This window comes from Camellia sinensis, chromosome 7 (genome assembly GCF_055761805.1).
Source record: "Camellia sinensis isolate YWXY chromosome 7, ASM5576180v1, whole genome shotgun sequence".
Classification (NCBI taxonomy): Eukaryota; Viridiplantae; Streptophyta; class Magnoliopsida; order Ericales; family Theaceae; genus Camellia; species Camellia sinensis.
This window is the reverse complement of record NC_138967.1, coordinates 37,917,991-37,990,079: the sequence shown is the minus strand read 5'-3', so window position 1 is coordinate 37,990,079 and position 72,089 is coordinate 37,917,991. Positions and strand designations below refer to the sequence as shown.

General features: G+C 34.1%; 3 protein-coding genes and 1 long non-coding RNA gene across 6 annotated transcripts in view; all 4 read left to right on the top strand.

Annotated features, from left to right (window-relative positions):
- Positions 1-14,189, top strand: part of LOC114258614 (protein BLISTER) — a 21,440-nt gene extending 7,251 nt beyond the window's left edge. The window contains exons 7-14 of the mRNA XM_082877782.1: positions 3,615-3,725; positions 6,518-6,594; positions 7,941-8,008; positions 10,308-10,421; positions 11,689-11,885; positions 12,090-12,158; positions 13,221-13,376; positions 13,682-14,189. Of these exons, the coding sequence (XP_082733908.1) occupies positions 3,615-3,725; positions 6,518-6,594; positions 7,941-8,008; positions 10,308-10,421; positions 11,689-11,885; positions 12,090-12,158; positions 13,221-13,376; positions 13,682-13,762 (873 nt within the window). The 3' untranslated portion in view covers positions 13,763-14,189. The remainder of the gene's footprint in view (positions 1-3,614; positions 3,726-6,517; positions 6,595-7,940; positions 8,009-10,307; positions 10,422-11,688; positions 11,886-12,089; positions 12,159-13,220; positions 13,377-13,681) is intronic.
- Positions 9,878-10,155, top strand: LOC145795049 (uncharacterized). The gene is made up of 2 exons (XR_014335216.1): positions 9,878-10,015; positions 10,092-10,155. It is a non-coding gene; the product is annotated as an uncharacterized LOC145795049 (long non-coding RNA).
- A 15,585-nt stretch (positions 14,190-29,774) lies between the features above and the next one.
- Positions 29,775-37,897, top strand: LOC114258419 (uncharacterized). The gene is made up of 5 exons (XM_082880616.1): positions 29,775-30,075; positions 30,123-31,043; positions 36,484-36,882; positions 37,078-37,229; positions 37,373-37,897. Exons 1-5 carry the CDS (start codon positions 29,775-29,777, stop codon positions 37,895-37,897), a joined length of 2,298 nt encoding a protein of 765 aa, XP_082736742.1.
- A 2,608-nt stretch (positions 37,898-40,505) lies between these two features.
- Positions 40,506-57,728, top strand: HCAR (coenzyme F420 hydrogenase family / dehydrogenase, beta subunit family). Of its 3 annotated transcripts, none has more exons than XM_028198567.2 (19): positions 40,506-40,778; positions 40,886-40,988; positions 41,180-41,264; positions 43,277-43,388; positions 45,020-45,104; positions 45,211-45,252; positions 45,374-45,452; positions 46,797-46,848; positions 46,945-47,007; positions 51,006-51,103; positions 51,330-51,365; positions 51,449-51,510; positions 52,973-53,000; positions 55,074-55,153; positions 55,305-55,374; positions 55,471-55,528; positions 56,420-56,484; positions 56,585-56,679; positions 57,358-57,728. In XM_028198567.2, the coding sequence occupies exons 1-19, from the start codon at positions 40,631-40,633 to the stop codon at positions 57,446-57,448; spliced, it is 1,452 nt and encodes a 483-aa protein (XP_028054368.2). In that variant the 5' UTR covers positions 40,506-40,630; the 3' UTR covers positions 57,449-57,728. The 3 variants fall into 3 exon arrangements, with proteins under 3 accessions (XP_028054368.2, XP_082733907.1, XP_082733906.1); XM_082877781.1 differs by having other exon boundaries at positions 40,626-40,778; positions 43,277-43,373; XM_082877780.1 differs by having other exon boundaries at positions 40,645-40,778; positions 40,889-40,988.
- The last annotated feature ends 14,361 nt before the right edge of the window (positions 57,729-72,089 follow it).

The window sequence follows — 72,089 nt, the reverse complement described above, 5'->3', positions numbered from 1 at the left end:
TCATTAATCATTGCAATTCTCTTTATATATACATGTATCTAGGGGTTATATATTGCCTGTGAGTTAACAATGATGTATATGTGTATCGTATATATTAGCTTGTCCTACTACCTCTTTTGTCATAGTCACATAATTATGGATCGAGAGATTGGTGAATAAAATTTAAATAGTTCAAAATTGCCTTCGAAGTAGACAAACTGAAGCACATCTGGGGGATAAGAAGGTGAGAGTTGTCCCACAAGGTAATCACACTAAGATGTTACATTTAGTTACGGTATTCTTCTTGATTGCTGCTGATATGGGGAGCTTTCTGATTATGATGTTTTAGGCGCGGGAAAATGAATTGCTTAGTCAGCAAGATGGCCTTCAAGTCAAACTATATCAGCACCAGTGCTGATCATGGATTATTGTCTGCTTTAATATTGGAATGAGAATTGTTATCTTGCTTTCTAGTCTTAGAAATAATTTTTTTTTTTTTTTTTGAAGTTGTTAGATTTATAACTGAACTTTTTAAGAAAAGCCTAGAAGCCAATTGTAAAGGGACAATCTATTTCATTATTCCCCAGTTAGCATTATAATTGCTGAAGGGACTGGTGGAAACTGGGCATCAGAATCGAATCAAAACTTAAATCTGAAAGAAGATGCTATAGGTAATTGCAAACAGAGTGGCATACTTTCTAGTTGCAAGAGTTGCAATAAATTGTACATCATCCACGACTCCCGGAAAAAAAAGATTAACAAGGTTACAAACAGGCTACTGGCAGCATGAGTGCATGCTTCAAACATGACACTGGTATAGGCTTATATTTCCTTTAAAAATCAAAAAGTAATTTTTTAATTATGCGGTCATGCAAGCACATACACATAATATTATGGCCTCGTTTGGGAAGTGGTTATTTTAGTAAGCTATTTTAGTTTTTGGTTATTTTAGTAGGCTAAAATTTTTGTGTTTGGGAAGATGATTGGATTTTTTTGTGGTTGGATGTGATGTTTGTGAGAGAAAAAGTGAAATGATTATGGGTTTGATGTGATATTTTGTCTTATTAGCTATTTTAGCCTATTTTGTCTTTTTGTGATTTTTAGCCTAAATTAGGCTATTTTTTTTCTTCCCAAACACCCCCATATATGACAAGAAGTTTTAAGGTTTAGTAGTATTAAAATCATTTTTTTGACTTTCATCCTTGAATTTTATTATTATTTATTATTTTATCGTTTTAACTTCTGTTTACTTGAAGATTGGTTCATCTTGAGAGCAGATAGACTTGCACTTGGGGAAAAAGAAGTTGAGGACATATGGGGGAGGCAGGTACCAGTGCTTTTTGTAGAAGAGGGGCCCTTTGTAGTTATAGTAATTACATTGCATCCATAGTTTTGAGGGTATCAGGTAACATAGGCTTTTGACTGGGGTGTATTGGGGGTTGGTCTGAAAGTACACCACTTGCTGTGATAACAAAATCTTTTTTGCCTTCTATGTGAGACTAAAATTTGTCAACTTGCACAGCAATTCAACCAGACCAATATAAAACAAACTGTAATCAAAACTACAAAACATCAATTTGTACATGAAAAACCCAGTAAGGGTAAAACATAGGACTGTAATAATCGAAAGTTCAAAACTACCAAACACCAGTTTTTACATGGGAAACCCGTTTAGGTTAAAAGCCATTGGACCATAGTCCAATTTCAAGCTTCCACTATATCAAATAACCAGTTTAGAAGTTTTTGTTTAGGAATGAGTATATTTGTGAATGGGTAGGACTAGCACTAATAGAAGTTAAGTTGAGAGAGAATAGATTGAAATGGTTTGATCATATACAACAGAGACCAATAGAGGCAGTAGTGAAAAGATGTGATACAGTGACGGTAGGGGAAGTGTTAGGGGGAAGGGGCAGACTTAAATTGACGTGGGCTAGTGTAGTAAATAGAGATATGAATCCTCTTAATTTGACTAGCCAATGGCTTTTGATGGAGTCGAATGGAGAAAAAGGATTCATATAGTCGGCTCCATTTGAGGGGACTTGAGGCGTGGGTTGGTTTGGTTTCTGTCTTGGCACAATAACATCAAGAATAAAATTATTCTTGGCAAACAAACATTTGTTCACCCTCTGGTCTATTCCAACTCAATAATATGAGAGAAAAAGGTGAGGTCCACCAATTTGAACAGAAAAGGCCTTGTAGAGAAATCACTGCAGAAGGTTTGATAAACAATCCAACTAGTGGATAACAAGTATCCTACATCAAGAACAAAAATCTGAGTTTGATCGGGATCTAAATTGCCTTCTGATCATAGTGAGTAAATGGGCTGGTCTTTCCTCTCAAATGAGAAATTCTCTCTCTCTCTCTCTCTCTCTCTCCATTTGTCACTCTACACGATGGGGTCCTTATCACTCTAACTCAATTTAATTTAATTAATTAATTTATTTTTTGTATTGACCCACCAAAGGTGGGTTATATATATAAAGGTGGGATTATATCATACTTGGCTTCATAGGGAAGCCTTGTGCACAGACAGATCAATTCTTTTTGTTACATGGGCTTAGGCTACCCACATGAGGTGGACCCAACCTAATAGGGGGAAGGGGGAGCAGCTTGGGGAATGTTTGGGGGGCCCACCTTCAAATCTCATGGTCTCAAGAGTGGACATGGTGAAAATATTTTAGTTGGAGTGGTAAGTTTGCCTTGAAAAGATAAATTTGATAATAGATAGGTGGATTTTAAATGATAAATATATTCTATTGAAAAATCAGGGGTTTGCCAAGGGCAAAAGTAGAAGCATTAGGTTTCATACAAAGACAGTGAATGAATATAGAATGTAGTAGGACCCATAAATAGTTGTGGAAACTTGATGGCTGAGCTTTTGTGTTTGAAGTTATGTTGAATTCTTAAATTCCTAAACGAGGGGTGGGGTTTGCTGTAGGATTGGATGTCATGCAAATAGCACGCACAATTTGGTATTGGAAGAAAAATTCTTGGCTTTAAAGGGTTGGAATTTGCTCAACTTTACCGGTGTTTGGCTCTTGGAATTTAGAAAATAATAATAAAAAAAAAACTCCCAATTAGTACCTATTAATGGGTGTTTGGGAGGGGTAGCTGGAAATTACGGGCAACAATTTGAATTGCATAAATGTGATCAGAGAGGACAAGCAGAAAAGAAGAGAAGAAACATATTTTTAGTAGGTGCCAAAAGGTGTGATTCCCATTTCCATGTGACTTGCACAAAACAAAACTACATATCTACGTCCTTACACAGTAACAGTCATATTTTTCTTTTCTTGTGATACAGTAACAATAATCTGGTTTTTCTTTGCCCTTAAAAACTCTATGACAACATGTTAACCTAAAAGTAATATGAACTCAAACTTGACTCAACCCAAAACTTGATTACTCGAGGTTTGAAGTGGGCATCCTATGTTCCCAATTTGTTGCCTTTTCTAGTATGATTCTACACATTGATCAGTTTTAAGGTTTTGTTGCTCATTTGTCCATGGATGGAAGTCAATTTTTACATAATAACTACATTTTCTTGTCCTCTTCATGATGTTTGCATGGCATATGGTGTGCCCACTATAAAAAATATGTTTGCAAACTTGTTTACTTATCTTTTATGTTGGCAGGTGGAACTTGAGTCTATAAAAATGGAATATGCAAATGCTCAACTAGAATGTAATGCAGCTGATGAACGTGCCAAATTGTTAGCTTCTGAAGTTATTGGCTTAGAAGAGAAGGTAGTTTATGTTTGTGGTAAATATAGTTTGCCTCCTTCCCCCCTGTATCTTTCCTAATAGGATTCCATTCCACTTTTTTCCCTTTTGTATGTAAGTTCTTTTTATGGTGAAAAAACTACAAAGTTATCCTCAGATTATATTGGTGATCTGCTACATATCAGATTAAATATGTAGCAGTTTGTTTTATGATTGTATGGCACATTGTATAATAATAGTTAATAACACTTAACAGACATCAAACCATCTCAGAAAATGAATGAACCTTCTTCTGGCGAGAGAAAGTTGTTAGTGTAGAAATTCAAAAGGAAGGGAGGAAGGTGTTTTTTTGTTTGGACTGGTGGACTATTGACTTAATTGACTCTCCCTAATTAGTTTTTGCCAACTATTATGAATATCTCCCCTTATGATGGCCATAATTTGTTATCAACCAGAAAAAGTTGTTCGACTCAACTTTGTGAAAATATATGTATCAAAGGAGATATAGTTTGATGAATTTTGAAAGAAAAAATCTTTGCATCCATTGGTCTTTAAACTTCAATAAACAATATCCTTAGACACGAGTTATCCATGCTGTTCATGACTCTTGGCAGCAGTTTATATTGAACTAAACATCCAACTGGTCCTTCAAAACTTTAGCATCCAATAACTGCAAGCAGAGATGCAACCAACCTATCATTTCAATCCCTTTTTAGATGTTTAGATTGGTGCTTTATGAAGGATGTAAGAATTACCTGAATTCGAATCGACCATAACAATTGTGCCTTCATTTCCTTCCTCTACACCTTTAGTTGCTTGTTTTAGAAATTACCTTAATTTGAATGCATAATGAGAATTGTTTCTTCATTCCTCTACACCTTTCATGATAGATCCACCCTCCTTGTTGATATTGTAGCCCTTGTTCATTGGTCCTGTTTTGATGTTCAAGTTTTGGATCCTGCATAGTTTTAATATTTCTTCTCAAGAGCCCCCATTACACAACTAACCATCTGTCAAACAGTGTTTTTCAGGTTCATCATTTAATTTATTTCCAGTGCTTTGATCTGTAGCTGGTTTTGTTAATATAAAGTATATTGCCACTATAATGATGTTAGATCACTACTATTGCATTGGATTTTGGAAGCATACAAATCTCAAATTATAAACAGGTGGTCATCTGAAGGGATTAAACTTCCAATTAGCAGTGTAAAAGGATCTCTACCCCTTTCTTTGTTTTTGTGGTTGGGAGGGGAGTGTCCCTTTTCTTTAGACTCTTTCTGTACAGTTCATTGGTGATCTATACATGCCTATGGATGTATATTTTATAGCTTGAGTATAGGTTTTTACTTATGGAAAAAAGAATTATGTAAAGAAGAGTATTGAATTTACAAGGACCATACTTCAAGAAATTTGTTCTTATTTCTTTTCTTTTGGGGTCTGTGGGGAGGAGGTTGGGTAGGGTTATGTCCTACTTTTAGGGAATAAAGAATAGTAAATTAGAAATTGTTGACAAAGTTAGCTCATTGAGTTGCATTTCCTAATTAGGATCCTTGGGTTTCCACCTTGCAGTGCTACTTGAATGTTGAAGGAGACTTGTTGGTTGTTACAGTTTTGTGGCACCCAATTAGAATGGAGTATATCATTGGGAATTTCCAATTAGTATTACCAGATTAGACATCTGACTTGAAGAAAATATTGAGTTTTCTCTATTTTTAGACATAGGCTTTCTTGCCACATGTTGTGTGATGTATATAGATAGAGATATGTATGCGTGTGTATAATTATAATTTTCATGCTTTTAAATAAATGCAGTAATATGTGATATGTATGAAAATCATAAAATTGGATTGTATCTAGGAGAGGATTGTACGCTAATGCTAGTCTATGTTACATGGACTCTTTAAAATAAATCAAATACTAGGTGTGGGATATTTGATTCATAATCAAATACTATCATTATATGTATATATTGTTGTATAATTGCTATAAAATTAGTAAAATGCCTTTTTTACACTGCATGTTATATATAATATAACACTATTTTATCTCACATAATAGATTAAATATATAAAAAATCTGACCTTTTTTTGTTGAGCCCGCGTATCATTAAATTTGAGGGTTGATGGGTCTGACCTCTAGATATGCAGATGTAACCGAGTTCATGTAACATGGATGCTAGTTGCCAACTAGTCAGTGGGATCTGCCTCTTTGAACATCATATTTGGCTTAATGGATGCTGCTTCTGGCAGATCTACTTATAAACTGTGAAAATGACGTGAACACAATGGTTGGTGAAGGATATTACTTTATTGTGAGCAGGCAATTTTGAGAATTGTTTTTAATTTCATCAATTGTAATTAAATTTTTGCATCCAAAACTAGCTATTTGGGTGAAATGGACCATTAGTTAGAATGTTGTACGATTTCAACTTTTTCCCTTTGGAAGTTAGGGAGTAATAGTAAATGCTTGACAAATTAGACAGTTTTATGGTTGTAATTACTTTCTTCTAGAACTGAGAGGTGATCGTTAATCTATTCGCTCTTTTGTTTTCTTCTGTACATTTTATGGATATAGTTTTTTTTCTTTTCTGTTTTGTGTATGTGCTTGTGAGCACTTGATATTCCTTTCTAATTAGTTTTATAAAGTGGTAGTAGACTTGCTATTATTTTTTGTGATATTTCATTCCGTATTTTTTTTCCTGAATGTTAGATTTAGCTTACTGAGTGAGCTGCGGCAAATTTTTTGTGGGCAGCTCCTTCTCTCTCTCTCTCTCTCTCTCTACTTTCATTTATGTGCTATCTAATGTATCTTTTCAGGCACTCAGACTGAGGTCTAGTGAACTAAAACTGGAGAGGCAATTAGAGAACTCACAAGCTGAAATTGCTACATTCAAGTATGCCTTCTCTTTTGATGGTGAAAGATGAATTTTATGATCTCCATGCTTAGTTTTACTTATTTCTGTTTCTCTTGTATGTTTTTGGCGTAAGCTGTTTCTTAAATGGTGTTGACATCATCTGATGCTATTCATGGATAAGCATTAATATTGCAGAATTATTTTGGGAATTGCAAGTAATTCGGAAATTATGTTTGATGCTGTGATGATTTTGGCCTTGAACCGTAGTTCACCAATGACTGAATTATTCACAACAAAGTGATTTAAGAATTGTTATTTGACATGAGTTGTTTACACAATATTAGCAGTGTATTCAAGGAAAAAAGTGATTCTATCATACTTTTCAGTAACCTGGGTTGCACTTGGTTATGTACAATGATTTAGCCTTTTATTTGTATAAATAATATAAATCAATTATGATAAGATTGTTAATTGCCAATTGGAAAAAGAATAGAATAAAGAAAAATATTATTAATTCAACCAAACTGTTTGTTGCTTCATTAGATTAAAGGCTATGCTCGAATAGTTGAGTATTAGCAGTGTATTCAAGAAAAAAATTGATTCTATCTTACTTTTAAGTTATCTAGGTTGCAAATGCACTTGGTTATGTACAATGATTTAGCCTTTTATTTGTATAAATCAATTATGATGCGGTTGTTAATTGCCAATTGGAAAAAGAAGAACAGAATAAAGAAAAATATTATTAATTCAACAGAACTGTTTGTTACTTCATTAGATTAAAGGCTATGTTTGAGTAGTTGAGATTTCTGATTCTGTTGTAAGATATGCTTGAATTGCTGAAATTTCTGATTCTTTTATAAAATAGAATGGAACTTAGTTGGTATTGATGTGCATTTCTGAAATGGTTAGTGAAGGAAAAATATTTTTTAGTTCTCTTTTTTGCGACACTCTTGTGCTTGATGATAAGAATAATAATTATGAATGATACATGAGAAGGAGAAGATGACAATGTAGATTGGAGACACATGTATGATCAGTTATTCATAACTTGCACAATGTGGCTTAAGAGTTTTCTGGTTTTAATTTATAGAAATTATAGACAAACAATCTTGTACACTGGGGATGAAGGTGACAATTGGTGCTTTCCGTGTTCACTTGCTTCTTCTTTCTATCCACTTTCATTGTTTTTATTATTATTATTTTACCTGCATATAGCAGTTGTATCTCCAGGCAATATTCTCTTTTTTGATAATACATATGATTGATCTTGGCTTAAATCATCTGACAAGAGGATGAGGCAATTTCCAGCAGGTGCTGTTTCTTAGCAAGTTTTCTTCAGCACGATTAAATATTTGACGATAGCCTTTCCGTGTTGAATTTTGTAGAAAGAAAATGTCAAGCCTTGAGAAAGAGCGTCAAGATTTGCAATCGACTATTGATGCTCTGCAAGAAGGTTAGCATGCTTATTGCGCTTAATTATTGCATTTTCTTTGCACAGTAACGTAAAAAGAGAAGTATGAAAAGAACATGTTGAGTGGTCCTCATTGCAAAATAATGTAACATCTGAGAGAGCCAATGCATCCTAATCATCTTACTCTCTCACATAGCTCCATACGAAAATGATAATCTAAAATGAATCGATAGAGTGTGTGTAAGTTTCGTCAAATGTTCTCAACATATTTCCCTCTAGATTATCCAGGAACTGTAAACAATGGTGCAGTGCAGTGTGATAAATTTTCCCTTCCATGTATAAAAGCTATGGCTGCCAATCTTCAAACTTTCACTATGGTAATTTATGAGTTTCATAGATTAGACATCTTGCTTTCAATGTCTTTTGTTAGGATTTCTAGTGATGAAAATGTCTGATGCGTAACAGTTCCATATTCTGTTACTTTCACGGAATGATTGCCATGCTTTAGTTTATACTCTCCCCACATCCTCCCCTTCTTTTCTCCGGCATGAATCTTCTCTGCAAAAACTTTTTGGGCAACTTAATATTCTTTCTGGCATCATCTTCTTTACTAACTTTCTCAAATCTTATTCTCTTTTCTGCATTTTTTATTTCCTACTATCATACCAGCTGATCTTTTTTTCTGCTGTCCTCTTGTTTTCTTTATTTTTCTTCATGTCTATTATTGTTAGTCCTTATAGGCGTCTTTATTGGCTCTGTTCTTCTACATCGCTGATTCTCTATCCTTTCCTTTTCTCTCTTTGTTTCCTTCTTTTCTTCTGCTGTTGTTTATTCTGTTGTTTTTTTCTTTATTCCATTGACTTGCATATAGAGAGGTTTGCTTTGTGCTTTATGATCATAATGTTGGATTGTGAGGGTTGTTAAATGAGACAAGGATAAGATTATTGGTGACTTAATAAGAAACAAATGTGGTGACATTAGGCAGTTCAAGTAAGATAGGTTAGTAATTTTGTTTCAAGGAGTTCGTTTATTTGAATTTGATGTTAATGGCACTTTAATACTCAAGACAAGTAGACAGGTTTACTAATAATTGTGAGAACTTAGCTTTCACTTCTCAGAAGGTAAAAGTTTTGAGGCAAGACCATTCTGAGGAAGTGGTTAGAAAGGTGACTGAATTAGGAGTAAAGGACAAAGTGGGGTACAAGGTTTTAAAGGGGCAGTGCGGTGCAGGAAGAACAAATCTGTTGTTGCTTTGTTTTTTTGCTTCACGGAAGAGTTCAGGAGGGAGTTTAAGGAGAAGCCTGCAGACAAATCTTTTATTGCTATTGGAAAGACTGGAGTAGAGAAATAAAAATCTTTAACAGAAGATGACCAATCTACTTTTGAAAATTGGCACTAGTTTGAAGTGTATTTTTTGGTAGTGGGTCTCTTTTGGATTTTATTTGGGGTTTGTGTCTTTTTTTATACTTTTTATACTTTTTATTGTTTTCTTTTTCTTTTTCTTGTTTTCAGCCAATTCTCTAATAAAATTTCTTCATTCTTGATGGAAAAAAAGAAACAAATTTGTGGGAAGTCTCAAGTAGCACCTGTTAAAGATGAAATTAGGGAATATTTTGAGAGAGAGATAATTTGTTGGGGAAATTGCATTTCGGTGGAGCAGTGGAAAAAAATTGCATTTTCATGATGGTGCAACTCTCCTGTGTGCATGGTGCAAATTCATTCCTGTGCTTGGTGCAACTCTTCCTGTGTGTCAGAGTTGCACCAAGAAAAAATTCCATTTGTAGTGCAATTTTTTTTCCACTGCTCCATGTATTTGCAATTTTTCTAATTTGTTTATCTACAACATAGACCAACTAACCTACCAGTGTGGAGGAGCATTTGGATTCGATTTGAAATAAAGCAAAACAGCTATTCGTATTGCTAAAGGAATGTGAGTCGAGGTTGTGAGGAAGGATACGATTGTCTTTAATTAAACCAAGTAGATGTTTCACAAAGAGCTGTCTGGAGAAGATGGATCCATGTAATGACCCTTGAGTAGCTCTGATTAAGGTTTGTTGGATTATGTTTAGTTTAGACCATTGTATGTTTCTGACAAGGATATCTGAAGATATATTCCATGAAATAGGTTGCTATTGGAATTCTGATTCTCAGAAGTAGGGTGTTCCATCTAACGTCCAAATATTTCCAAGGAAAGTCATGCTCCACCAAGTGAAATTATTGTTTGTTACATATAATTTCTAATTTCTGATCTTTGTTAGGGCGCCATAGTTTTTTCTTAAGAAGATATTGTTTATTTAGTTATTTATTTATATTCTCCTTTCTCATTGTTCTCTTCACACAGAGAAAAAGCTGCTGCAAGCTAAGCTACGGAAAGCATCTGCAAATGGAAAGTTCATTGATGTTAACAAGGGTCCCTCTAACAAAAAAGATGTGTCAACTTCTACAGATGATTTGAGTATGTAATTCTGATAGCTCTCTGTTTTTATTTTTTTGTGCTTATAGTTCTCTATTTTTAGTCATTATGGATTGTACCTTAATAAAGTGTCTTTACCAATGCTATTAAAATTTATCCTGGCCAGCATATGCTGCATATCATTTGTCAAGTTTTTTAGCATAAAGCTTAAGTGGAACCTACTTTAATGCATATGCTGCATATCATTTGTCAAGTTTTTTTAGCTTAAAGCTTAAGTGGAACCTACTTTTATGTTGCTGCCAAGAGAATTGCATGTGTCAGAGCGAGTTTGTAAACCCAGAATTGTTTCAATGCTCTTACAGCATAGTTTCGAAACCAAGAATTATTTTTTGATGATTGCAGTTGGCATTGTGATTATATATCTGTCATGCTAGATGTTAATGGACTATTTTATTCTTTAAGTTCTTTAAGTATAAGATTCAATTACGGGCAGATGAGCCATCAGTGGCGGCTCCAGAAAATTTGGTTAGGGTATTCAAAAACTTGAACTTAAATTAGAATTTGTATAAAAAGAATACACTTGTCAGTGGTTATTTCCCACTACTAATAAATCTTCCGATTTGAACTTCTCAAATCACAAGCAAAATACTATTAAATAAATTATTTTCAATGTAAGTAACTAAACAATCATTTTTTCATTAATATCCCATTTCGTTACGCAATCAATTCTTTACAAATTTTATGTCCTAATTTGACATGAGCTATATTTACTAAGAGAGCTATTTGTTTGGTACCTTTATTTTATTTGAAAAATAAATAGGAACACAGATATCAAACATAGTACCACAAAATGTATGAATGGATGAGATTTTACAAGATTGATTGGTGCACTTTTGAAAAATCTTTTCTATTCTTACATTTTTTGTGTTCGAGTTTATGTTTGGTTTCTATAGTATTAGGCTTTTTCTTTTTTGTTTGAGGATAGTTTTTTGATCTTGAATATTACTCAAGTGGAATGTGAGTTGGGTGTGCAAAAATTGGAATCAACAAATTAGGTGTTCAAGATCTAAGAATTGGGTATTCAAAATCTTGATTCATTACTGATAAACATATATGAAACCTCAAAAAAAAAAAAAAAACATCAGGGTATTCTATTGAATACCCTTGAGTGTACATGCTCCGCCTCCCATGCGAGCCATGGATGTATTTGTATCATTACTAGTGATTATTGGATATTGATTGTGCTTTAACAGTCGTTTTCATTCTATGAATTTGATCACTCTTTTGGTTGTGTTTATTGTTAATTTAGTCCATGAGGACGATGCAGATGCTTCAGCGGATACCTCAAACCAGGAAATGCACAGTACTGCACCTTTTCTCAGAAGTGAAGCCTCCAGTTCCTCGTTGCTCCCTGAAAATAGACAGTTCAATCTTGAAGTTTCATCTTTAAATATTCCAGTTGATCAAATGAAAACGATTCAAAACATTAACACATTAATTTCCGAGGTAGCATGTGTTCCCTCTTTATATAGATTTCAGTTCAGGTGTTTCTTGCAGGATGAACCTTTTTTATTTCATTTTTGTAAGGTTCTGATATCTATATTTTTCCCTTTTTCATATTTGATATTTTTGGTTACCTGATGAAATAATTGAAGTAATATTATTGAGTATACTTTTAGAATTACCGAGTTCTGGACTTTGTGTTTGCAGTTAGCATTGGAGAAGGAAGAGTTGATGCGAGCATTGCTTGCTGAATCATCTGAAAGTTCCACGCTGAAGGTAATGTTGGTTTTAATATATAAACGGAGTCTCTGGTTCAACTGTGGCAGTATTGAAATGTTAGAACCAATTTGGGTTAAGGATGGTAGTATTGAAATGTTAATAGTCTGTGGGTGTTTGTTTTATGTTGATTGTAGGAACACCTTATTGCATATTATTCTGAGGACCAGGATCCACCATTAAATAAGCCTCACTGAAAGACCAATATTATTAAAACTGAGATACTTCAGTGAAGGTTTACGACCCTTTATATAAAATAATAATCCTATTCCTAACAAGACATAGAATAATGAACAAAATTACCAACAATTGCAAATTTCTATTAGATTCAAACTGAGATACTATAAAGTATAAGAAAAGTGTCCAAAAAAAAAAAAAAAAAATGAAAACTCCTAAATTAAGTCATAACTAAATTAAAACTTTCTAGAAAGGGGAACAAATGTGAATTTGGGAGCCAAAATGAGAGACTTTGGTGGCTTAGGTCACGGTGAAGCAGTGAATTTTTGTTGTTGGGCTGTTTCAGATCGAACATGGGTTGTTCTGGCCCAAATTTGCAACTTTGACTGGATGCCTAAACTAACTGACACCGCATGTTCTACATCATATTTAGAATCAAAAGACATGGTGAAACATTTCACTTAATGTAATTTATAGTTATGAAATACATTGTTGAAATCTGTGATTTCATTATTTTTGGGGTTAACATACAGTAAGATTTTAAGCTGGAGATTTCTGTGCATTTTATTAATCAATGCGATGCAGTGAAATGAAATCTTAGATGTCAATATTGTATTTTAACTGAATAATAATCTTCTAATGTTAGATTGGAGAAACTGTTATTTACTTAATTTTTCTTACATGCATATTCATTCACACTCATCTACTTATCTTCTTTTTAACAATGGATTCTGAAGTTCGATTGGAATCATAATTGTTTATCTAAACATAAAATCTAGCCCAATATCTGCCTCAAAATTGTTTTGTTGACGTACAATTACTTATCTGAGTTTGTTGTATGACTTGTCTTTTAAATTTATTTGTTTTCATTTCTTCTAAATGAAGGAATTGAACAAGGACTTATCCCGAAAACTTGAGGTTCAAACGCAAAGATTAGAGCTTTTGACTGCTCAAAGTATGGCACATGAAAAGATTCCAACACAACTACCAGATCCTAGCAGCATGCATGACTACACTCCATATGCAGATGAAGGCGATGAGGTACATTGTTAGTAATTGTTCATTTGTTTAGAATATAAACCATTTTCTGAACCCAAAAGGTTTGGGACTAATTGTATCATACTGAGGATGGCATTCAATGTCTTGGCATTCTTAAAATGGTGGATGGTTGTTTTGCGCATGCGCTCTCTCTCTCTCTCTCTCTCTCATATTTATTTCTCTATCATCTCCCTTCTTATATACTGCAAGGAACATCATTTGTGTTTTTTATTTTTTATTTTTTGATTTTGTTTCTGCAAACTGATTTTCATACAAGGTATCTCACTTCTCTCTTTTCATTTAACTAGGTGGTGGAAAGGGTATTGGGTTGGATTATGAAGCTCTTTCCAGGTGGACCATCAAGGCGGCGAACCAGCAAGCTTCTTTGATTTGTGAGTGGTAAAGACAGCTTTCCAATGAAAAAGCATATTTGCAGATTCCTCCCCCACCCTTATTTTTGGTGGTACAGCAGCGGTTGCAATCTGTATATTGCGAGTCAATTACACCATCCATTCTTTTTTTGAGAGGCTTTCTAATCAATTGGAGGATGCAATTGTCGTCTCTCAACAGTTCTGAAAATAAAGATGTCCCATTGTTGCTTCTATTAGTAAACTTGGGAATGCAATAGTTTAGCGAGACATTTTTTGCACATGAGAGGAAAGTTACCAGAAAGAGAAAGAAGAGAGAAAATCATTTTGTTGCAAGAGTAGACATGATATTGTAATGTGTTGTTTCTTGTCATAATTATATTGTACGTGTGTTGAGGAGGTTGTTGGGGCTTAAAGCCCAATATATGAAAGAAATGATTTTTGGCAATTTTACATGTATAATCTTTTACATACTCCTATTCTTTTCTTTCTTATCAAGACTGTGTTTGGATTACGGATTTAGGTAAAAATTTGATAAGGAATATGGAAAAGGTAAGTGAAATATGAATGAGATGTAGTTACATTTTATTTATATTTCACCTATTTTTTCTCACTTTTCAAATTTATATCCAAATGTATGATCCAAATGTAGTCTTAAGAGAAACCTCTTCTGAACTGATTTAGGTCTGGTTTGGGGTGTCCTAAAAAAGTGTACTTTTTGTCTTTTTGGACTAAAAAAGACAAAAAATATATATAGAGGTTTGGGTTAACTTTTTGACTTTTTATGGAAAAATGTGTATTAAAAAATTGTATAAAAAAAGTGTGTAAGAGATGATAAGAGAGGAGTGGGCCCCAGCCATACAACCGGCTGTACAACCGGCAGACTCAATTGGAGTTGGAAATTATTGGCTAATTTTTATACAAAGCATTGGACGGTTTTGTTTGGCCCGTGGGGGTCATCACGGGTCCCATTTTAATAATCTGAACCGTTCAATATGTGTAACTCGTCGAACACTATGTACCTATAAAAAATCACGTTAATCGGATATCGATAGCTATCTGATCAGATCTATTTATTTTTCAATCATTAATTATAACACCATCCATTTGTTGTACATAACTGATTTGATCATCAGTTATCGATATCCGATCAATGTGATTTTTTGCAGACATATAGTAATCGACGATTTTTACACATTGAACGGTTCAGATTATCAAAACGGAACCCGTGATGACCTCCATAGGACGAACAACGGTGTGTGTAAAAACCACACCCAATCATTTCTTTTTCCTCCACTGCCGCACACAGCACTGCCGCACACATCAATTCGGTGAATAGTGATTTGGAAGAAAATTGATTTTTTTTTTTTTTTTGGTGAATAGTGATATCTTTTTGGATTTTAGAGTAACTTTTTGACTTTTTGACTTATTTAGGATAAGCCAAACCAGTCTTGAGATACTTTCAATCCAAAGCTAATGAATCACCCTTCTGAATATAGCTTAATGACCATTGCTACATCATTTCCACTAGCAATATCATCTAGCACCAAGGTAACAAGATGTCCTGAACTTGTCAAGTGCAAACCCTAATCTCCTTGCCATCACAATCTCTATCAATAATCCCCAAACCATCTGTATTCCGTTCAATGGACAAGGATGCAGCTGTGTTTAATTTAAGTGCCACATCTCGGTCTCTCCCAAGCTACCAGATTTGTATTAACAAAATGCTGGCCTAGCGCTCCTAGCAACTGCCCCTGCCTTCCAATGAAGTGTGGAAAACCCAATCATTCCTTGCCTTCCAGATACCCTAAAACACATGATGGATTCAGCCCCCAACAACTTCCTTCACATGAAGAGGAACCGCTACCATTGCACTCCTCCCACCATTGCTGAAAAGATTTATTTTGTGACTCCTTTGGCCTCACCTAAGGAGGAGAGGCAAGCCATGTCTTCTTTGCTTTTGGGCATCTCAATAGCAGATGATCAACTTACTATTACTTGTCTCCACAATCTACTGACATCCTCTTTTTGAGCAGGTTAATTCTTATTGGCACAATTGCATAAAGTATGAATGAAAATGACTTGTATTTTGGATTGGGTTAATAAGCTAAGCTGAACTTAAATGAGCTAACTTGTGTATTGGTCTTAAAAGTGGGCTATGTTGGTTGATTTGCGAGTTTGGCTCGTGGTTGGGTCCTATAACCAATTTACATTTTTTATTCAAAATTAAATATGTACAAATTGTATTTTTAAATTACAATAAATCAGAAACGTGATTGATTTGCAATCACTTTTTATTTTTTTATTTTTATAATTTATATTTAAAGCCTTGATGGCTAATCACATGTAGAACACACATAAGTATTTTCATGACAAAACATGGTGAAAAGATCAACCAATAACTTTTCGAGTTTCACAAGCCATATAGCTTTAAGAGGATCTGTGGAACATACAAAAAAAAAATTAAAAAAAAATAAAAAAATTACACAAAAATGAAAGGGTGCAGACACAATTATACGCTCACAATTTTTTATTGAATAATACTATATGTATCAATTAATGTACTAACTAATATACTAATAGATAATGTGACATAATTTTAGAGGTTTTAGGTATTTGTAATTTGTATAATAGATGAGGTCATATGTACCAATTAATGTACTAACTAGAATACTAATTGTCACGTCCCAAAATTTGGACAGTTAAATATTAAATTAGGACTAAATCCCAATCAATATTCCGTCATCCAAATCCTAGGGGTGAAAAAAAAAAAAAAAAAAAAAAAAAACTAAACGCCAACCAAACCATCCACCATAATTTCACGACTAACCAATACCTCCAACATTAAAGTAACAAAAAATAGTCAAACTAACTTAAATAATGTACGATTACAAACTATGCCAAATTATCCCAATACTAAAGTAATAAAAAAAAAAATAATAAATATATAAACTAATATCAATCCTAAACTCAAGAAAACAAAAGAAATCCAAGAGATATGTCTAAAAACTATAGTTACTCCATGTCACCACCGTAGCCCCAACTAATACTGCAAAGGAAGCTTGGCTGCGCTCAAACAGAACGCACCCGAGTTGCCAAGAGACAAAACGGGTCAGTATACAGGTATACTGGTATGAGTACAAGATTTAACACCCACGTGTCCACCAGACACAATCAAAAATATATTTAATTCTTATTACGGGACAAGACAAATAGTTCCATCCGCACCGAGACGAATGGGTAGTTTTTCGAGATACGGTGACATTTAGTTCCTTACCCGTATACATCGAAATATAAATTGAGTATAAAATAAACAAAATAAAAATAAAAATATGGTGGGTCAACCTTACATAAAAAAGTTAGTAAAACCCACTATTCTGCAAAAAAATAAAGTTAGTATAATTTAGTCCTAAGTAACTTGTTGAAGAAGTATAAAAATGTACCGTTTCATGCTTAAATAATTCGAATTGATCAAAACTCAAAGAACAAAAGTTGTACATAATCAAATTTCCTAAAAAACGGCGCGAACGAAATTAATAGAAATTAAACAAGTTGAGAGAAAAACTTAATAGAAAATCCTAACCGAAATTCGATCGAAAAATCTAGAACTGAAAACGAAAATAAACTGCTGTAAGATGAATTTTTTTGGAAAAGTTCGAAATACGAAAAGTGTTCAGAATAATGTTTTACTTCAGTTTAAGAGAAACCAACAAAAATGAACTTGTTTCGTGGGTTAAAACAACCTCTAAAATCTGTATTGCTAAAATGAATCAAAACTACAATAACTAAGATTATCCGATTATAAGTTCTAATTGATATTTTAATAAAAAGTTTGAAAAAATCTAGAAATCCTCTAGATGTTGATTTGTGATTATGTATCAATTTTAAGCAGAATATAACAATCCCAATCAAACAATCAAGACAAAGAGACACAACGATTTTACGTGGAAAAAACCACAATTGGACACCTCCAACTGTGATCAAAAAACCACGGGCAACAGCCACAAGAACAATCCACTAAGAAGAATTAAAGGAATTACACAGGTATACTCTCAATTACCTAGCGAATCCACGCCTAATTGAACCAACCTCTATGTGCCTCTTCCAACCCGTCTTCATCTCGGAATTGTCTTTACGATGAGCCACTCCGGAATCCACCAAAGCTTCAGGCTCGAATTCTTCAGAATCCACCGAAGAACAACTCTCTCTTTTGTAGAACAAAACACAACCTTTGATGTACTCTCTTTAAATCATGAGTTGAATACTCAATAAAAACATCAAAGAAAACAAACAAAATATCCCCAGATATAAACTTTAAGAACCAAAAAGAAGATCTGGAGGACTTCAATCAATCACTTAGTTTTGGGAGAAAACCAAGCATTTATAGAGAATCAAAAGTAATCCAAGATTGGGAAGAAAACAAACTCCTTGAGAAATCCGGATTCTGAGGTTCGCTCGAGCGAATCTTTGCTGGCTCGAGCGAGGAGTGTATTTTTCATGATTTCTACTAGTGCCTTGGCTCGAGCGATGGATCCTTGGCTCGAGCGAGGAATACACTTTTTCAGGTTTTTGTATGGACGCAATCATTGGCTCGAGCGCGCATTCCTTGGCTCGAGCGAGCAAGCCCTAGCTCGAGCGAGAATTCCTTGGCTCGAGCGAGCAACGACGGACATGCAATTTTGAATGCAATTTTGCATTTTGCTTCGGCCGCGAGCTGACCGGGCAGCTCGACCCCCGTAATAATCAGCGAAGTGGCAATCTTGAAAGCATTAACATCACAAACTTCTCTGCATGGTTCGATTCGGGTTTGGATTCGCATCTAATAAACTCAAAGCCTCACTGAAATAAAAGTGCGAAAATAAATACATCTGAAAGGAGTTTTGTCAAACGGGGTTGCCAAGAATAAAAACCTAACAAAGTTAAAACACAAAAGTTGTCTAAAATCACGTATACATGTCTCTGCTCAAATTTCATTATTTATTGAGGTTGTTTACTATTTTTCAACATGTACAAATCAATACAATTTACACTATACCAATAAACTTATAATTAAATTCTTTATACCTTAACTCCACCACTTCGGCCTTCACTTCCGGTCTACACATATATCCCATGTGCCTCCCGTATACCTAATACCGCTTCGAAGCCAAACTTGCACAGAGATATCGTCCCGAGTTTGACCCAAACTTCCTGAATGGTTAGCAAATACGTACGCGCGTAAATCAAAGCACTCGTCTATTCATGAGAACGAGACAACAATATATATATATACAAAACATCTCACTCAGGAGAACAAATATAACAATGCCAAGCCTAAGGCATTCAAATAAGTTTCATAATCCTCACTTTTTTTTTATACACTCTTTCTCACAACACTCAAATAAAACAACAATCCATAGAGCCATGGTGGAGTATAATAAATTTATCTATGGATTCCTAATTAATTTTAATTTCATATAACCATGAGTGTAATTACAATCATAAAATAAATCTATATAAAAACCCTAAACCTGACATACACAATTAATTAAAATAATTAAAATTAAACAATCAACTAAAAACCCTAAACCTTACATACACCACTAAACAAAATAATTAAAATCAATCAATCATCTAAAAACCCTAAACCTTACATACACAACTAATCAAAATAATTAAAATCGATCAATCATCTACATGCAAATATGAAATCAATTCAACATCAAATAAATAAAAATAAATAAATAAAAACAAAAAATTAAATATAAATCAAGGAAAGTAAGTTTTATACTCATAATATTTTTTTTAAAAATCAAATAATCACTTAAAAAATTAATAGAATCACCAAAACAAAACCATAATCCTTTCTTTTTCTACCTTCTCCTCTTTCTCCCTTTGAACCGTCTCTATGCTCTCTCTCAGTCTCTCTCTCACTTTCTCCCCGTGTGTAGCTTGCGGCTTCTGTGTCCCTCTTTTCTTTTCTTTTATTATCTAAGTGAGGCTCTAATGCTTAACCTAATTGACATTATTTATATTTTATTTTATTAAATAATTGCAACATATATAAATATTATTTATAAAATCAATACATATAACACCCTTTTTTATATATAAATATAAATATTTGGATTAATTATTTATAATTAAATACCACATTAAACTAATTAAATATCACATTAAATTAATTAAACAACACATTAAATTCTCATGTAATCCACACAATTAATAAAGTCACAAATAAAATAAAGTAGTAATAGATAATAATAAATAATAACTTACTAAAAATTAAGGTCGCTATACTAATACATAATGTGGTATAATTTTAAAGGTTTTAGATATTTATAATTTATATAATAAATGTAATCAATAATCTATATAATAAAGCAAGATGGTTTTTGAATTTGTCCTACACACATTTGTCCTACTAGGACATTTGGACAGCTTAGATGTATTTAAATTATAAAACAACGGCTGAGATATATTTTGTAAAACATATATTACATGTGCATTTTCTACTTTCCCGCTTCTCTCTCTCACGTTTTCCTTTTCTCACCCATCCTTTCATGATCCCATAATTCCACCTTATATATTTTACACATATTTCCATATATTATATGTATGCCCATAGTACACTAGGACATTATGGGCATACATACAATTTTTATATCTATATAATAAAACAGGATGGTTTTTGAATTTGTTCTACTAGGACATTTGGACGACTTAGATGTATTCAAATTATAAAACAATAGCTGAGATATATTTTGCAAAAAATATCCTACATGTACATTTTTATTTCCCTGCTTCTCTCTCTTACTTTTTTCTTTTCTCACCCATCTTTTCATGATCCCATGATCTCACCTTCTTCTCTCTTTTCTTTTTCTTTTTTTATTTTTATTTTTCCCATTTTTATTATTCTCTCTATTTGTGTATTTTTTATTTTCTCCTTTTTGTTCATTATTTTTATTCATGTTATATGGAAAAGTCTACGATCCCAGAATTAAGAGCCAGACTTTTTACTGTGTGTAGTGGAGATTAAATTAATGAATTTTATAGTCCACAAATTAAATGAATTTGAATAATTAATTATTATTTTTAAATATATTGAATACCTGATAAACTTTATAAATTTAGACTTTATATTTATCTTCAACATCTATATAACAAGGAAGCTAAGAATTTGATGCCGGATGGGACTTTTGTCCCCTTGTCCAAATTTTGACCATTAGATTGATTTTAATCTAAGGGTTAAAAACATCTCACTCACCCTCTCTCAACACACACCCTCTCTCTCTCTCTCACACGTACTCCTCACCTCTCTTCCTGTTTTCAAATTTTGAACACCCACACACACTTTCTCTCTCTCTACCTCCATCAGAGCCCATTCCCGTGCTTCCCTGTCGAAGCCCAACCCTCACCGTGCTCCTCCTCCCTCCCTCTTTGCCGGAATAAAATAGATCAACAGGGGAACAAGGGTTGAAAGGGAGTCGTCTCTGCCAAAACCGGACCGAAGTCTATCCCCAGCCAGAGCGTCACTGTCCTCGGACTGAAGTCTGTATGTGTTTGTGTGTATAATATATATAATTTGCATTTTGGATGTATATATATGTAGATGCAAAGCAATGCAAGCTAGGGGATTGAAACCCAGAGAATGAAAGAGGCTTCAAGCAGAGGGATGGGAAGTTTCTGAGGGTGGTTGCCCCTCTCTGTAATCTGTATAATACAGAAAAAAGAAGCCTATGATTTCATCTTCTTCATCTCCAAAAATCAACAACCCTCTTGATGGAGAAGTTATTGGTTGGTCTTGGATTTGGATTTGGATTTGGATTTGGGTGTGTGTGTTTTTCTGATCTCTGATTAATGCATCTATATCTATCTATCCATCTATCTGTCTTTGTGTGCGTGCGTGCGTGTGTGTGTGTGCGTTGGGTTGGTTTAAAACCGATCCTTCTGCAGAGCATAAGCAACATACAACAACAACATTAATCAAAGCTTCTTCCCAAACGAACCCTTAATAGAGGCTGTGATGATAAATTTTCTCTTCTGGGTTTTCAAATCAGACGTTGAGATAATCGGATCCGTTTCATGGCGGGGCAACCCGGAAGGTCAGTGAGCAAGAGAGGGAAAGACAGAGGTTAGATCTGGTTTTCTCTCTCTATCTCTCACCAGGCAACTGTTGATTGCAGCCATGGCGGATTGAAACACAGTTCTCAGCCTGATATCAAAGCAGATCTGAGCCTCAATCCTTTTCTTTACACCCACATGCATCATGCATAGATCCCTATTTATATTCATTTTGATGGGTTTGTTTTGTTTTTGATTCATTTTCATTCGTTAGATATGTAAAGAATCTCTGATGTGTGACTATTTTAGGCTAAAAGTCTACATTGTGATTTTTGGGAATTTCAATTTTAATATTTTTATTTTTTGAAAAGAAAATTTTGGTATATTTTTAATATTTTTATGTGTATATATGTATGTGTGTATATGTATATATGTTTGTAAAAATTTAAAATAACTCATAACCATTTGTTCTGATAAGGTGAAAAGTCTTGATATAAGAGCATGGAAAAAAATTGGAATCAGATAATTTTGATGTCAGGAGGGGAAGTAAAACCTGTTCATTATGATTTCTACATAGAAAGAATGGTCCTAAATAATACCTATTTCCAGGATTGATGGCTGCATCTGTCTGAATTCCACCACCAATTGTGACTCCCGTTTGTCTCGATTTAGTCCACTAATAACCCCAACAGTGAGAGTGTGATCAAAACCAAATGGATTTCCAATGGCTAAGCACTGTTGGCCGGTTAATTTGAAACATTTCAAATTAATTTCCTAAGAAATCTGTCCCCGGACCGAAGTCTGTACGTATTTGTGTGTATAATATATATAATTTGCATTTTGGATGTATATATATGTATATGTGTATATATGTATGTATATATATATATATGTCAAAATTTAAAATAACTCTTCTTGCTATGGTTAATTTGAAACATTTCAAATTAATTTCCTGAGAAACATTTTCTGTTTAAATGAATTATGTTATAAACATGTATCGGCGTTGGTCGCCCTTTAAATTTAGGTATCTTCTTCTCTCTCCCCTCTCTAAAAATTGTTGAGGAAGATGGATTTGGGAGGGTTCTTCAAACCCAAAGATGGAAACACCCATCAAAATTCTTCAACTGCTAAATTGCCATGTACACTGTCTTTTCTCGCTTCTTTATTATTTTACTGTCTAATTTGAGTTGAAAATGTTCTGTCATTTTCATGTTGTTTGAATTGAATTTGTTGAAATTGATGTTAATTAATGTTTGTTCAGCTATATTTAGGTGAATTTTCCTTACACTTCAACAATTAGCTTTGAAAAAAAACTACAACAACAATAACAATTAGCTTATATCACAATGGCTTTGTTGACAAATTGGGTTCTGTTATAATTTGGCATTGTTGACAAATTGGGTTCTGTTATAATTTGGCATTGTTATAATTTGGCTTTGTTGTAATTATTATAATTAATGTTTGTTCTATTATAACTGGGTTCTGTTATGAGCTCTTGCCAAATTTTGGCGTTGTTATAATTTGGCACCAAAAAATAGCACATGAATTGGAAGTGTTGTTGCCAAATTTTGGCTTTCGCATGAAGGGGAAGCACATCATTAGAGTTGCTCTAACATGCAATTTCCATGTCATTTGAATCTTTAAAGCCGCTTTGCCACGTTTCTAAGCATTTTTTTTTTATTGTAGGGTATAGGTTATTTGAGAAAATGGAAGTCATTACCGCCATAGTAATAAACAGAATTGACATTTTTTTGTGGTGTTTTTTTTGATAAATGTGTATGAATGTGCACTAAATCTGAGCATGTTAATGAATAGATTTAAGCATCCATTTTATGAAGTTTTAATACATATCGGAATCTGTTTACATGTGGTATAATCGTACTAAGTTGCAAGTCTTCCCATTTAATAACTTTTGTTGTGGGCAACTTTTATGGCTTTAATTGGTTCCATATTAGTGTATCAGTTTTATGCTTTTGGGCCAAAACTTGAAAATTAAACTGCAAGTCTACATGACATTTGGTTATATATGATTAGAGGCATGTTTGATTAGCAGTATTAGTGGTACTATTTTATTAACTTGTTAATCAAATAAGGCCTTAGTTTGAGTTTTATTTAGTTTGTATAGTATTTTGATAACATTCGAATTTATTAGTTTGTATAGCATTTTGATAACATTTGAAGTTATGTTTATTAGTTTGTAAAATTAATCTATTAGGAGTTAAATTAATCTATTATTAGTTTGAATTTTATTAATTTTATTAGGAGTTAAATTTTTTTTTTTTTTTCCTTTTCTCCTTCAAGGACACTTAGGGCATGTTTGATTAATAGTATTAATGGTACTATTTTATTAATCTGTTAATCAAAGTGGCACTATTTTTATGAAATTATTTGTTGGCTTTTTGACTTTATGAAACAAAATCTTGCAATATTTGCTGTCTAAATATCTCAAAATATAATGACTAGATGTATTTCATTCCACTGCATTATTTTCTGTGAGTTGGAGAGGCATTTGAGTGCGACAAGATGAAAAAAGAAGAAGAGAGAATGTGATAGTGCTATTCTTATATATAAGATATATTACCTTTCTTGGTAAAAAGTGTCATTGTCCACATGAAATCACTCTAATATTTTGGGCACCAAAAAATGCAATCACACATGAGAAATGTGTTTGGGGCTTCAAGAATATATTTTTTGCATTTGTGTGTAAGTGGCTTCTTATTTTGTCTTGGTGGCTGACCACAATCACTCTTCAAAATAGGCAATGACTTTTTTAATTTTAATTTTAATTTTTATTAAATTAATTTGAAATTGATTATTTTGTTGTGTACATTTTTATTTATGCAATCAATCACATTTGATGGAACTTAAGGTTTGGTTTGGTTTGGTTTACTCATCTAAACTTGATTGTTTTATTTTTAGTTTAATAGTGATTAGTAAAAAATTATGTTTGTTTCATCTGAGATGGTAGTATAATACAATTTGTGATAAATGTAACTTTTGATATAGTGGTCTTCCTATGGTTTTTTTTGATATACTATTTAGGGATATATTTGTTTGGGTATGCTACATAATACATAATTTCTCTTAAAAGTTTTACAAAAAATCATCTACCCTTTGTTGGTTGATTGATTGATCCTAAACATTTTTTTGTTGTTTGATCACAATTTTGAGACACTTTTCATAAAACATTTTTTTGGTCGTTAACATTTTTGCAACACATAGATTGTAATATAAGAATTTTATTAGATAGTGCATTCAGGCACAGGTATAAAACACCAATTTATTAGTTTGTATAGCATTTTGATAGCATTTGAATTTATTAGTTTGTATAGCATTTTGATAACATTTGAATTTGTTTAGTTTTGATTTTTCTTTAGTATTTATATTTCTATCTTTGGATACAAGTCTATAATTGTACTTTATGTATGTATATGTATGTATGTATGTGATACAAGTCTATAATTTAATTTAATTTTTTGTGGCTTTTTAAATAGAGAGAATGAGTTGATTTTATGTGTTAGTTTTTGACTTTTTAGCTAATTTTCCTATTCACAAACAAATTTAACCAAAATAGATAGGAGTTAAATTAATCTCTTTTTTTTTGTTTTTTCTTTTCTCTTTGAATGACACTTAGGGCATGTTTGATTAGTAGTAATAGTGGTACTATTTTATTAACCTATTATTCATTTTATTAGTTCAAATTTGATTTACAAATAACCTCTACGATTTTTTAAATGTCATTCATACACAACCAACCAAGCATTAATTAGAAGCTAACAATTGGCAAAATGGAAACTTGGACTTTGATTTTTATATTCCTATCTTTGGATATCTTTTGTTTCAATAATCTTTCAAAATATTAATGAATTGGATATCTTTAATTTTTGGATATCTTTAATAATCTTCAATAATCTTTTGTTTCAATAATATTGACAACAGGTTTGAAGCATTGAGTCTGAAGCATTGTGGATTTCCTTAAGACCTTTCATATCGAAACAAGGTAAATTAATCTTTTATTTTTATTTTTATATATGATTATGGATGTATATATATCTATACATATGATTCCAATATGTATGTAAGTTTGATATATATCTATATATATGATTCCAAATCCCAAACCCCCTCTTTATGTATGATTCCAGTATGTATGTATATATTGAGAAGCCATGTCTAAGAAAGCCATGTCTAACAAAACCTGTGCCAATTAATTAACAAACTGAAGTGGGTTTCTGCTTTCTAGGAAACCAAACAGAGGGCGTTTTTTATTTTTTTTAATAAACAAAATGAAAAATTGGAAGAAGAAATTAAACATACCTTCCTTTGCCTCTTAGGGCATGTTTTTTTGTGTTGAATGGGTTTTTTTTTTGTATTAATTTTTTACTTTTTATCTAATGTTTCAAATTTAACCAATATAGATAGGAGTTAAATTAATCTTTTTTTTTTCCTCCTTGAATGACACTTACGGCATGTTTGATTGGTAGTATTAGTGGTACTATTTCATTAACCTGTTAATCAAACAAGGCCTTAGTTTGAGTTTTATTTATTGCATAAAACACATATTTATTAGTTTGTATAACATTTTAATAACATTCGAATTTATTAGTTTGTAACATTCAATAACATTTGAATTTTATTAGTTTGTAAAATTATTCTATTAGGACTTAAATTAATCTATTATTAGTTTGAATTTTCTTAATTTTATTAGGAGTTAAATTAATTTTACAAATGTGGTAAGTATGGAAATCTAAACCACATTTCGTATTTTTCTATTTCAACGAAAAGGCCCTTATAGAATTCATGAGTTATTTTTTTAAATTCATACTGTGGTATCGTACTGTTTGATTTCTTAAATTCATACTTTGGCTTGAATTTGTGGTATTATATACTGTTCAAGCTTTAATAAATTCGAAATTTTTGTGTCAAATAGTTTTTGGGGATTAATCAATAAATCGGACAGTTTTTGGCCAATAAAGGGTTGTTTTTGGCCAATAATGGCCTCCATATGTGTTTGTGTTTGTGTTTCTAAGGATTTGGAAAATATTTTATCCTATTTGGTAATAAACCTAGGGAATCTTTTATTTTATTTTATTTATCAGCTCAGGAAATCGTACAATATCACTACATTTTTTTTTTTTTTAAAACAGTTTGGTTTGTATACACTGTATTGGTTTCATGTCTTAGATGTGTTCCAGTTCTTACCTTTTATATAAGATGTGTTCCAGGTCTTAGATAGCATTAGTTGGATCTCAAGTTCTAAAATTAATTAGCTTCGTTACAGGAATTCACCCAATTTTGATTTGAGTCTGATTGTGTTTGGAAGTGCCATTAAGACTTATGGTAAATATAACATATCTTTTGGGATTGGCTTTATTTATTGTTGTTCATGGTTAAGACGTTTTCCTATGCTAAACATAAGATATGTTTGGGGATTTATATGGTTTCAATGCCTAAAGCAGTGTATCATAACTTTTCTTAAATTGAGGAAGCAAAAAATAAATTAAGGTTATGGAAGAAAAAAAAAATTAAGTAAACCAATTTATTTTTTATCTTTTCCGCTTCTTTTTTGTTTTTTCTCACAAAAATGAAACAATCTTGGAAAGTCAATTCTTATATCTTTTAAGGTTATTTTCTTATGTACATTGAAATATTTCTTTATCATATCTATCTTTAAATTCATGAGTTCCATTTAAACCTCTTTTAGTTCAATTAAATTCAACAAAGCTTAAGCCATCGATAGGTTTGATTCCATTTAAGTATCCATTGATTGCTTCGTTTGGTTTCACTTGGTGAATTAAAATAACTTTTGTATTTACATAAGTTATGTATTCCAAAACCTTTACAGGTTAACTTTTCTATTATGTATTACTGGATTAATATGTATTTACTGAAGTCAAGTTTTGTATTACAGGTTTTGGCAATAATAAGCTGGAACGACTTCTAACATTATGGATAATTTAAGTTGTCTTTTTTAAAAAAACTGGTACATAGATTTAAAAAAAAACTTTTGTATTATAGGTTCTGATTATAAAAAAAAAATTTCCTCATTTTTTACAGCTAGATGGAGACTTACAACGAACTGTAATATTCGTTCCCTTTACTCATCGTCTTATAAAATTTCATTTTGTGTACATATCAGCTACTTATTTGTTTTTGTATGTATAGGTTCAGTTTCTTCAACAAAAAAATGTCGGTGTAGTGATTCGTGATGAGCATGATTTCAATGTTGTTCGTATTTCTAATGTCAGCCCAAAAATCACTTTCTTATCATTTTTTTATTTATTTTTATTTCTTATACTTTGGTTATTTCTTAGACTTTGGTTATTTTTTAAAAGCAATGGAAAAGGAAAATGCAAAGGCAATGTCGAAAGGAAAAGAAAAGGTGTCTTATGCTTTCAAGGGCAAGGGAAAGGAAAATGCATGTCCAGCGGTATAGTTCTTAATAGTTTTTGTAAAGTGCTTTTTTTTTTTTTTAAATTGTTAGTTTTTGTATGTTTGTATTTTAAGCCATAATTGTATATCGAATTTTTTATTTTAAGCAATAAACAATTGTTTATTTTAAGCCATAATTGTAGAGTGTTTTTGAAAATGCATGTCTAATTATTTATTTTAAACCATAATTGTATTTTTATCTTTTAAACTGTGCACTTTTTTAAGTGTCTCCTGTATATATGTGTAAATTTGCACCACTTTTCAATGTAAGTGGGTGAAAATTTTGAGATAAAGAGAGGAGGGAGAAAATGGGCAACAAATTTTTTTTTTCTAGCTATGTGAATGGGGATACTTTATGAAGTTCATAAGTTGGCCGAACATTTGTTTGTTTGTATAACAAAACCACACAATTTATTATATAGATTATAAATGACAAAGGTGACTGATTGCAAGGGCAAGCGAAAGGAAAATGCATGTTTAGCGGTATGGTTGTTATTGATTTTTGTAGAGTTTTTTTAGTTTTTATTTTTATATCTTCATATATTGTATTTTATTTAGCCATAATTGTATTTTATTTTTGAAACTATGCACATTTTTTAGTGTCTCCTGTATATTCTTAGGAAGAAAGAAATATATAGGGGATACTTTATGAAGGAATATATAGTGAGAAAGGAATATATAGTGTCTCCCGTAAGTGCATGGGCCCTACAAGAAAATGGGGATACTTTATGACGCTCATCTGCTGATCGAACATTTGTTCATTACTGTTACAAAACCACACAATCTGCTGGTCGAACGTTTATTATTCTCATAAGTTGGTTGAACATTTGTTCATTAGTATAACAAAACCACACAATTTATTATTATTATTATAAAACTATGGGTAGTCATGGGCAAGAGTATAATACATTTTCTCTAAATTCTTAGTATTTTCTTTGGACAGTGGAAAATGGTACTTGATAATATTTGCATTTTAAGCATCCAATGATTTAATATTCATATTTTAGGGACCCAATGGTTATGTTATATCAAGAGCTGTATTAGCTCAACGTGCACGACGAAAACATGAAAGAAATGAAAATGCATGCTCTGCATATCAATCGGGACAACGCTTGCAACAAGAACGAGAGAGATTAGGAGCATATGTTAAAGACTTTCCTTCGTTAACACTGAGTCGTCGCAGTCATGCTTTCCTAGAACAGGGTACAAAGACACTTGCGGATACTTCGTTGGCACAAAAACGAACAATGGTTACACATGCATCCACATGTTCGTTCTCTATGGAAAGTACATCTTTAGCTCGGAATTGGTAAAACATGTTTAATTCTTTAAATAATACTCTTACTTTTACATGTGTATAAATTTTAATTTATGCACAACAAATATTTGTAGGCCTAATTCTACAATGACATTTCTTCAAGAGGATCTATGTACAAATGATGAATTAGAAGATATGACTATAAGTACTGCGATTAATACTCAATCACACATGAATTCATGTCGTCATTCTCTTGGCAAGATGGATGTGTTATGTCCTTACTGTTCAGCCTTACATTAGATGGACGAAAAATTAGCACAATCATCTCGAAAGCTTCCCCTATTTGGAACTTGCTGTTCAAAAGGAAAGACTAGGCTACCTCTGCTTATGACACCCCCTCCACCGCTTCAAGCATTATATGATGGGGATGATGATCAAGCAAGATCGTTTCGACGTTATACTCGAGTATACAATGTAGCTAATGCTTTTACAAGTCTTGGTGCTACATTGGATCCAAGAGTACTAAGGGGAAGCGGCCCTAAACCATTTATTATCCATGGGGAATTGCGACATCGAACAGGATCATTTCTACCACAGCCAGGTCAGATGCGACTTATGCTCAGTTGTACATTTATGATCCTGATTCAGCTTTAGAAGTTCGAAATCATAGAAATCCTCATTTACGAAGGGATGTTCTCAAAACTATTCAAGATAGTTTGTTCCAAGTTAATGCATTTGTAGACAAATTTCGGCCGGCTCATGCAATTTTGAATCAATTAGCCTTCACTGGACAAAATCTACCTGCTCATCTTCACTACAGTTCAGCAACAGACCGACGACGGTATAACCTACCAACTGCTGATGAGATTGCAATTGTAATACCAGGTGATGGAACCGAGGTTACTGGAATGAGAGATGTTGTTTTACATCTACAGGGAAGTAATGAACTGATGCAAATTAATGAATGTCACCCAGCGTATTTGCCATTGCATTATGTTTTATTATTCCCGTATGGTGAGCTCGGATGGGAACCTGAGTTGAAATTGTGGGACGTTAAACATGATCGACCTTCAACTGATCGACTTACTCAAATGGATTTTTATAGTTATCGTTTGTTTGAGCGACCTACAGAGTATTCAACAATTTTGAGAGGTGGAAAACTATTCCAAGAGTTTTTGGTTGATGCTTGGGCTGCAACAGAGCAAAATCGGTTGACGTACTACAAGCTTAATCAAAAAAAAATTCGGGCTAAACTTTACCAAGATTTAAGCGATATTGATCCAGATGACTTGCGACCTAATCAAATTGGTCAAAGGTTTATTTTGCCATCTTCATTTCCTGGTAGTCCTAGACATATGTTTGAAATCTTTCAAGATTCAATGGCTATCACGCCATACAACCAGCACCCAGATATTTTTCTCACCATGACTGCAAATCCCAATTGGCCAGAAATTACTTCAGCATTATTACCACACCAAAAAGCTATTGATCGTCCGGATTTGATTGCCCATGTTTTTGAGCTAAAAAGAAAGTGTTTGATGAAGGAGATAGAGACAAACAAAGTGTTCGGTAATAAAGTTGCACATGTTTTTACAATTGAATTCCAAAAACGAGGCCTACCACATATGCATGCGCTTCTCTTTCTTAAAAGTCCAGACAAAATTCGAACATGTGCTCAAGTAGACAAATGTCACGCCCCAAAATTTGGACAATCAAATATTAAATTAGGACTAAACCCCAATTAATATTCCATCATCCAAATCCTAGGGGTGAAACAAAAAAAACTAAACATTCTAGTCTCAATAAGGTAATTAACAAAACACCAATCATACCATGCACCATAATTTCATAAACTATCTAATATATCCAACGTTACAGTAACAATAAATACTTCAAAACAACTTAAATAATGTAAGGTTACAACCATGGCCAAATTTTCCAAAATACTAAGGTCATTAAAAAAAAATAATGATTACATAAATTAGTATCAACCCTAAGCTCAAGAAAAATAAAAGAAGTCCAAACGACAGGTCCTACGATCACGGTTATTTCTTGTCACCACCAAAGCCCCTACTAATCCTGCAAAGGAAGCTCAGCTGCGCTCCAACAGAACGCACCCGAGTTGTCAAGAGACAAAACGGGTCAGTATACAGGTATACTGGTATGCGTACAAGAATTGACACCACGTGTCCACCAGACACAAACAAAAAAATACATTATTTCTTGTTACGGAACAAGACAAGTAGTTCCAACCGTACTGAGACGAATGAGTAGTTTCTCGAGATACGGTGACATTTAGTTTCTTGTCCGTATACAACGAAATATAAATTGATTATAGAATAGACAATATAGAAATAAAAATATGGTGGGTCAGCCCTGCATAAAAAGTTAGTAAGACCCACCATCCTGCAAAACAAATAAAATTAGTATAATTTAACCATAAGTAACTTGTTGAAACAAATATAAAATTACATCGTTTCATACTTAAATAATTCGAATTGATCAAAACTCAAAGAACGAAAGTTGTACAGAATCAAATTTCCTAAAAGACAACGTGAACGAATTTAACAGAAACTGAACAGGTTATGAGAAAAGCTTGATCTAAAATCTAGACGAAATTCAATCGAAAAATATGAAGCTGAAAATGAACAAAAACTGCCATAAGATGATTTTTTTCCGAAAAAGTTCAAAACATGAAAAGTGTGCAGAATAATGTTTTACTTCAGTTTACGCGAAACCAATAAAAATGAACTCGTTTCGTGGTTAAAACAACCTATAAAAATCTGCATTACCAGAGTGAGTCAAACCGACAATAGCCAAGGTCATCCGATTATAAGTTCTAATCGATCTTTTTAATAAAAAGGTACAACACAAAAGTTGTCCAAAATCACAAATACATGCTTCTGCTCAAATTTCATAATTTATCAAGATCGTTTACTATTATATATATATTTTTTATCTTGTACATATCAGTACCATTCACACTATACTAATAAATTCATAATTAAATTCTTTGTTCCTTAACTCCACCACTTCGGCTCTCCCCTTCCGGCCTACACATATATCCCATGTGTCTCCCGTATACCTAACACCGCTCCGAAGCCAAACTTGCACGGGGATATCGTCCCGAGTTTGACTCACACTCCCCGGATGGTTAGCATATACGTACGCGCGTAAATCAAAGCACTCGTCTACTCATGAGAACGAGGCAACAATATAAATAACATCTCATCAACATCATGAGACAAATATAACAATGCCGGGCATAAGGCATTAAACAACTCTCATAATCCTCACTTTTTTATACACTCTTTCTCCCCATCACTCAAATAAAACAACAATCCATGGAGTCATGGTGGAGTATAAGGAATTTATCTATAGGTTCATAATTAATTTTAATTTCATATGACCATGAGTGTAATTACAACCATAAAATAAATCCATACAAAAATCATAAACATGGCATACACAACTAATCCAAATAAGTAAAATCAATCCTTCATTTACATGCAAATACAAAATCAATCCAACATCAAATAAAAATAAATAAATAAAAACAACGAATCAATCCATCCTTTAACCAATATCTATGGATTCTAAGTTTATTTTAATTTTATATAATCATGAGTGTGATTACAATTATAAAATCAATCCATATAAAAAAAAACCCTAAACCTTGCATGCAACTAATCAAAATAATTAAAATCAATCAATCATCTAAAAATCCTAAACCTTACATAAACAACCAATCAAAATAATTAAAATCAATCAATCATCTATAAACCTTAAACTTTACATAAACCACTTGTCAAAATAATTAAAATCAATCTATCATCTTTGTGTGAATACAAAATCAAACTAATATCAAATAAATAAATAAAAACAAAGAATTAAATATAAATCAAGGGAAGTGGATTTTGTGCTCACAATTATTTTTGAAGATCAAAGAATCACTCAAAGAATTAATAAAGTCACCCAAAATAAAACCTTAAACCTTGTATACCCAACTAATGCAAATAATTAAAATCAATCAACCATCCAAAAAAAAAACTCTAAACCTTACATACACGTCTAATGTAAATAATTAAAAATTAGTCAATCGTTTAAAAATTCTAAACCTTACATATCCAACTAATTAAAATAATTACAATTAATTAATTATCTAAAATCTTAAACCTTACATATACATCTAATCAACATAATTAAAATTAATCAATCATCTAAAAATCCTAAACCTTACATATACATCTAATCAACATAATTAAAATTAATCAATCATCAAAAAAAAAAAAAATCCCAAACCTTACCTACCAAACTAATTAAAATTATTACAATCAATTAATCATCTAAAAATCCTAAACCTTACATATACGTCTAATCAACATAATTAAAATTAACCAATTATCTAAAAAAAATCCCAAACCTTACATACCCAACTAATTAAAATTATTAAAATCAATTAATCATCTAAAAATCTTAAACCTTACATATACGTCTAATCAACATAATTAAAATTAATCAATCATCTAAAAAAAATCCCAAACCTTACATACCCAACTAATTAAAATTATTACAATCAATTAATCATCTAAAAATCCTAAACCTTACATATACGTCTAATCAACATAATTAAAATTAACCAATTATCTAAAAAAAATCCCAAACCTTACATACCCAACTAATTAAAATTATTAAAATCAATTAATCATCTAAAAATCTTAAACCTTACATATACGTCTAATCAACATAATTAAAATTAATCAATCATCTAAAAATCCTAAACCTTATATACCCAACTAATTAAAATTATTACAATCAATTAATCATCTAAAAATCTTAAACCTTACATATACGTCTAATCAACATAATTAAAATTAATCAATCATCTAAAAATCCTAAACCTTACATACCTAACTAATTAAAATTATTACAATCAATTAATCATCTAAAAATCCTTAAAATTTACCTACACAACAAATCAAAGTAATTAAAATCAATCACTTATCTAAGAACCCTAAACTTACATATACTACTAGTCAAAATAATTAAAAATTAATCTATCATCTATAAACCCTAAATCTTATATCCACAACTAATCAAAATAATTAAAATTAATCTATCATCTTTATGTAAAACAAAAACAAACTAACATCAAACAAATAAAAATAAATAAATAAGTAAAACAGCGAATTAAACATAAATTAAAGAAAGTGGGTTTTGTACTCACAATTATTTTTGAAGATCCAAGAAATATTTGAAAAACTAATGGAGCCACCAAAATAAAACCATAACCTATTTTTTTCTTTTTGCTCTTTTTCTTCTTCTTCACTTTCACGCCACACACACACAACACTCTTTTTTTTCTTCTTTGATGATCAATCTCTCTCTCTCTCTCTCTCTGTGGAGCTTGCCCCTGCAGACAACTTTGTTCTCCTTTTTTTTTTTTTCTTCCACCCTTAACTCCTAAACCCTATTTGACTTCCATATTGTATAAACATATATATATAAACCTAAATCTCATACATAACACCTAATAAACTATCAGATAATATCATACAGCAAATTATAATATATATAAATATAAATATAAATATACCGTAATATATATAAATAACAAATATAAATACACCTCTTTTCTTTATATAACAAATATAAATATTTAAATATTTAGATTAATTATATATAATTAAATAACACATTAAATTAATTAATCACCACATTAAATTCATTAAACTCACATTAAATTCTCATGTGACCACACAATTAATAAAACCAAAAATAAAATAAGATAATAATAATCATAATAATAATAATAATAATAAATAATGACTTAAGAAAATTAGGGTCGCTACAACAAATTAGTTTGTGGAGAATTTCTAGATCCAAAAGATGATCCTACACTTTTTGAAACTGTCAAGTGTTGCATGGTACATGGACCATGTGGTGCTCGAAATCCCCAAGCACCATGTATGGAAAATGGTAGATGTACTAAGAAATACCCTCGAGCCTTTGTAGAATCAACAACTATGGACCAAGATGGATATCCAATCTATCGTCGTCGCAATAGTGGTCAAGTATATACTGTGAGAGGATAGGATGTTGGTAATAGGGATATGGTACCATACAATGCATATCTTTCTAAACGGTTCAACTGTCATATAAATGTAGAAGTTTGTACTGGAGTGAGATGTGTTAAGTATATACATAAGTATATTTACAAGGGTTATGATCGCGCAACAATGGTTTTGGGATTGATTAATGAGATCCAACAATATCTTGATGCGAGGTATATTGGACCACCAGAAGCTGCTTGGCGAATATTCGGTCATCATTTGCATACAGAGATGCCAACAGTTGTTCGCTTGGCACTTCATCTACCTGGAATGCATCGTGTTCTTTTCAATCCTAATGACTCATTGGAAATGATTCTTTCTAGGGCATACGCAACAAAAATCGACTCTTACTGGTTTTTTTGATTATTGTGCTTCCAATGAAAATGAATGCCAATTCACTTACCAAGAATTTCCACAACATTTTGTTTGGCTCATGTCAGAACATAGATGGAAACCAAGAGAACATGGATATGCAATTGGTAGAATGTACTTTGCTAGCCCTAACTGTGGTGAAAGATTTTATCTGCGTTTGTTGTTAACTGTTGTCAAAGGGCCAAGATCGTTTCAATGTTTACGTACAGTTAACAATGTTTTGCATAAAACGTTTAAATCAGCATGTGTTGCAAGAGGACTCTTAGAAGATGATGAAGAATGCATACAGTGCCTGAAAGAGGTTGCAGTTATGAAAACCGGATATCAATTGAGGAGATTGTTTTGTATTATTATGACCCAATGTTTTCCACTACAACCACATGCGTTATGGAATCAATTTTCAATGCATATCTATGATGATCTTGCACATAAGCTTCGTACATTGTTTGCCATTTCTAACCCAACTGAGGCTCAAATTGAAGATTATGGTTTGTATTTTTTGAATCAAATGCTTCAAGAATCAGGAAAGAGTTTAATTGACTTCCCGCCCATGCCACAAGCTACAGCAAATTGGAGTGCAACAGTTGGTAACCGATTGATATTCGAACATCAACAACTACATAATGAGGCACAACAGACAGATGTGCAAATTACTATTGATCGCCTCAATAATGGACAACGAACTGCTTATAACGCAATCACTTCTTCAGTCTTTGAAAGTAAAGGGAGTATTTTCTTTTTGAATGGCGGTGCCGGAACGGGGAAAACATTTTTGTACAATACGATTGCATTAAAATGTCGTAGCCTTGGCTATATTGTTGTTACCGTGGCTTCATCTCGAATTGCATCATTGCTATTAGTAGGAGGTCGCACTGCACATTCAACATTTTCCATTCCATTGGATGTCTTGGAAAATTCAATTTGTGGGTTTAGCAAGCAATCATTACAGGCTGAATTGTTTAGAGAAACAAAACTCATAATTTGAGATGAAGTTCCTATGCAACATAGACATTGTGTTGAGGTGGTTGATCGCACACTTCGAGATATTTGTGATTGTGAAGAGCCATTTGGGGGTATCACTGTTGTTCTTGGTAGAGACTTTTGACAAATCTTACCAGTTATAACCAAAGGAGTTCGTGAGCAAACTGTGAATGCATCATTGAGACACTCTGTTTTGTGGAAGGATCTACATGTTTTATCTTTAGATTTGAATATGCGCTTGAATCATGCAAACCTTGGAAATGCTATTTTTGCAAAATTATTGACGGAGGTAATACTCATTCGAACTTTGATTATACCATTTGAGGATACGTTGATTACATAATTTTTTTAAATTTATTTTATTTTATTTATTAGGTTGGAACCAATCCGCAAGAAATCATTAAAATTCCATCAACAATACACAAATGCTAGGATCTAAAGGAATTACTCTCAGCAGTTTATCCACAATTGGATGTGGCAGATACATCAACTCCATCATTCTTAACGGAGCGTACAATTCTTTCTGCACGAAATGATGATGTCAGTGCTATCAATATTTTTCCAGGGAATATATATACGTATCTTGCTGCAGATAAGATGGCTGAAGATGATGAAATTGATCCTTCTATTTCAAACAGATATCCTAATGAGTTTTTAAATTCATTGGATCCTCCTGGCCTACCAGTTTTTAAGATAGAGTTGAAAGTGGGTTGTCCTATAATGTTATTAAGAAACATTGCACCGAAAGATGGACCGTGTAATGGCACAAGATTGATGGCATCAAGGTGCGTCACTCGCATAATTGAAGCTCGAATCTTAACTGGAGAGAAGTTTGGCAATTTGGCATTTATACCAAGGATATCATTGACTCCGTCTTCTGCAGAAATACCTTTCCGAATGACAAGACGTCAATTTCCAATTCAATTGGCATACGCTTTGACTATTAACAAATCTTAAGGACAATCTGTGAAATTTGTTGGGGTTGATTTGCGTACATCTGTTTTTAGTCATGGGCAACTATATGTGGTATTATCCAGACAACAATGCTAGAGGGCCACAATTTTTGTGGCCACAATGGCTCAAAACTGTCAAAACGACGTCGTTTTGGCATGTTTTGCACCCAAAACGACGTTGTTTTGGCAGTTTTGAGCCATTGTGGCCACAAAATTGTGGCCCTCAAACATTTCCCTTATCCAGATGCACATCTTTCGATCGTATAAGTATCCTCCTCTCTAATGATGAGCCAGATTCCACTACAAATATTGTTTATCCTGAAGTTTTGTTATGAAGACCTTTCGGAAATTGATGAGGTGTTCGTAAGAATTGTGGGAAAGAACAAATTTGAAGACATTATCAAACACATATTTTTGTAAAGTATATACATTTTGTAAAGCAAACGATAGCTATGACCCACTTTTTGTAAAGCTTTCCACCTATGTGGACTTTGTTGCATTTCAAATATTTTTGTGAAGCCTTTTATTCTCCTATATTTTTGCATTTCCAGTATAGCTAAGTTTGATTTAAGAGTGCTGACTTGATCTTTTATAATTGAGTTATTACTTTGGACATGTAAGTTGATTTATTACTTTGGAGATGTAAGTTGTCACTACTTTGGACATGTCAGTTGTCACTACTTTGTATACACTTTTTTTTCCCATTTTTGTATAAAATTATGTTCTCTTTTATTTTCATAAGATGATGGAGATTTGCACCAAATTGTTATATGGGCTCTTTTTACTCATCTTCTTATTTCATTGAGAAAATTACAAATCAATGAGTTTTTAAATATTTTGTGAAGTTATCACCTATTTATAATTTTTCTTATTTAATTTACTCTTCTTACTATACATTTTCTCTCAAGTATTGATACTAGCAATACTTGATGGCTATTAAATGACTTTAAAATCTTTTTAATTCGACTATTTTGTAAAGCAACAATTTGTATTCTATAGTTGATGTAATTGATGATTTTCACATTAATTTGACAAACTAGATGAGTTGGAGGAATTATTTTTTTTACCATTTATTGTTGGGATGCTATGGCATAGAGTTGATTTTTTCTTCATGATATGATGCATTTAGTTTTTCAATGCTTTCCGTATCTTGATTGGAAAATTATTTCAAAATATTTGAATTCCGTATCTTAATTTGTAAACAATTTCTAAAGACTACTATTTGTGAGGTTATGGTATTTATGTTCTGTGTATTATATTATTTCAATCAGATATTTGTGATTCGGGGTACTATGGCACTCACCAATGTATTAGGTGTTAGCCACAAACTAATGGTAGGAGTGCTAACTTGAACTTTTATCAGGTGCTACAGACTCTACAAATTTTAATATGATACGTACAAATTACAACTACATTTTAATCTCAATATTATTTACACCGTGCCTTTAGGCACGGGCATACACTAGTCTATAAAATAAAATAAGATGGTTTTTGAATTTGTCTTACACACATTTGTCCTACTAGGATATTTGGACGGCTTAAATGTATTCAAATTATAAAACAATGGCTAAGATATATTTTGTAAAAAATATCCTACATGTACATTTTGTACTTTCCCGCTTCTCTCTTTTACTTTCACTTTTTCTTTTTCTCACCCATCATTGTATGATCCTATGATTCCACCTTATATATTTTACTCATATTTCCATAAATTGTATGTATGCCCGTAATACACTAGGACATTATGGGCATACATACAATTTTCATATAATTATATAATCAAAAGCAATATTGTATATATGTCTGTGGAAATTGTATGTACATCAGATACATCTATCTATCTAGCTATAAATTATACAAGTAAAAGCGAGTTTTCGTGAGGAATTTTGTGAGAACTTCAAAATTTATAATAAATTTGTGCTTTTATTAAATATAAAAATAAATTTAAATAGTGTTAAGATTACAAATATATTCTAATCCTAATATTATTTATACCGTGCCTTCAAGTATAAACATACGCTAGTAATAATATAAACTAATTGACATATTAATATATTAATATGTACATTAATTAATAAATATAACAATACCGTTTTTCATTTGCACCCTCATTATCACTTGCACCTTAAAATTTTTTACAATTTTTTTTGTCTCAACAAAATTTTAAGATTAATGATTCAGGCCTCGAATTTGAGGCTCGAATTTGCCTCGAAATCATTTTTTTTTTCTTCTTCTTCTTCTTCTTCGCAGAACCAGAGGGGAGGGGAGGGGAGGGGAAGAAGAGAGAGAGGAAGGGGAGGGGAGGGGGTCCGGATTCGCCGAAGACTCGCCGTCGCAGCAGCTGCACCGCCGTCGCCTCCGGCCCGCCTCCGCCTCCTCCTCCTCCTCCCCCGGTGATTATGGTCCCCTCCAGTCCGGCCCACCGGCGACTCCCTTTTCTTCTCCCTTCCTCTTTCTCTTCTTCCTCTCCCCTCCCCCTCTCTCTCTTCTTCCCCTCCCCTCCCCTCCCCTCTGGTTCTATTCGAACGAGGAAGAAGAAGAAAGAAAAAAAAAAAAAAAACCCCCAAAACGAAGTCATTTTGAAAACTACTGAGATTCGAGCCAAATTCGAGCCCCGAATTCGAGACCCCTATCACGACTGAAATTTTAAAGACCGTTGATATGATGGAAAATAATGATATGTAAGCGAAGTTAAACGACATCGTTGAATGATTGTTCGTTTTCACCCTTGAGATATATGAGGCTCACAACTCTTGCATTTTTTGGGTCTCTGTTTGTCGTTGTAGCCATGGCTATGACTATTACCAGTGCAGCCAAGCTCTCTTCTCTACCCTTCACCGTATCTATTGTCTCTTCTTCTTCTTCTTCTTCTTCTTCTTCCAAAGGTAATTCCAGAAAACCCATATTCCTCTCTCTCTCTCTCTATATATATATATATATATATATACAAAAGAAATTTAAAGTTTTTTCGTTGTTGGTTTGATGGGTAAAGAAGCAAACTCGAACCCAAATTCAGTGAAGCTAAGAGATGATTGGAGAAAACGGTCCAGACCCATTCCTCCTGGAGGAACCTATCCAGCCAAGGACCACTGCAGGTTCATACTCCACTACTACGATTTTTTTCCCAAACCCATTTCTGTTTTATTTTTTTAAATTTATATCTGTATCATTTTCTTCTTGTTTTTGAGTTTCAATGTTGAAAATTTATAATAAATTTTAGTAGTCTTAGTGGGATTATGTCTGATTATGGTGTTGAATTTTGTTGGTTTTTTTTTTTTTTTGGCAGTCAATGTGGGTTGTGTGATACTTATTATATAGCCCATGTGAAGAATGCTTGTGCTTTCTTAGGAGATGGCATGTCTAGAATTGAAGTGAGTATCTGCTATTTCTCCAATTACTTTTTGATTTATGCTATGTTTGGTTCAAGGATTTGGATAGGGATTTGAAAAGAGAAAGGGAAAAGTGGGGTGAAATGTGAATGAAATATAACTATATCTCACTTATACTTCACACACTTTTTCTCTTTCCCTTTCTAAATCCCTTTCCAAATCTATGAACCAAACACAGTCTTAGAATTTGACAATCATGTTTCAATTATCTACTGTATTAGGAAGATTCCAAATCCATTAACTACAATCAAGGAATGAAATATCTGTAAACTGGATATATTGCAAATCCCAAATTACTGATATATGGATATGGAAAATTTTATTTAATACTTTATGGATATTTATATCAAACCATGGAAAAATTCCATGAAATGCTAGTAAAGATAATAATGGCATCAATTTTAGAAAACTTAAGAGCATGTGTAAAAAGGTAGGAATAGTTTGAATGTTCATTTTAATAGTGTCAAAAAGAAAAGGAAAGAAAAGAGATGTTGTAGACTCATTGAAATCGCTAGTGTTACTAGGTATTCTTGTTCTCCAATTCTTTCATTTTAGGGTGCAAATGTAATTATTTTATATGTGCCTAGAATCTACACTAATAGACATATCCTTAAGGATGAAGCTATTTTAGAATGAAATAGAAATATTGTAAAAAATTGAGGCCATCACAAAAATGGTATTAGAAAATATTTTGATTCCTGGAGTAGTTGGATATTTGCAATCTTCTTTGGGCATATACTTCCTCCCTGCTCATTAGACAGCTCAGATGAGAAATTAGAGACCTCTTTCTAAGAAGATGGGATCCGTTTCATTATCAATGCCAAGATTATGGATGAGCTCATCGGCTACCTTAGAAGGTCAGGCCCTCTTGCTATAGCCGATCTGAAGGAGTGCACAGAGCTCTGCCCTTACCCGCTTCCTTTTTGTTAGAAGGTCTTTTTCTTCTTCTACAGAAAGTAGGACGGCGGGCTTTGGCTCAGGAGTAGGAGGTTGGTTGAGAACTAGCTCCTAACTTTGAGCCATTCTTTTCCCATTTCTTGTTTTTTCTTCTTTTGCGCTAGGATGCAGTCCCTCAAATTTAGAGTTCTAAGAAACAGTTCTACCCATTATACGTTGAAGACTCATTTAAAATTCTATTAAATACAAGGACTCATTCAAAGTGCTATGTTGAACTCACTTGAATTATTTTATTTCAATCTGACATCCACAAGTTCAGTGGTCCATTGTGTGAAGACCACCATTATCTCCTTTAATTAATCAATTCTAAAATTTGCATTATGACTTATTTGGTGACATTCCATTCGAACAATGTAAAATTCTCATGCTAGTAATGCAGACAATGATGCCTTGTTACGTGGTAATACAAACAACATTCACTTTGTTTGGTTTTAGTTTTTTGAAAATACTTTTCAAAAAATTCTACTTTCTTATTTTTCATATTTTTTTGTTTTTATTGAATTTTTTTAATATTTTAAGCAATTTTTTTAATCTTTAGACACACCTAACATAAATACACTTAAAAAGTATAATTTTTGTGAAAAAAATCTTCAAAAAATTCACTAAATATAAAAAATACAAACAATACAAAAATCAGTATATTTTTTGTATTTTTTTGTATTTATTAATTTTTTAAAATATTTTTTTACAAATATTTTACATTTTAGATACATCTAAGTAAGGTGCATCTAATAAAGTAAAAAAAAAAAAATGCTAAAAATTTAAAAAATATTCACTAAAAACAAAAAAACATGAAAGACAAAAAACTCAATTTTTAAAAAACTTAATTCAGAAAATTAAAACCAAACACGCTAATTAGTTTTTGTTTTTTTAATTTTTCTATAAATGGTACCATTTTAATTTGCAGGATTTTTTTCCTCATAGCTAGACAGCTGACTTCCATGATTTATGCGAACCCGATTATTTAATGGGTTACATCCTCTTTTTTATGTTTACGGAACTGTGCGCTTAGTTATTTTCCTGTTTCTTTCTTTGAGGGCCTCGAATCTGTGGTCCATGGCCGAGGGAGGAAAGAAGATTCCTTAGATGAGGTGTACTTGGGGGTCTATGAGAAGCTACTATATGCTCGTAAAAGTAAGCCTGTTGAAGGTAAGCTTATTGAATTTAGGGCAAATTACAAACACTCCCTCGAGATTTGGTGAGAATACAGATTTCCCCTTGAGGTTTGAAAAATTATATCCCGTCCCCTGAGGTTTATATTTTCATAACAAATTATCCCTTGAGGTTTTTATTTTCATACAGATTCCCCCCTAATTTTTCCTAATTTGTTATGAAAATTTGACACTTAGGGGTAATTTGTAATTTCTCAAACCTCAGGAGAATCTGTATTTTTACCAAACCTCGAGGGGTGTTTGTAATTTGCCCTTGAATTTAACATTAATTATTATTTGTGACATTCCATTTTTAATGCTTTTATCATATTGACTTTGGTTTTTTTTCTTATTGTTGTATAATTTTCATAAATTGGTGAATAAGTTTTGTGAGTATTTGATGTTTACTTTACTCAAGTTTCTTCATTGGTCCCTTTCCAAAATTGTTTACTTCAGCTGCATGTGAAGGCTTCACAACGATAAGGTTTTCATAATTTAAAAGGGATTGAAGGGTTTTTTTCTTTTTCTTTTTTTCTCTTTTTTTTTTTAAAAAAAAAAATATGAGGAAGGAAATATTGGAAAGGTGAGAAAATGAAGAGAAATAGTAAAAATATAAGCATTGGCTGGACATTAAAAGAAGTTAAAGTTTAGATCCCATTGGCTAGTTTCATACCATGTAGAAAAACAATAATGGAACCTTTTCTTTGACTGTGGCATGAATAAGTGACCCTTTTATTTTTATAAATTAACAATGACAATGGAATGAAAGTTTCTTAATCTGCCAATCCTGTTAAACTGTCAACTTTATGTAGACAACAGTGATTGGCATATCTAGCTCACCGCAATACAATGGGGCTGTTTGGTACAGCTTATAAAGGTTACGTATAGCTTTTTTCATTTTGGAAGTATGTGCCAGAGTGCTTTGTACAACTTTTGATTATAGCTTGTTAGGTAAAAATAGCATAAATAAGTTGGAAAAAGCTAATTATCTTAAAGCTAGGGTAGGGGCGCCTTTAATTTATGCTTTCTGCTTATCAACTTGCTCTCTGTTCATATCTCCAATAAATATGGTAGTTTTCATTTCATTTTGTAAGTATTGAATGAGTTATAAAACCTTTCTAATAATTTTAGTTGTGGTTGTAATCTCTCACATGGCTTTGGAAATTATTTTGAGCTCACCTCAGATTTTGTACTCTCTACCGTTAGCTCACTTCTTATGGAATTTCAAAAAATTGAAATACTGTTAACGCTTTAAATCTTCTGTTACTATCAACTGTAAAATTACATTATTATTAGGAAAACAACCTTAGTTCTATTTTTTTATACAAAAATACCAACATTAATATATTAATTGTTTTTTGAATTCACTATTTAATGGTCATGAAGACGAATTCCACTTGTAATAAATCTTTATTAAAAGAACCCTATAATTACTAACATTTCTCTTCAAAGCAAATACCTGTAATCGCATTTTTGCAGTTGGATTTCATTGAAACCTTTCATGACTACATATTGTCACCTGAATTGCTTCCCATTGCAACTAATACTTATATGTAGGGCACAATCTTGTGGTGAAATTGTCATATTTCAGCTTGATTTATTTGCCTGCATGAATTTACTTATTGGTAGGAGCTCAGTGGACAGGGATAGTCACAACAATTGCAATTGAAATGCTGAAAGCAGGCATGGTAGAAGCTGTCATTTGTGTACAGAGGTAGTGATTTTGAATTATGGACAGGCTTCATTGACTTATGAAGCTATTTTTCATGCTTCAATTCTTCAAGTTTTAACATCTTGGCCTTTTATTTTATCCATTTCAGTGATCCAGAGGATAGATTCAAACCAAGACCTGTTTTGGCCAGGTTATTTCTAATCTTAAATGCTCAAGATGCTTGCATAATTTGACTAAGGTTTTCTTTTTTTAAAATCTTTTTTCCATGACTTATTTCCCCTTTAGATCTAATACTTTTCTATTTTTACTAGGACACCAGAAGAAGTTCTAGCAGCTAAAGGTGTTAAGCCAACATTATCTCCTAACCTAAATACTCTTGCCTTAGTTGAGGTGCTTTCTATCACTTTTTTATCAGTACATAAATGTTCCACTCTACTTTCGCTTACTCTTTTATTTTTACCATTTTATTTATCCAGCAGTTAAGATGAAAGTAATTGTAAAAGTAGTTGTAATGTTACGAACAGAAAGGGCGGCTTGGCCCAATGGTAAGGCTTGTGGTTAGCATCCATGGTGGTGCAAGTTAGAGTCATGAAAATGCCTCTCCAGAAATGGGGGTTAAGGCTGCGTACATCTTTCCCTCTCCAGACCTCACGTTAGCGGGACCCTCGTGCAGTTGGTCACTCAGTTGTAATGTTATGAACAGTTGAGCATGAGCTTGATTGAGTTAAAATTGTCAAGACACATAGGGCAGGGGAACCTTTCGTTGCCTACCCATCTAAGCAAACCACACAAATCATAAATGGGGCAGTTTGAATTGAAACATCTTTTATTTATTTATTTATGAATAGGACAAGGAAACATGATTGTAGGGAGGAAACAAATTCCTCCAATAAGGAAATAAACAAAAGAATGCCAAGAGAATCAATTAAATCAAAGAAAGTGCGTGTTTACCTCGTACATGGGCAGTGTGGATGAGAGGAACAAGAGGATAATTTGAGGAAAAAATTTCTCTTGGAAAATTCCTTGATCACATGTTAACCTTTGCTTCTTTGTGGACTTTATATACAAGGATCTCTTCCTTGGATTAATTCAGACTGGACCCCCCCCCCCCCCCCCCCCCCCCCCCCAACACACACACTCTTAACCCCTCCCAAAATTGTCATTTTGAAGAAGGGGGTGCTTCCTTGTTTGGGTAATGTTAAGTGGGTGCCTGTTCTTTGCTTTATCAAAGGCAATTTGTATTTATTTATTTATCTATATATACTCAAGAATTATATATTTTTATTTTATTTGGATCTGAGTGGTTTTTTATGCATAGATTGGGTCATTGGAGTGACTCTTCCCAGGTTGAGCTTCCTCCCATTTGCAAGGGCACGAAAGAAGTCAAATATCTCTTGCAAAACAGACTCGATAAGTATTATTAGTTAAATAGATAGTTGACGTGTAGGTCTGAGGAGATTTCTTCATGTTATTAGGGAGGTCTTCGCTCAATCCCTGTTCATGGATAACTCTAATTTAAAAACAAATAAATAAAACGAAATGAAAGGTAAAGAAAGAAAAAAGAATTCACACGTCATTACTCTTTTTTTTTCATCATTTATAGAAAGGATATGTTTCTAACCTGTCCATCTCTAGCTTAGCTTGTGATTGTGAGAGTCAACACTTTAAGTTTATAGATTTATGTGCTTATTGAAAATCTTAAAGAGGTAAATTCTCATTTTATATGTGCAACAGGCGGCAGGTGTAAAGCGTCTCCTTTTTTGTGGTGTTGGTTGCCAAGTGCAGGGTATGGCTTTTGTTTTGATTTAGCATAACTATCTTTAATTCTTTTATTTGTTGTGACTTGTACAATTCTAATGCAGGGTAATTTCTTGACGTTCAGCATTAAGATCTGTGGAGCACCATTTGAATTTGGACAAGCTTTATGTGTTAGGCACAAATTGCGGTAACTAAATCTTTATATCCTGTTCTTTATTTTTTTAACATTGTTGAGTCTACAGTATTCCAGCTGCTAGATTGAATGCTATAAACTATTTTGGTTCCCATATAAAACATGGACATTAGGATGGAAGTGGTTCCCATAAAATTAGTTGGGATTTATGTTGCATGGACTGTTCTAAGTGTGCGAACTACTGGTGTCCAAACCAGAACTTGGATAAGTATATGGGATATGTGTCTGTATGTCTAATTGGACATGCAACTGACAATCATATCTAGTTTTATTTATTTATTTATTTTAAAGATGATTTTGTTTTTCTTGTCATGCATCCCTAATATTAGGTTGATTGCAAATTGACAAATTTCCAAACCACAAATTGTTAGAATTTCCCATCTTTACCTTCACCTACTCCACTACACACTCCACTTCACCTACCTCCACTTCACCACACACTCCACTTCACCTAACCCACTATCACCTCCACTATACCACTCACCTACTACCTCCACTATTTTTCTCCACACCTACCACCTCCACTATTCACACACTCCACTACCATCTTCTCCTCTATATATAGGAATTGTAATTAATCAATCTTGTAATACATCAATCAATAATAATACATCAGTTATTTTAACTTGGTATCAGAGCAAGGTTAAGATCCTGGGACCTGTGGGTTAGGTGAAGGTAAAGATGGGAAATTCTAACAGCCCCCCGCAAACTCAAGGAGGAGAGAAACTAACTAACTTGAGTTTGGAGAGAGTAACAAAAACAAGAAAATACATAAAAATAAAAAAGGATAGGAGACACTGTATGGTCGTGTCAGACCGTTGGTGAAGACACTGTATGGGGTGTCATAACGTTGTAGAGGACACTGTATGGTGGTGTCAGACCGATGTAGAAGACAGTTTATGGGGTCATGTCGGACCGTTGTAGAAGACAGTTTATGAGGTCATGTCGGACCGTTGTAGAAGACAGTTTATGGGGTCATGTCGGACCGTTGTAGAAGACAGTTTACGGGGTCATGTCGGACCGTTGTAGCAGACAGTTTACGGAGTCTTGTCGGACCCTTGTAGAAACTAACCGGAATCAATGTCGGGACAGTTTACAGAGTCTTGTCGGACCCTTGTAGAAACTAACCGGAATCTATGTCGGGACAGTTTACAGAGTCTTGTCGGACCCATAAAGGAGCTAACCGGAATCAATGTCGGGACAGTTTACAGAGTCTTGTCGGACCCCTTAAAAAATCGCATCCTCAAAAGGTGCGCCTAATTTTTCAAAAAGGCGTGCCATCAAAAGGCGTGCCAACTTTATCAATAGGTGTGCCGGACATGATGGCGAGGCACGTGGGCGCCTTGGCGTGCGTGCCCGTTTGTCGGCTGGTGGCAAGAGGCGCGCGATGCGCGTGGCTGCCTTGGCTATTTAACCAAGACGAAGGCTGAGGCTGAGGCATACCATTCTGAAACCTCTGAAACCAACCCTTCTCTGAAAAACTCTGCCTCTTTGGAGAGAGAAACTGTGGAACATTTTGTAGCCCAGAAAAATGGCTTCGTCTTCCCGCGGGCTGCTCACCCTCTTTCCCGACCTCAACGAGTCAACAAGAGAGAGAACTGGTGCGGTGGCACTGGAAACTCAACCAAGCGCCCCGGAGTTTACTCCGTTGAACTTTCCGATGCGGTCTGTGGAGCAAAGAATGGCAGTGCTGTCAGATGTGGAGGCCAATCAGTATACTCTGAAGGCATGTGTGGAAAGCATGACGGCGGTCACAAATTTGTCGAACCGGCTGCAGAGTAGGACAAATGAGGTGCAGCATGTAAACTCCCAGCTGGCTCTGCTCCAACGCATGTATAAGGATGCGCGAGCAGAGATAAGTGTGCTAAGGGCAGAAAACAAGGAGCTGAAGCGGAAGGCCACCGTGATGTTCCGATTTGGAGGTCCGCCATATGCTGCAGGGGAAGAGTATGGGGGAGTGAACGTACTTGGTGGACAAGGAAGTTCCGAGGCAGCACCGTCAAGGACCGCCCAGGACGGAGGCAAAAAAAAGAGACCGGCAGCAGAGTAAAGAAGAAAAATCCCACTGTGGGTGTGGGTGTTTTGTTTTGTTTTGGTTTGTGTTTTTTTTTTTTTTTTTTTTTTTTTTTTTTTTTTTTTTTTTTTTTTTTTGTAAAATGGTGATCGGGGTGAGCCCCAACATGAATAAAATGAGTATGGTAGCAGTTCTTCTTCTTCTGTTTTTTTTTTTTTTTTTTTTTTTTTTTTAAAATAATAATACAATAAAATAGAGAAAGAAAACAGAGAAAAAGATGATGATGGGGGTGCAAAACAGCGTGTGTCCGGGTCAAAAGATGGAATAAAAATAAATATAAAAAAATATGAGTGGAGAAGGGTGGTGTGTAAAGTGTGAAATGTAATGATGAGATGTGTGTGCGCCTCGTGTATGGGTGCCCAGCTGCCCCCCCTTCAAAATGCAACCCGAGAGAGAGCCTTTGTTTTTTTATTTTTTTATTTTTTATTTTTTATTTTTATTTTTTTATTTATTTTTTTTTTGGAAAACCGTGCGTGTGTGTCGGGTGTGTGTGCTAAGTGTGTTGTAGCCCAGATGCTCTCTGTCTCCACCAAAATAACAAAGTAATCATCTGGAATCTCCTTTGTCCTTTCCCTTAGTTCCCGGACTTGCTCATCAAATCCCTCAGAAGCAGGATCGGGCAGAAAATCCTGTGGTTGCCAACATTTCTCCAGAGATTGTGGACGTGCTGGGTGCCGGGCTTGACACCCCAAGAAGCGAAGGAGTCAGAGGGCAATCGGGGCTTGAGCCAGTCGGAGAGGGACTGAGGTGTGGCGAAGCGGTGGATGAAATCAGGGAGAGTTGAGGAGTAGCGCCACCAGGGCCACGTGGCTCGAATCCATGGCCTGGAGAGAGAATCCAGTGGCGGAGCAGTCGAAGTTGGCGTCGTTGACCAGATCCTTGATCGCCTCCATGACCTTCTTCAGCAGACTGCCCTGAACAAGCCTCAGCTCCAACATGTTTCTTTCTCGGAGTTGTTTGATTTTCCGGGAAAGTTCAGAGCTAGGGTTTGCGGGAAGATGAAGTTACAGCGGAGTCAGGTATGTGTAAAGGTCCGGCGGGCGGCCAAGGCGAGGCTGCCGCCCGCCGGGGAAGCAGAATGACCAGGTTCTTAACCTTGCTCTGATACCAAGTTAAAATAACTGATGTATTATTATTGATTGATGTATTACAAGATTGATTAATTACAATTCCTATATATAGAGGAGAAGATGGTAGTGGAGTGTGTGAATAGTGGAGGTGGTAGGTGTGGAGAAAAATAGTGGAGGTAGTAGGTGAGTGGTATAGTGGAGGTGGTAGGTGTGGAGAAAGATAGTGGAGGTAGTAGGTGAGTGGTAAATATGGGAAATTCTAACACAAATATATATTTCTCTTAACTACATATTTAGAATGAATGACACCCTAATTCAGTGTGTGATATTTATCAAATAGTTTTATCTTACATCAACTTCATTTTTGGCATGTGTGATAAGCATGGGAAGAACATCCAATCCAATGATGGGATTTAATGATGAACTACATGAAAAGTCGTTATTTCTTTTTAGTTTTTTATTATCCTCTATTTAAATTTTAGAGAACAAATTATTCATTTAATTGGAGAATTTGAAATTCCATTTATTTATGTGAAAATTTGAACTCTTATTAATAGTCTTGCCTCCATGGAAATTGGGTTATCAAGCTAGTTTACCTTATGATCTTAGTTGATGCCACTATTCAAATAGTGGATGTGGGGACAAAAATGATGCACTTTTGATGTCAGATTAAATTTCTAATCAACAGATGGACTCATCAAAAGGGGAAAAAAAGAGAAATTATTTTGCTCAAAATATTTACCATGAATGGGCGATGTATAGTTTATTTTAGACTTACACAATCAGGATCAGTATTCAGTACTAATACATCTCTCCCCCCCCCCCCCCCCCCCCCCCTCTTCCTTTAGTGGATAATGGAACTCGAGAAGGGCTAGATAAGTTTCTGAATGCTGCCAGCAGTGAACCAGAAACAGTTCTTCATTATGAGTTTATGCAAGATTACAAGGTTCGATTGTCTGTATGACCTCTTTTTTGGAGTTTTGTTTTGTTTTTCTTGTATACTATTTCCTAGCTGCTGATAATTTGCATGGTGAAATTTACTTTGTGAGGTTTTATTAAAACTTAAAAAACTATTGACTATTTGACATCTAATGTTCGAAAGAATGATATATATGTGCATTCTTAAGTATATGTTTTAGTGTGTGATATTTTTAGATTCTTTCAATTAATAGGTCCATCTGAAGCATTTGGATGGCCATATTGAAGAGGTAACATGGTTCACCAACTTTCCATTTAGCTTTGACTCTTGCTAGAATGCTGCTTCATCTAACTTCAAATTTAACAAAAGCAGGTTCCCTATTTCTCTCTACCAGCAAATGATTTAGTTGATGTGATCGCACCATCTTGCTACAGGTAATCTATTAATCTTTATTTATCTACTGTCTGGCAGTCTTCAAAAGTAAATCAGATATCAATTTCCTTATCATCATTTTCTGAGATTGAGATGAATTGGGAAATGTTCTATCCAGCGTAACCATCTTAGCTAAATTTCTGAGCAGCTGATATTTCCATTGCCATGTATAAATCACCTACTCATTTTTAAATCCATTAACAGTGAGAATTAGAGAGTTGTGGTGAAGGATGATTTAACAAAAAATGGTTGAAGATTCAGTTTAGAACTTTTTAGGCCAAAGAATGGAAAACTTCTTTTTAGAGACTTGGCAACCTTGATAGGGTTACAAATTTCACATGTATGTGCTCATTTTAAATGAACTCTGCAAAAAGTGATGACAAGGATGACTAAAAGACAGGATTGTAACTGAAATTTAAATGATATGGATAATAAATAAAATCTTATTTGAATAAGTTGTTCAACAAGATTAAAAAGCCATGAATGGGGAAAAGCAGTGTACTGCATCTCTCCCCTCTCAATCGGCATACACACACATTCAGATTCATTTTGCCAATCATCATGGTATTAAATGCACTATTCATAAACCTAATGCAAGAGAGTTTAAACAAAAACCATGGCACTTAACAAATTCTAGTGTGAGATGAAGTTAGCCTTCACAATATGATCGTTGACTATTGATATAGGACAAATCTTGGAAACTAATGATAAAGTTGCCTACAAATGGTTTGTGGTGGTTTTAGTATAGGAATAGATTTTAGTGTAATGGTTTTAAAATGTAGAAGATAATTTCTGAGGTTTATAGAAGGAAAGAGTCTAAATTAGTTTGATTTCAAAATTGCCAGCTTGCTGGATTTTCAGATTTGAGGGTATTTGAAGTATTGGATGATGAGTAATTTAAGGTTTTGATGGTTAAATTGAAGGCTATAGATAGGGGACAATGAACAGGTTTAAGGTTTATTTCGGCTTGATTTGTTATCATTTTGGGGCTGAAAAGTTGATTGTTCTAGGCAATAAATATTGTTCGGAGAATAGTAGTTGGGTTCCCTAACTCCCTCGTTTGTCAACTATACATTTTAGCCGAAAAGCCAAAAAGTTACTACAAGTTGTCACATCACTCTCTCTATGTTTTTGCACATCTTTTCGTAAAAAGCTAAAAAGTTACTAAAATGGCATGTTCCCAAACGAGGCTTAGAAAAATTAAATGCATATTTATAGGCTATTAGACTTCTTCTACTGTTACAAGAAATTCTACTCACAGATTGTGAGATGCTGATTTACTTTGATTATTGCCTTCCCCTTTTGGAATGTTATTTGTGTTATAATGTTTGAACTTATGGCTGACAATAAATTTGTTAAATGATAATCTATATGCACAAGAAATTGTTTTCTTATATTCTTTCTGCTCTTTTTCATTAAAGTTGTCTGAATGTTATTCTTCTTCTCTTTTTTTCTTCTCTACAGCTGTTTTGACTACACAAATGCATTAGCGGTGAGTAGTTTTTTCTTTATCTGAAAAACTATGTCATCTCAAAGACTTCAACGGAGTTATGTTATTTTTCTTGTTTACTTGGATGATTTTTTTTTTTTTTGGGGTAGTGTGTGGCTGAATTATATGTTTTATATTCTTTCTAGTTCCAAAAGCTTGGCTTTGCTTCACTTGAAGGTGTTTATTAGTATTGCAATATGATTACTGATATTTAGGCCTCGTTTGGCAAGAGGCTATTTTAGCTAATTAGCCAAAAAGTTACTAAATTAGCCAAAAAGCCAACAACTCATACCAAAAAGTCAAAGATTCTCTTTTCTCTCTACTTTTTGCACATCTTTTCGTAATTAGCCAAAAAGTCATCCCAAACATACAAGTTTTTTTTACCTACCTTTTTAGCCAAATAGCCAAAAAGTTACTAAATTAGCCTGTTCCCAAACGAGGCCTTAGTTTACAGTACTGGCCCAACGTTCGGTAATTTCAATATTGTACTCTGGTTCTGAAAATTATTGAGCTTTATGCACTGTTGGCAAGGAAGAAAACACCTAGGCTCTGTTTGGTGGATGACTAGAACTTTAGTTCCAATCATTGGTTCTCACGTGGTGTTTGTTTGCAGCTTTCAAAAATTAATTCCACGCTCACTTTTGAATACTCGGTTGAAGGCAGGAAAATTTGGGCTAACCGGTCATCCGACGTCCCACCGGTCCTCCATGAATTGTTTCACTTGTTAATTTATCAGCATGAATTGTTTCAATTGTTTCACTGATAAATATTTCCAATCTCAGAATGAATTGTTTCAAGCTGATGAATTGTTTCACTTGTTTATTTATCAGCATGAATTGTTTCAATTGTTTCATTGATAAATATTACCAATCTCAGAATGAATTGTTTCAAGTTGATATTTCCATCACCATGAATTGTGAAACAAATATATATATATTTGTTTTGCTTGCAATTGACACATGTTAATTTTTATATATTCAACAAAAAATATTTTTCGAATTTTTTAAAATTTTTTATGAGCTTTAATAGAATTTTAAGTTGTGTGTTTGGTTATGAGCTGTAAGTTTTTGTATCAAATATCATATGTCACATCAAAAATTCCCTACTCAATTCAAAACTCTTTCACCAAACAAATTTTTCACACTCAAATCATAATTCCAAAACTCACAAACTCAAAATACAACTCCTATTCTCAAATCATATTTAGAAAGTTCTACCAAACACTACCCTAGTTTTCTTGTCTGTCATCAAGTCACTGAAAAAGTTCAATCAAGTATAGATTGCCAATTGTCTCAAAAACTTAAGCTATTAGAAAAGAATAATACTAGGGATTATGAAAAAAATATCATGAAATGCATCATGAAATTTTTTCATTCTTCGATTAGTGTGTGGTGTTTTATTGTATGTGTAATCCAAAGGTGGAGAATCTTTATGATCATTTTCATGATATTTTTTTCATGGTCTTTAGCATTACTCATTAGAAAATGGTCCAACACTGTATATCAAATTCTATAACACCCTCCTTTGCATGCACCCGCGTATTGCACGTGGAGAGACAAATAAACAAACATACCAAATGGGAACCAAATGCAAATGGGGAGATTTGAATTCAAGTCCTCATAGAACCAAAGCCCTTGTACCATATACCATATTAGAGCACCACCAGTCCCAAAAGGTTAAGCTATTAGAAATTGGATCTGACATTGTACATCAAACTATCCAACACCCTCCCAAGAAACAATTTCCTTCTTGAAAATTGTCTAAAAACCCTGATCTTGGTGTGATTTTTATATCTTCAAAAGACCTAGAAAAGTTTGTATCCTTGGTCATTTTTGCTTGCCTTAAGATTTTTCAGATAGGCTTTCTAGTTAGTTCATATTAATTTTCACCATGCTATTTTCTTGGGATTTTTGTAATCTCTTTATCTCGCACAGGCAGCCATGCTCCACCGACACACACATAAATCCTGCATGATACCTTTAATCTGTGTCACCACTGTACTTTTACATTCACATAATAAAAAATTCTAGTGTTGTATGATGCTTTCTTATGCGTCTGGACTCTTGATAAATTCAGGATTTGGTAGTGGGATACATGGGCGTGCCAAAATATGGTGGAATCAGCATGACACAACATCCACAGTATGTTACTGTCAGGTAAACAAGTGCTCATTTAGAGATTATATTTAATTTTGTGCTGTTGCTTTCTTGTTTGTTGCACTTGTGCTTACCTTTATCTCATGTTATATTCATTCTGAGATTGGAAGAATTTATTGTTTTAATTTGTTTTTGCCCATTGAACTGGCAGAAATGAACGAGGAAGAGAAATGCTGAGTCTGGTTGAAGACCTACTGGAGATTACTCCAACAACTAGTGGCGTAATATTCTTAACTTCGTCATATATATATATATATATTGCTACGAAACATTCTGTAGTAGAGTAACTAAATTATTGTTTTTTTTATCTTTTTTAGGGTGATCGGCGTGCTTTTGTTATCGAGACAGTTAAGGCAGATGATAATGCTAAGTTCGGTACGTAGTGGTGTCTTCAGTGTAGCTCTTTTTAGAAAATGTTTTTCCTTGAGCCTTGTATCTTTAGTTTTATGGTTTTTATTCTCCTTTCCTAATTGTGAGTACATGGATTTGATCCCCTCATAGTGGATAATGTCTTGAATTTTGAGTCATCTTCATGGCCCTAAAAAAGTGGCATGGGCAGTTTCTCAAGCCTATTGTTGGGTCTCTTTACCTTAGTGGAGGTTCAGAGGCAGCACGCCTAGCCCAAATTTTTGTAGGGTTTTGTCCCTTTATATTTGGACCTACATACGGGTGAATTGTGGTTTTAGAAGAGAGAACTCGTTTGTGTAAAAGGATTTAGGTTTTTTTGAAAGAGAGCAGCCATCTTATATCATCTTCTCCATAGTGAATTCTTCTTGACAGTGTTCACTTGTGAATTTACATAAATGTGTGCGCTTTATGTGCTTTTCATTTCTCCAAGGGGGTACGATCCCAATAAAGATAGGATGGGTTGATAGTAATTGTGAATGAATCAGCGGCCATGAACAAAATAAATTCCATTCCTACACATTTGATACGAAAAAACTGGTGCTGAAACATTGGAGGAATAATAAACAACTACATGAGTGCATGGAGAAAGCATAAACTTTGTGATCTGAGAATAACAAAAAAAATCTCAGTTGTCTAAAATAACGGGGAAGAGTCAGAATGTACAAAATTGTTTCCACATATTAATTTCTTGTTATCTTGATCTCAATGAGGTGCACATTTATAAATGGTCATGATTTTCTATTCAAAAATTATATGCACAAGAATTATTTTCCTTTCGATGTACTTTTCTATGTGACCAGTGAACTCTACGCAAAATGTAAAATTTTCTAATATGTTATAATTTCTATGTTTTTTCAGGGAAGGGTCCTTCTCAGCCTGCCCCAAAGTTCATTGGGAACCTAATAGCATTTATTCTAAACTTGGTAAGTATTCTAAACTTGGTTTGTATTCTTTTTGGTGTGTCATTGGTGATAACAGAAGATGGTAAATAGCTTCCATTTAAATTTGGTTCTTTTGGTTCAGATTGGTCCGAAGGGTCTAGAATTTGCTCGTTATTCGCTCGATTATCATACCATCCGAAACTATTTGTATGTAAATCGTACATGGGGAAAACAAAGGTATGTTCTATGTTAAATTAAGATGCACTGACCCTTCTAAGAGAGTATTGTGTTCCTATGAAACAAGTATCAAACATTTCCCAACACGTGTACAACCGTATCCTGTTAAATTTTTTTAAAAAAAAAGAAAAAAAGAAAAAGAATCGAGCACACCATAGATATTTGGGAATACATGCATCCATCGCTTAGACATAGAAGAAACACATTAAAATTTTGAAGAAAATAATTTTAGATCCAATGATGAAATAAAAATAATGTGGACTTATGAATCCTTTATCCTTTAGACTTTTAATTTTAGTAATTTGAAAATGCAAAACTTCCAATTGGTTTCAACTGAGCTTTCTAAAATGGATATTAGGACTCTTTTTTCTTTTTTCTTTTTTTTTTCACACTTTTTTTTCCAATATGTAGAATGTGGATAATGATTTCTTATTTTTTATATAATAAAATATAAATGTATTTGTAATGTAAAAAAAATGAAGAAATAATAATTATTTTTATATACAGATAGAAATATATTTATTTGTTATGGTATCCCATTTGTGTCACGTCATTTAAGAAAATAAATAAAAGAAAAAAAAAAAAAGGCATTTGATGAAGTTAGGGCATCATATTGCTTATCAGAAGAGCTAGAGCATCAAGTAGCTTCTAATTGTCTTGAAGTTTTGATGAATGCAGAGCTGATAGGCACATGCCTTCATATGCAAAGAAAATTGTTGCTATGTACAACCAGAATGGTGAGATTGATCAGATGCTTTCCAACAAGTGATTCTGTAATGGAACCAATGTGGAAAATAGACAGCACCTTCTTCATTTATGTGAAATTTTGTATTTAGACGTGTGTGTGCGTGTATTTGTTCTCTAGAATGATCGATGAAACATGTACCCGTAACATTGCATTCTCGACATCACAATGATCTGAGATCAATGTTTGTAGGATCCTGAGATTGATATATGCATCTCCTGAACTGATCACCATGTAATAAAACCAAAATTAGATTTTTGTTTTGTTTTTGGTCAACAATGAACTTGATAACAGAATTGCAGTCTTTCTTGTGGGTAATTACCGAACCAATTTTGGTTGTGCTCATGCATTCCCATCCCATCTTCTGATTATGTTACAAATATTCCTTGCATCATATAAAGATTTTGTTAGAATATTATTAGTTGGGTTTTTTTATTCAATTGTAATTATTCTATGCCTCAAGGCTTTTTTGTAATAATTAATCTTTATTAATATAAAAAGGGGATGATATCACAATCATTCCCTAATATGGATATTCTTTAAAATTAACATGCTATCAGAGCCACAACCCTAAACCCTAAATCCGTACACCACATAGCCACCACAAAGCTCCCACCCTAAACCAGGTTTGATTGCACCTGTCGGAGGCAGCCTAAGTCGTCGCAGGTGCCCAAGTCTCTTGTTGGTCCCTGCCAACAGGCCTTCTGGCCTAAGTCAACTACTGTGGTTCCTGCTGACAGGTCTTCTGGCCTGAGTCGACCCCTTTGATCATTGTCGTAGGTGCCCAGACTTCTGTTGGTCTTTGCTGTCAGGCTTTCTTGCTTCACAGACCACTGTGGCTGTGTCGACTTGCCTTGCCGACCACTGTGGTTGTGTCGTCTTGGCTTGCTGATAGCCCTAAGGCATTCTAGCTTCCTTTGTCTTCCTTTGCTGTGTCGTCTACGTGTGTGTTTGACCTTTTGCTTTGACTGTTTCTGTCGTGACTCTGAGATGAATGTTTGACCTCTGTTATTTTTTCTTTTCTTATTCTCTAAAAATAATAATAATAATAATAATAATAATAATAATAATAAAAAAATAAAAATAATTTTTTATTTTTATTTATTTTTATGAGTTTAATTCTTTCATATTCTTAGTGGTCATCGTGCTTACTATTCCTCCATCATCTTCCGGGTTTGTGATTGGCACTAGTTTTTCTGTTGAGGGTTAGGTAGTATAGTATCCATGGCCGATTCTACCCGTGGGTCCACTATTTCTCAGACACCTAGGAGTGAGAGTTCCATTATACTTACTACTATGACTGATAAGTCCAACACTAGTCTTAAAATCACCACCTCTCTATTCAATGGTCAGAACTATCTAACGTGGTCGCAGAGTTTGACTATTTTTTTGAAGAGCAAAGGAAAAATGGGATATGTTAATGGCAGGATACAGGAACCTAGCACCATGGACCCGGGTTATGATCAGTGGGAGATCACCAACTCCCTAATTATGGGTTGGTTGATACATTATATGGCCTCGGAGATTAGAGAGGGCTATCTATCTATGGATACTACACAGGATATTTGGGAGGCTGTGACTACTACTTATTCAAGCAAAGGGAATTTCTCATAGGCATTTGAGTTGCACCGCTCTATTGAGAGCTTTGTTCAGGGAGAGTAGACTGTTCTTCAGTACTTTACCTTTCTCACCAACGACTGGAAACGCCTTGATCACCTGCAAAACTATAAACCTATTTGCACTGCTGATTCAGTTGGGTACGAGAAGTTCATTGCACAGGAAAAAGTCTTCAAGTTTTTGGCTGGTCGCAATGTGGAGTATGATTTGGTTCGGAGTCGGGTTCTGGGTATGGATACTCTTCCTTCACTTGAGGAGGCATTCGCCCATGTACAGAATAAGGAGAGTTGCCGGTCTACTATGATGCCACCTGTCTCTACTGACCGCTCCGCCTTACTGTCTACCCCTAGAGATGGCCTCAGCCTGATTCTTATCCCTCTGTCTGCCGCCAAGGAGCCTGTATTTTGTGATTACTGTCGCAAGCCGCAGCATACTCGTGAGACGTGTTGGAAGCTTCATGGGCCTCCATCCGGGAGTTGAGGTGATTAGTCTGGTTTTAGAGGAGGTCAGTCAGGCCAATCTCGAGGACGTGGCTCTCATCCACGGGCTCATTAGTCTGGTGCCGTTGATACACTTGATTTTACTTATGCTTCTGTTGGCCAGACTTCTGATGGTCTCTCTTCCATGACTACTTATGAGCTTGAGGATCTTCTGCGTCACTTGCTGGACCGCCGATCATCTACTACTCTCAGTACATCTTCCTCGTCGTTTGCCCGCTCAAGTAACTTAGCATCTTCTCCTCATTTTTTCCTTTCTCATAAGTCTTTGCCTTGGATTATTGATTCTAGTGCCTCAGATCATATGTCTGGATCCTCTGGCCTTTTCTTTGCCTATAAGCCCTTTTCAGGTCAGGAAAAAGTTAGGATTGCAGATGGTATTATTTTTTCTATTTCTAGGAAAGGTTTAGTCCATGTCACTCCTACTATACCACTATCTTCTGTTCTCTATGTTCCCAATGTTTCTGTTAACCTGTTATTTGTGAGTCATATTACAAAGGATTTGAATTATAGTGTGACTTTTTTTTTTGATCATTGTCTTTTTTAGGAGCTTGTCACAAGGAGGACGATTGGCAATAGTAATGCAGAAAATAGTCTCTACTTTCTGAATCAACCAGACTAACTTGCTCATTCTTCCACCATGAGTTCTACTACCAAAGATGATCTATGGCTGTGGCATTAGCGTCTTGAGCATCCTTCTTTTTATTTACTTCAACATTTATTTCTATCTGTTTTTGCAAACAATAATGTGTTTCAGTTTCTTTGTGAGTCTTGTCAACTTGGAAAACAACATAGAGTTTCTTTTACTCCCAATTTTAATAAAAGTTTAGTTCCTTTTTCATTAATACATTTTGATGTCTGGGGTCCATCTCGTGTTATGTTTGTGAAAGGTCATTGATGGTTGTTTACATTTATTGATGATTTCTCTCGTACTACTTAAGTGTATCTCATGAAAGACAAGAGTGATATTCTGCAATTTTCATAAGATGATTTGTACTCAGTTTGGGGCCGCTGTCAAAATCTTCCATTATGATAATGGGGAGAATACATAGATTCTAGGTTATGGTAATATTTTTCTACCTATGACATTATCCATTAGACCTCTTGCACCAATATCCCTCAACAAAATGGGGTGGCGGAACGCAAGAATCATTATATTCTTGACATGGCTTGGTGCATGTGTTTTACTATGAGTGTGCCTCGGTCTTACTGGGGTGACGCTGCTCTCACCGCTGCCCATCTTATTAATCGTCTTCTTACCCAGGTCTTGCAAAAACAAGCTCCCTTTCAAGTCCTCCTAGGTTCTGAGTAATTGTTTTCTATTTCTTCAAAAATATTTGGCTGTGTCTACTTTGTCCACAATCACTCTCTTACTTGTGGTAAGTTGGACCTTCGCTCCTTAAATGTGTTTTCCTTAGGTACTCTCCTACTCAAAAATGGTATAAGTGTTATCACCCTCCTTCTTGTAAGTGGTTTGTGTCTATGGATGTCACCTTTTTTGAGTCTTAGTCTTATTTCTTATCCTCTCCGGTGTCACAGTCCTCCCTTTAGGAGGAGTCTTGGTGTGAAGTGATTCCTGTGAATGAAGTGATTCATGTGATTCCGATGGTGGAACTAGTTGTTCTTGCACCACCATCTCTTATGGGGACTACAGAGCCCAATGTCACCAAGGATAGGGAAGGGCAAGGACAAGTTCATGTCAAGGACAAAGACAGACAGAAAGTTGACTGGATACAAGAGACTACTTCTGCTCACCCACTGCCATCTCCTGCTTCTAATGAGCATCCAGGTAACTTTGAATCTCTTGAGTCCACTAATCTTGATACTCCTATTGATCTTGATGTTCCTATTGCTAGGAGAAAGGGTGTCAGATCTTATACTCAACATCCTATCTCAAATTTTGTGTCCTACTCTCATTTGTCATCCTCATATAGAGCTTTTGTGTCAAATATTTCCTTTGTTAGCATTCATAACCATTTTTAGGATGCTCTTGCTATCTCTGAGCGGAAACTTGCCATGATTGAGGAAATGAAAGCACTTAGGAAGAATGTCACTTGGGAATTGACTGAATTATCTAAGGGCAAACGACTTGTGGGATGCAAATGGGTGTATACTGTGAAACACAAAGTGGATGGTTCTATTGAACGTTACAAGGCTAGCCTTGTGGCAAAAGGGTTTACTCAAACATATGGCGTCGACTATCAGGAGACCTTTGCACCCCTTACTAAGATGAATTCAGTCAGAGTACTTCTCTCTCTAGTAGCTAATCTAGATTGACCACTTTATCAGTTTGATGTAAAGAATGCCTTTCTCCATGGTGACCTCGAAGAAGAGGTATGTATGGACAGTCCTCCTGATTTTGAGGATCATTAGACAGAGGGTAAAGTATGTCGGCTTAGGAAGTCACTATATGGTCTCAAATAGTTTCCAAGGGTTTGGTTTGAGAGATTCACTCAGTCTATGCTTAAATATGGCTTCAAACAAAGTCAGACAGATCACACCTTATTTGTGAAATATTCCTCACGTGGTAAGACTACAACGCTCATTGTTTATGTGGATAACATAGTTCTTATAGGCGATGATAGTGAGGAAATACCTCTGTTGAAGAAATATTTAGCGAGTTTGAAATCAAAGACTTGGGGAGCTTGAATTATTTTCTGAGAATTTGCTCGCTCTAAGGACGGGATATTTATCTCATAGCGGAAGTATGTGCTTGACCTATTGAAGAAAACTGGGATGCTTGTTTGTAAGGCCTGCGACACTCCATTGGAACCCAATCAAAAGTTAGGGGATGATGAAGGCGGAGTAGCTTTTGATAGGGGGAGCTATCAGTGTTTAGTGGGTAAGCTCATCTATCTATCTCACTCCCGTCCTAATATTGCTGTTGTTGTCAATGTGGTTAGTCAGTTTATACATGCTCCTCATCAGATTCACTTCGAGGTTGTCATAAGAATTTTGCAGTACTTAAAGTCTGCTCCTGGTAGGGGTCTTTATTTTTCAAAGCATAATCATCTTCGTGTGGAAGTCTATACAGATGTTGACTAGGTTGGATTAGTAATTGATAGAAAATCGACTTTAAGGTATTGCACCTTTGTTGGAGGCAACTTAGTTATTTGGAGGAGTAAGAAACCGAATGTGGTTGCCAGGTCCAGCACAGAAGCTGAGTTTAGAGCTATGGCACAAGGGGTGTGTGAGCTCTTATAGATCAAGTTATTATTGAGTGATCTAGGTATTGATCAGACGAACTCCATGAGGTTATACTGCGATAATACGGCCGCCATCAACATTGCTCACAATCCGGTTCAACATGATAGGACAAAGCATGTTGAGATTGATTGCCACTTCATTAAGGAGAAACTCACTAGTGGCACAATATGTACTCCATTTGTGCAGTCTGGTGAACAACTCGCTGACATCCTCACCAAGGGAGTTGGGAGTAAGCCATTGCATGACATCCTAAACAAGCTGGGTATGAGATATATCTTCGCACCAGCTTGAAGGAGAGTGTTAAAATATTATTAGTTAGGTTTTTTATTCAATTGTAATTATTTTATGCCTTAAGGATCCCTTGTAATTATTAATCTTTATTAATATAAAAAGGGGATGATATCACAATCATTCCCTAATATGGGTATTCTCTAAAATTAACAGATTTATTATTGCATAAACAACCTTCTCATTTACTAGTCCTCAACCAAATTTCCAGTATACTAATATAAACATAGATCTCAAGATTTACAAGTTGTTACAAATTTGGGACTATGTGATAGAATGCTCTACTTGTACAGGTAGTGAACTAGATTGAGTTTTGGTTTGTTCTTGTAAACACACCAAAGGTTACCCCCATATCAAACTATGTGATAGTAAAGAACCAAACAAGACTAGGAAAGCTCGGATGTGAGGGGCAGTATACAACCTTCAAAATGTAGCAAGGGTCAATGGAATGTAATATGTAGACAACCTTACGGGTTATTTTTGTAACTCAAACTTGTGCCACCAGGATGTTAACACTAAGTCTTTACCGTTGGGCAAATCTGCCCTTTCAATAATAGTAATAGATGGAGCGCAAGACATGTATCACTAAAAGAAGGAATGGGCATTATGGTAAAAAACTAAGGAACGTAGGTGAGGGATGAGTAATTTTTCAGTAGCCCTGGAGTGTTAACTCAGTAAGTTGATAGGGTGGTCTCAAACCAATAAGTGTAGTAGTAGTCACGGGGTGAGTGAAGACAACCTGACTCACCTTGGTTGGGGGGATGGGAGACAAGGTTGGCCTTATCTACCTTTTAACATAATCTTATTAGTTGAGAGCACCATGCCATGGTGATGTTCTGGCACTGCTAAGGTGATGGCTAACGTTACAGGTAGTATAGTAACAAAAGAACATTAGACATTCTAATGTAAAAGGACAAGCACAACTGTAACTCCCATGTTACAGGCTAGAAGGACAGCGACATTCAAACACTCAAATCTATAAGTGAACCAAGTTGAAGAAAGAGGTATGCCTTTTGTATTATTTTCATCAATGTTTGACATTGAATCACGTTAATATTTCTTTTTAAAGGATATTTGGTGTGTGGTGTTGAAGAAATACTAGATGTGCCACTGGGATAAAGGGTTTTTATTTATTTATTTTTATATTTAAATCTCAGCATGATTTAATCGACAACATGGAGAATCATTGCATGTTTTCACATATAATTTTGTTTTTCTTAGACAATGTTTGGATTATGAATTTGGGTAGAGATTTAGAAGGAGAAAAGAAAAAACTGGGTGAAATGTAGGTAAAATGTAACTATATTTCATTCATATTTCATCACTTTTTCCCTTTCCCTTTCTCTTTTCAAATCACTACTCAAATTCATGATTCAAACAGTCTGAATGAAATGTTTCTCTCATTTCTTGTGCAATGTAAAATAGGAAGGAATAAATGACAGAAGAAGCAATATATCCTCCTTCATGTCATATTTGGTTCTATGGCAATGCTAGTGTGGCCAGCTAGGAATCTTCTTGTGTTGTGTATTTCCTTTTTAATAGGAAAGAATACACTCAGTTTACTTCTTATTAGATGTTTTCAGGGAGAGGTAGATTGAGTACAGACTTAACTTTTGACATAATTTGCACTAAAGTTTTGCAATAGTAAGAAAAGAGTAGTGATAAACACCATAAATGGGAATTTTAGCAGAATGAGAAGACCTAAACTAACATAGTAATAAAAATATACATATATATATATATATATCATTTGTTTAATTTAGCTGAACATATAGCATTTGATAGAATTGAATGGTTTAAAAAAAAAGAAGACTTACGTTTCTCGACATGTTTTTCTTGATACTATTCCCTCAAAGATTGTTCTTGTCTCTAAATAGACTTGATCCATATTTGATCTTTTTCTTGCTGATGTGTTTGATGAAGAGTTCGCCACTACTCTTGATGTTTTCGTGCTTTTCCTTTAATCCTTCATTCTCTAGAATGACAATGTTACACGTTGACATGTACCTGCAACATTGCATTTTCTTTCTTCCTCTACTTCTTCAGGTATCAGGTCATTTCACTTCGTCTTTTCACTCTCTAGAATGATTTTGTTACACGTTGACATGTACTTGTAACATTGCATGCCTTTATTCCCCTATTTCTTCAAGTATCACGTATTTTCATTCTTTAGAATGACTATGTTACACATTGACATGTACCTGCAACATTGCATCTCTACTTCATGATGACCAGAGATCAATGTTTATAGGACAAATTGTTTGTTTGTGATCAACAATGATGACCACCCATGTGAGCAATAGGTAGTAGAGTCACAAAAGAACAATGGAAGAAATTGGAAAAATTGCAAATACATGAGAGTCACAAAATAAGAGGAATTGTACCAAGCACATGAATGAATGTGCACCATGCACACAGGAAAGTAGCAACTGTTGAGAATCATCACTAACTCTTCTTCTCACTTTCTAGAATCTTCTCTCTAAAATACTCTAGAAGTTTTCACATGAATCTAGAATACTCCAGAAAAATCCAGAAGATTCTGTAAAGACCTAGAGAAATCCGGAAGATTCTAAAACATCCTAGAAGGTTCAGGAACATTGGAGAAGTTTGGAGAAATCTAGAAAGTTACGAAAGGTTCTAGATTATTTTAAAGAAGTATAGAAACTTCTAATATGTACTAGAGTAATTTGAATTTTAGTGAAAGTATGAGTGTATTCTAGAAAGTTCTTCAACTAGTATAAATATGAGATGAGTGGATATACTAGGTATAAATAGTGAGTCCAAAGTGAATGTTTAAGCACTACAAGAGTGATCTAGTGTAAGGTGTTTCAAGGTCTTGTGTGAGGAAGACACAAAGTGTGAGTGCTTGAATGTATGTGTGAGTGGATAAGTGAAGTGTATTAGCATGTGATTGGGTACAAGTGTTTTGGGTACTAATAAATGTTATATTTCTAGATTCACCAGTGTATCACACTCAACAGCATCATCATAAAAATATAATTTCTTGGCTATTGCTCTACTAAAACGTAAATTTTCCATGGAAATTTCAATAGGACATAGGCACAACTGTCGCTCCCATGTTACATGCTAGAAGTAGAGCAAAGTTCAAACACTCTGTGTGAACCAACTTGAAGAAAGAGAGACATGCCTGTTTTATTATCTAGAGGCATTATTTGGTAAGTAATTATTTTAGTTAAAAAAAATTTAAAAATTATTTAAAAAGTTTTCAAAAAATAATAAACTTCAATTTATATAAAATAAAAAAAGTAAAAAATTTCTTCCTATTCACTAGAGTTTTTTGCATTTTTATTTTTTGTGTGTGTAAAAAGCTAAAAACAAACTTTCCTAAACATATAATATTTCTTCATAAAAGATTTTTGGTGTGTGTGGTGGTAAAGAAAGAGTCCAAATCCTCTGCCATGGTTTCCTGCCATGGTCCCTGCCGTGGTGCCAAAACGACGTCATTTTGGTGTTAAATTCAATTTTTTTTTCTTCTCTTTTTTCCCTTTCTCCCTTAATCGTTGAGACAACCCTAACCCTCAAGAGAGAGGCGAACTCTGTCATGCCTCACTTTTGTTTACTCGGATTCCATTACCAAAACCGTTATTATAAATTCAAATTTTCAGAGATTGCACACAGAAGCTTGTTATATTTACAAGGAATACATAAATAATAATTCTCTCATTCGAATATAAAATGAATGCAATAGGAGTATATCCGAATAAATTGCCAGAAGGCTTACATCTTTAGGAGTAGAAGAAAGGGTTTGACGTTTTTACAAAAAAGGCATTCCGCCCACAAATAAAAGGCCCCATGGCCAATAGGTAAAGAAGATCCATGACCTTGAAACACTTCTCCATGTTCACCTGAAAAAGATTAGCAACGTGGGATGAACATATAGTCCAGTAGGGATCTCAACATGATTCTCAACAATAACAACTCATAGATAGCTATGATCATGAATGCTTAGTCTCATACCATATAATAATGTGACAATTTATAACCAAAGTATACTTACATAAATACTTTTTTAAAAAACATTCGTTTCTTTCGTTAACGTAGACAGCTCACCTTTTCTTTCCTCTTAACACCATTTTACCAAATTTTATATGACAAATAAAAAATTCTTGAAAGAAAGACTTTCACCAAAAACCTTCTACACTTTCTTATCCTTTTTAAACTTGCACCTGATTTGACTTTTCAAAAACATGTTCACGAGTATCCGATATCTTTCACCTTACTTACAATCTCGACACATTACTCATGTCTACTTCCCGCACACTTATGCCCATGCAAGTATACCTTTAGTACGAAAGGAAGCACAACAAGCATCCAACAACTATCAACATCTACAATTTAAGCAATTCGTGTTAGATAATGTCTCAATGGGACCACATAATTAAATGTGGTGTTATCATTTATAAGAAGCCTACAATTTAAGTGATTCAATTTAGTTAATAGGCTTAAGGGTATATGTGTTATGGACCTAATGTGTAGATACTAGTTGTATAATTTCTATTTCTATGAGGGGCAGAAATAGAAATTAAAACATATTGGTTAAAGTTGGTTTTCATTACCTTTCAGTTTTAAAACCAATAATGGTTAATTTATTGGTTTTCATTACCTTTCAGTTTTAAAACCAATAATGGTTAATTTATTGGTTTTCATTACCTTTCAGTTATGAAAACCAATTACAACCTTTAAAAGGTTATGGTCCCTATTCCTTCCTAAGGTGGAAAGATAAGAACACTGTTTTGTTTTTCTAAATCCTCTCAAGGAGAAACATAAGGCACCAAAGGGGAAAGGATTAGAAGGCAATAACATAGTCAATATTAAAGTTTTATTGACAATCAGACGCTTCCGTTTAACCGTTCATCGATGGATTCAGGTATGTCATTTTGTCTTGATTTCTTGATGATATACATGGTAGATGATCCGAAACATGAAGTTTTATGTTTTGAAATTTATGTTAACAAGTGGTATCAGAGCGGTTATATCATGTGTATTATCAGAATAGATATGCTTTTATTCATCCTATTTAGTTTCCTGGAATCAGATTCTGTTTTTTGTATTTCTGTTTTTTCCTCTACTGCAAATTCTGTTTTGTTTTCTGGAAATGGAACATAATTCGGATGGGCGGTTCATTTTTCAAATGGATGAACATCATGTATTTATATATATATATATAGATATATCTTGCGATTTGATCGGTTTCATTTTGAACATCATAAAAAAAAAAACTATTTGTTTTTGGAACCGTCAATTATATATATGTATATATATAATTGGAATTGCTGCAGATTATATAACATATACGGGGTCACAAATGTAGAAATCTTTAAATTTAATGTAATTTCATACAACGTCTACAGAAATTTAATTTTCTAACATTCTCAATATAAGTCAATTCAAACAAGATGTCACAAAAGTGATCTCTCTTGTTTAGATTGTTTTATATGGAATGTTTTGAAGTTCATGTCTGTGTATCTCATGCGGGTATTTATCGGTCCAAAGACATGATTAAGACTTGGCAGAATTACACACACATTTTGTGGTGATAAACATGTGCCAATTGTCAAGGAAACCTAATGTGAATAATAAATCCATCAAAAGATAGATTTGTTATTTGACATAACTTATTGTCAATGTTTGATCATTACAACAAGACTACCACTTACAGTTAATATCACTATCCAAAGGCTTGGTATTAATGTTGTGCTAGGTATCTTGAGATGTTGTCATTAAATTAATTTATTTAGAGATTATCTGTTTGGTAACTTAATGTGAGTATAATTGTTTCTTCCTTTTATTTTCTTTTCGATTCAGCTTTAATGTCGACTACTTCAATCTCTGCCAACATGAACAATGTTCCAATGTTAAATGGAACAAACTTTAAGGACTGGAAAGAGAACATATTGATTATTCTCGGCTGCATGGACATAGACTTGGCATTAAGGATGCCAAAACCGAATGCTCTCACTACACAAAGTACTCCTGAGGAAACTGTGTACTTTGAAAAGTGGGATCGTTCTAATAGGCTAAGTCTTATGATCATGAAGCGTGGGATTCCAGAAGTTTTTCGGGGTGCAATAACAGAGGATGTTACCATTGCCGGTGAATTTCTTTTAGAAATTCAAAAGCGTTTTGCTAAAAACGATAAGGCTGAAACAAGCACGCTTTTAGCAAGCTTGATTTCAATAAAGTATAAAGTCAAGGGTAATGTTCGCGAGTACATCATGGAAATGTCTCATCTTGCTTCAAAACTTAAGGCACTAAAGCTCGACCTATCTAATGATTTGCTCGTGCATTTAGTTCTCATCTCTCTTCCTGCACAATTTAACCAATTTAAGGTCAATTATAACTGCCAGAAGGAGAAATGGACTCTCAATGAGCTCATTTCATTTTGTGTGCAAGAGGAAGAGAGATTGAAGCAAGAAAGGACTGAAAGTGCTCATCTAGCAAGCACCTCCAAGCATACGGGCAAAAGAATGCATAAGGGAAAGGAAGTTGCTATTCCTCAGGGTCCGGAACCAAAGAAACAGAAAACGCAGGATGGTTGTTTCTTTTGTGGCAAGCCCGGACACAGAAAGAAGGATTGTGCCAAATACGTCGCCTGGCGTATAAAGAAAGGTCCATTTCATGTTTTGGTCTGTTCTGAAATAAATTTAGCTTCAGTACCAAGAAACACTTGGTGGGTAGATTCTGGTGCTACTACTCACATATGTGTTTCTATGCAGGGTTGCCTGAACTACCGAAAGCCAACTGATGCTGAAAGATACATCTTTGTGGGTGATGGCAAGTCAATAGAAGTGCAGGCAATAGCGCACTTTAGATTATTACTGAAAACTGGTTATTATTTGGATTTATTAGACACTTTTGTTGTACCGTCCTTTAGACGGAATTTAATTTCTGTTTCTGTATTGGACAAATTGGGATATTATTGTTCTTTTGGAAATATGAAGTTTAGTATGTCTATTAATTCCAATGTTATTGGTACTGGTTTACTTAATGTGTTTGATAATCTATATTTGCTCGAAACTATTGCATCTTATAATGCAACCTTGCACGTGGAATCACGAGGTACAAAGCGTAAATTAACTAAGGAAAATTCAGCCTCATTATGGCACAAACGCCTAGGTCACATCTCTAAATCTAGAGTTGAGCGCCTTGTGTCTGATGGAATTTTGGACTCTCTTGATTTTTCAGATTTTGATGTCTGTGTTGAGTGTATCAAGGGAAAACAGACCAAAATAAAGAAATATGGTGCCCATAGGACTACAGATGTCTTAGAACTAATTCATACGGACATTTGTGGCCCATTCCCTATGGCGTCTTGGAATGGTCAACAATATTTTATCACATTCATAGACGATTATTCCAGATATGGGTATCTATTTCTTATCCATGAGAAATCACAGTCTTTGGACGTATTTAAAAGATTTAAGGCTGAAGTTGAGTTACAACTCAACAAACGGATTAAAAGTGTCAGGTCTGACCGTGGTGGTGAATACTATGGCAGATATGATGGATCAGGTGAACAACGTCCAGGACCGTTTGCAAAATACCTGGAGGAATGTGGAATCGTCCCACAATACACCATGCCAGGATCACCTAGCATGAATGGTGTATCTGAGAGACGAAATCGGACTCTTAAGGATATGGTAAGAAGTATGATCAGTCATTCTACTTTACCAGAGTCCCTCTGGGGTGAGGCTCTAAAGACAGCAACTTATATCTTAAATCGGGTGCCAACTAAAGCAGCTGCAAAAACACCTTATGAGCTTTGGGTTGGGCAAAAGCCTAGTCTAAAACATTTGCATGTGTGGGGGTGTCCTGCTGAGGCGAGGCCTTATAAACCTCATGAACGAAAATTGGACTCTAAAACCATTAGCAGCTACTTTATTGGCTATGCCGAACGATCCCGGGGTTACAAGTTTTATGATCCCACAAATAGGTCAATATTTGAGACGGGAATTGCAACATTTTTTGAGGATGTTGAGTTTGGGGGAGAAATCCAGTTAGAGACATTGTCTTTGAGGAGGAAGCAGGAGTAATCCCACTTCCTACTACTACTTTTGACCAATCACAGGTTCCTATACCTGTCATTGCTCGAGAAGTAATTTCGAATCCTCAACCAGACAATGTTGTTCAAGATAATATAGTTCAAACCCCCATTCAAGATGAGGTAATTGTTCATGAGGAACAAACTCTACAACCTCAACCTCAAGAATCTGTGCCATTAAGGCGATCCACCAGAGAAAGGAGATTTGCATTTTCAGATGATTATATTGTATATCTCCAGGAACATGAGGTAGAAAATGGAATGTCGAAAGATGATCCAATCAACTTTCGTCAAGCCATGGAAAGTTCCAACTCTCATAAGTGGATAGAAGCCATGAATGAAGAATATAAGTCTATGCAAGACAATAAAGTTTGGGAACTTGTCTCATTACCAGTTGGTGCGAAGCCCGTAGGTTGTAAATGGATATTTAAAACCAAAAGGGATTCAAATGGTAATGTGGAGAGGTATAAGGCACGTCTTGTAGCCAAAGGCTTTACTCAAAAAGAAGGAATTGACTTTAAAGAAACTTTCTCTCCTGTTTCTTCGAAAGATTCTTTTAGGACAATTATGGCGCTTGTTGCATATTTTGATCTTGAGTTGCATCAGATGGATGTCAAAACAGCTTTTCTTAATGGTGACATTAAAGAAACAATTTATATGGTGCAGCCAGAAAACTTTGTGTCAGGAGACCCAAAGAATATGGTTTGCAAATTGACTAAATCCATCTATGGACTCAAACAAGCTTCTCGTCAGTGGTACTTCAAATTTCATCAAGTTCTCACTTCGTATGGTTTTGAAACTAAAGTTGTTGATGAATGTGTGTATCACAAGTTCAGTGGGAGTAAACACATATTTTTGGTTTTATATGTTGACGACATATTGCTTGCCACAAACGATATAAACTTATTGCATGACACCAAGAGATTTCTATCTAAGAATTTTGAAATGAAAGATCTTGGTGATGCTTCCTTTGTATTAGGAATCGAAATACTCC

Coding starts and splice junctions, on each gene's coding strand:
- LOC114258419 (XM_082880616.1), top strand. CDS start 29,775: ATGGACGAAAAATTAGCACAATCATCTCGAAAGCTTCCCCTATTTGGA. Junction 31,044..36,483: donor AGAGACAAACAAAGTGTTCG/GTAATAAAGTTG, acceptor TTCAAGAATCAG/GAAAGAGTTTAATTGACTTC. Junction 37,230..37,372: donor TTGCAAAATTATTGACGGAG/GTAATACTCATT, acceptor CACAAATGCTAG/GATCTAAAGGAATTACTCTC.
- HCAR (XM_028198567.2), top strand. CDS start 40,631: ATGAGGCTCACAACTCTTGCATTTTTTGGGTCTCTGTTTGTCGTTGTA. Junction 40,779..40,885: donor TTCTTCTTCTTCTTCCAAAG/GTAATTCCAGAA, acceptor TGATGGGTAAAG/AAGCAAACTCGAACCCAAAT. Junction 56,485..56,584: donor TAGCATTTATTCTAAACTTG/GTAAGTATTCTA, acceptor CTTTTGGTTCAG/ATTGGTCCGAAGGGTCTAGA.